Source organism: Oncorhynchus nerka, linkage group LG13, assembly GCF_034236695.1.
Source record: "Oncorhynchus nerka isolate Pitt River linkage group LG13, Oner_Uvic_2.0, whole genome shotgun sequence".
Taxonomy (NCBI): domain Eukaryota; kingdom Metazoa; phylum Chordata; class Actinopteri; order Salmoniformes; family Salmonidae; genus Oncorhynchus; species Oncorhynchus nerka.
The window spans coordinates 1398977-1471065 of NC_088408.1; the positions used below are offsets into that span (position 1 = coordinate 1398977).

Here is a 72089-nt window from a genome sequence, read left to right on the forward strand (position 1 = left end):
AAAACTTACTACCCTCTCTCCTACTGTCCCATTGATGTGGATAGGGGGGTGCTCCCTCTTTTGTTTCCTGAAGTCCACAATCATCTCCTTTGTTTTGTTGACGTTGAGTGTGAGGTTATTTTCCTGACACCACACTCCAAGGGCCCTCATCTCCTCCCTATAGGCCGTCTCGTTGTTGTTTGTAATCAAGCCTACCACTGTAGTGCCGTCTGCAAACTTGATGATTGAGTTAGAGGTGTGCATGGCCACGCAGTGGGTGAACAAGGAGTACAGGAGAGGGCTCAGAACGCACCCTTGTGGAGCCCCAGTGTTAAGGATCAGCGGGGTGGATATGTTGTTACCTACCCTCACCACCTGGGGGTGGCCCGTCAGGAAGTCCAGTACCCAGTTGCACAGGGCGGGGTCGAGACCCAGGGTCTCGAGCTTGATGACGAGTTTGATGACGGGTACTATGGTGTTAAATGCTGAGCTGTAGTCGATGAACAGCATTCTTACATCGGTATTCCTCTTGTCCAGATGGGATAGGGCAGTGTGATTGCGATTGCGTCGTCTGTGGACGTATTGGGGTGGTAAGCAAATTGGAGTGAGTCTAAGGTGTCAGGTAGGGTAGAGGTGATATGGTCCTTGACTAGTCTCTCAAAGCACTTCATGATGACGGAAGTGAGTGCTACGGGGCGGTAGTCGTTTAGCTCAGTTACCTTAGCTTTCTTGGGAACAGGAACAATGGTGGCCCTCTTGAAGCATGTGGGAACAGCAGACTGAGATTGAATTGAATATGTCCGTGAACATACCAGCCAGCTGGTCTGCGCATGCTCTGAGGACGCGGCTGGGGATGCCGTCTGGTCCTGCAGCCTTGCGAGGGTGAACACGTTTAAATGTTTTACTCACGTCGGCTGCAGTGAAGGAGAGTCCGCATGTTTTGTTAGCGGGCCGTGTCAGTGGCACTGTATTGTCCTCAAAGCGAGCAAAGAAGTTGTTTAGTCTGTCTGGGAGCAAGACATCCTGGTCCGTGACAGGGCTGGTTTTCTTTTTGTAATCCGTGATTGACTGTAGACCCTGCAACATACCTCTTGTTTATGAGCCGTTGAATTGCGACTCTACTTTGTCTCTATACTGACGCTTAGCTTGTTTGATTGCCTTGCGGAGGGAATAGCTACACTGTTTGTAATCGGTCATGTTTCCGGTCACCTTGCCCTGGTTTAAAGCAGTGGTTCTCGCTTTCAGTTTCGCACGAATAGTCCCATCAATCCACGTTCCTCTCAAGTTCTTGTCTCTTTCCAGAACAGCTACTTTGTCCTTGAACCTCAGGAACTTGACCACTATTGGCCTGGTCCTGTCACCTGGGCCGGGGATGGGTTTTCCAATCCTGTGGGCGCGCTCCACCTCAATCTTCCTGTGGTCCATCTTTATTTGCTTGAGATCATTTCCCTCAATTTGTCCTCAGAATCCATCTAGGACTCATGTGGAGATTTTGCAATTCCATCCACAACCATGTTGTTCTGTCTTGATTGTCCCTCAACACTTTTTTTTCTTCTCTGTCATTATTGCGTAATGACGCGTGGCTCTTGCTGCAGGACGATGCTGACCAGAGGGATGACCCTGAGGACGAGGAGCGGGCCGGTCTGGGTGGTGAAGGTAAAATCACAGATGATGTTGATATCCAGAATATCCTCCATTGGAACCCAACACCACTCCTCTGGGCCATACCCCTCCCAGTCCACCAGGTACTGGAGCCGACTCCCACAACAACGGGAGTCCAGTAGGGATCTGACAGCATAGGCCGGACTCCCCTCGATGTCCTATTGGGGTGGAGGGGTGTCGTGGGGGACAGCATCAGCTAGGGTACCAGGAACCACTGGCCTGAGAAGGGAGACATGAAAAGAAGATGAAATATGGTAGTCACTGGGAAGATGTAACCTACACGTCAACTCGGTGATCCTACCGAGAACCTTGAACAGTTTCTAGCATGGCAGGTGGAGTGGGAGGTTCCTGGTAAAAAGCCAGATGCGATCCCATGGGTGGAACACAGGGGTCGCACTGCGGTGGCGGTCTGCCGGCTCCTTTTGACGGTGGACGGTGCGCTGGAGACTGACGTGAGCTCGACACTTCTTCGGCGCACCGGGGTCCATGAGGCCAGGGCCGGCTGAAAACCCAGAACACACTGGAAGGGGGTCAGCCCAGTGGAGGAGTGACGTAACAAGTTCTGGGTGTACTCTGCCCATGGAAGGAATTGAGCCCACTCTCCCTGCCGGTCCTGACAGTGACTCCTCAGGAACCTCCCCAGCTCCTGGTTCATCCTCTCCACCTGCCCGTTGGACTGAGGCTGGTACCCGAAAGTGAGGCTGACCGTGACCCTGAGCTTCTCCATAAATATTCTCCATACTCGTGATGTGAATTGGGGGCCACAGTCGGAGACGATGTCCTCTGGAAGGCCATAATGCCGGATGACCAACTGGAATAGTGTCTCAACTAAAGTAAAAATATGTTTGATGTCTTCTGTAATGATGCCGAATGATAATTATTTTCCTGACACTGGTCATAGACCCATACAAGATTACTTTGAATATAGCCAAAGAGAGCGTGATAAGATCATTGTATCGGAGTCCCTTTTCGACATGCCGGGAGGTAATTCTGACCTCTCGAAAGAACTGTTACTTTTATCTAAGCGCCAGATGAGAACGCATCTACATATAGTCACTCTTAGTGATTATGTGCGTCAAGGCATTATTCCACGGGGCCTCAGGTGGCAAAAAGAACCATCATTGGGACAGTGCACAGATGATTTCTGGGAGCGCTGGTGTGCCATCCTGAACAAATGCTCTACTGATTTAATGACATTAATTGTTGACCAGTTGAAAAAGGATTTATTGAAATGGATAACACGATTAAAGACAAACGCACAGCTCTACAAACAGCTGTTAATGATGATGGCATATTCAATGAACTGATGAAAACTAACCAAGCGCTCCAGGACAAGTTGCCTATAGAAATATAGGAACTTAAAATCAAGAAATTCAACCAAGACAAAAAAGACAAGGCCGAGGACAAAGTCTACTTCTGGAGGAACCCTGACAAAAGAGGTCCTGCTCCTCCTCTCCATGACAGACGCAGGAGGGATGGAACTTACTTCTGACCAACGCTCTATACAACCAGCGCCTCATCCGCTTCCAGTGGCAGTTTTCGAGATGCTGCACGCGACGGGGTAAGAAGAAACGACTACCAGAGGCAGAGGAGCCCGTTCACACGGTCCCAGAACCCACGGGACTGAGTGTTTTTAATTTATCAAGCATGATAGAGCCCTGCCCATGTCTCCTTGCTTTGTAAAGGACACCAGCAGTCTGGTCTCAGAACAGCTCCCCTCCTTTGTAAAGGACACCAGCAGTATGGTCTCAGAACAGCTCCCCTCCTAAAGGACACCAGCAGTATGGTCTCAGAACAGCTCCCCTCCTAAAGGACACCAGCAGTATGGTCTCAGAACAGCTCCCCTCCTAAAGGACACCAGCAGTATGGTCTCAGAACAGCTCCCCTCCTAAAGGACACCAGCAGTATGGTCTCAGAACAGCTCCCCTCCTTTGTAAAGGACACCAGCAGTATGATCTCAGGACAGCTCCCCTCCTAAAGGACACCAGCAGTATGGTCTCAGAACAGCTCCCCTCCTAAAGGACACCAGCAGTATGGTCTCAGAACAGCTCCCCTCCTAAAGGACACCAGCAGTATGGTCTCAGAACAGCTCCCTCCTAAAGGACACCAGCAGTATGGTCTCAGAACAGCTCCCTCCTAAAGGACACCAGCAGTATGGTCTCAGAACAGCTCCCCTCCTTTGTAAAGGACACCAGCAGTATGATCTCAGGACAGCTCCCCTCCTAAAGGACACCAGCAGTATGGTCTCAGAACAGCTCCCCTCCTAAAGGACACCAGCAGTATGGTCTCAGAACAGCTCCCCTCCTAAAGGACACCAGCAGTATGGTCTCAGAACAGCTCCCCTCCTAAAGGACACCAGCAGTATGGTCTCTATTATTGAATCTCTTGATACTTTGTTAGCTACGTTTGATGTTGAGTCGTTATACACTAATATTCCACACGAGGGCGGTATTGAAGCTATGGAACATTTTCTTCTGCAACGTGACCCTAATGAACTACCTTCCAGTGCTGCATTATAACATTGGCTGAAATGGTACTCACACACAACTACTTCATGTTTCTACATGATTTCTTTATTCAGACTAAAGGGACTGCTATGGGATCCCCCATGGCTCCTAACTATGGTAATGTGTATGTGGGTTACATGGAGAAACAGTCTATTTTCAATCCTCTCAAAGGTGTTTTCTTGCCTAACATCATTATTTGGAAACGCTATATTGATGATATTTTTGTTCTATGGAGGGGTGATGCAAAACAGCTCCAGGCGTTCCATGCTTTTCTCAACTCCTGTTCTGAGCATCTGAGATTTACTCTGCAATCTGATACACGTCTAATCAGTTTTCTTAATCTCCTGATCTTGTGTGAAGATAATGTTCTATACACTGATCTTTACAGGAAGCCTACTGATCGTAACAGTTTGTTGAAGGCTGATAGTTGTCACCCGCTTCCCTTGAAAAACAGTTTGCCCTACAGCCAATTCTGTCGAATCAAAAGAATATGGAAAAAACAATCAGATTTCGACAGCAATATGGCTGAGACTCAATGAAAATTCAAGGAGAGGGGCTACAAGAATGGTCAGATTAATACTGCCATTTAGAAAATTCAAAACCAAATGAGACATGACCTTTTTCAAGGTCAGTCTCGCAAAAATTATCATTCTTGCGTTCTAACTGCCCGCTATTCAAAGTGCTCTGAACAAATTAAGAGAATCTTTCACAAGCATTGGCACATTCTAAGATCTGATGATAGTATCGTAATGTGTTTTCGGACCTTCCCTTGGTCGTTTTCTCACGGGGCAGAAACCTCAGAGATCAACTGGTAAACTCTGATTTTCCACCCCAAGATATTCCTGAACAACATCTATTTGCGCCCCTACTGGATGGAAATTACAAGTGTAATGGCTGTGCTCAATGCAATGGCACTTATAAATGTAGATCCTTCAAACACCCACAAACAGGGAAACAAATCCCAATCAAAGGTGTTTCCACGTGCTCCACTAAGGCAGTTATTTATCTTATAACGTGTCCTTGTGGTAAACTTTGACTTGATTTGAATGACGTGGGTAAAACAAAGTGCGAATGAAAAGTACGTATCTCGGAGGATTGTAGCACCATTAGGTGCAAAAACTGGACTTACCCAGTTGAGGCTTTTTGGAAGAAAACCACTCCATTTCGTCTCTGCGTTATATTGGCATCGAACATGTCACCCTCTGTAGGAGACGGGGTGACCTCGAGAATTTATTGTTAAAACGAGAGGGTGCCTGGATCTTTAATTTAAAGACCCTTGCTCCCTTCAGTCTTAACATAGACTTTGACCTGAGGCCATTCTTGTGATTGTTGTGTTTTTGCTATTGTAAATGTTTGTGGGCTTATGGAGCCAAATTGTATACGCTATCCATTTATGTATTTTGCATGCTATTTTAATATGAGAATTAACCAATGATATCAGGCCACACCCGGCCATGATTACAGACACCTGTGTGTGTCTTTTGACACTATATAAATGGGTCACCCTGCAGTGTTTGTCATTACACCGTGCAGAAGACAGCTTGTCTGTTGAAACGTTGGACATAAATATTTTGAGCTCCTAGAGTGTGCTGCTCTCCTTTATTTTTTAAGTGTTCCACTCCGCTAGCCAGCACCTCTCCTAAACAGGTGTTCCACTCCGCCAGCCAGCACCTCTCCTAAATAGGTGTTCCATTCCGCTAGCCAGCACCTCGCCTAAATAGGTGTTCCATTCCGCTAGCCAGCACCTCGCCTAAACAGGTGTTCCACTCCGCCAGCCAGCACCTCTCCTAAATAGGTGTTCCATTCCGTCAGCCAGCACCTCTCCTAAATGGGTGTTCCATTCCGCCAGCCAGCACCTCGCCTAAATAGGTGTTCCATTCCGCTAGCCAGCACCTCTCCTAAATAAGTGTTCCATTCCGCTAGCCAGCACCTCTCCTAAATAGGTGTTCCACTCCGCCAGCCAGCACCTCTCCTAAATAGGTGTTCCATTCCCCTAGCCAGCACCTCTCCTAAATAGGTGTTCCACTCCGCCAGCCAGCACCTCTCCTAAATAGGTGTTCCATTCCGCTAGCCAGCACCTCTCCTAAATAGGTGTTCCATTCCGCTAGCCAGCACCTCTCCTAAATAGGTGTTCCACTCCGCCAGCCAGCACCTCTCCTAAATAGGTGTTCCATTCCGCTAGCCAGCACCTCTCCTAAACAGGTGTTCCACTCCGCCAGCCAGCACCTCTCCTAAATAGGTGTTCCATTCCGCTAGCCAGCACCTCTCCTAAATAGGTGTTCCATTCCGCTAGCCAGCACCTCTCCTAAACAGGTGTTCCATTCCGCCAGCCAGCACCTCTCCTAAATAGGTGTTCCACTCCGCTAGCCAGCACCTCTCCTAAACAGGTGTTCCATTCCGCCAGCCAGCACCTCTCCTAAACAGGTGTTCCATTCCGCTAGCCAGCACCTCTCCTAAACAGGTGTTCCATTCCGCTAGATGATGTCTTCTGTGCCCATATGAATAACCCCTATGATGTAACTGCAACGATAAGATAGATGTTCTTCTTCTCTGTTTTGGTTTTACTATTTCACTGCCATACTGTGTTTAACTGTGTTCCATCCTATCCAGCCATCTTGTCTCAAGAGAACCACAATGGAAATAAGTCCCAGACTTTGTTGTGTGTTATCCTCCATGATTTCATTCATCTGCATGTATGGCTTTTTCAAGTTGTATGTGTGCTTTTTTTTTTTAAATGGTCAAATTAATAAACTAAACTAAATCAACAACCTGGAGAGCAGTAGGGAGACCAGAAAGAGGGATTAAACGACATGGTGGTGAAACCATTCAGAGGAGGGGAGATCAGTAACAAAGTCAATGGATAGATAAGACCAGGGACACTGAGGCACAGGAAGGGGAGGATAGATGAAACCAGGGACACTGAGGCACAGGAAGGGGAGGATAGATAAGACCAGGGACACTGAGGCACGGGAAGGGGAGGATAGATGAAACCAGGGACACTGAGGCACAGGAAGGGGAGGATAGATAAGACCAGGGACACTGAGGCACAGGAAGGGGAGGATAGATAAGACCAGGGACACTGAGGCACGGGAAGGGGAGGATAGATAAGACCAGGGACACTGAGGCACAGGAAGGGGAGGATAGATAAGACCAGGGACACTGAGGCACAGGAAGGGGAGGATAGATAAGACCAGGGACACTGAGGCACAGGAAGGGGAGGATAGATGAAACCAGGGACACTGAGGCACAGGAAGGGGAGGATAGATGAGACCAGGGACACTGAGGCACAGGAAGGGGAGGATAGATAAGACCAGGGACACTGAGGCACAGGAAGGGGAGGATAGATAAGACCAGGGACACTGAGGCACAGGAAGGGGAGGATAGATAAGACCAGGGACACTGAGGCACAGGAAGGGGAGGATAGATAAGACCAGGGACGCTGAGGCACAGGAAGGGGAGGATAGATAAGACCAGGGACACTGAGGCACGGGAAGGGGAGGATAGATAAGACCAGGGACGCTGAGGCACGGGAAGGGGAGGATAGATAAGACCAGGGACACTGAGGCACAGGAAGGGGAGGATAGATAAGACCAGGGACGCTGAGGCACAGGAAGGGGAGGATAGATAAGACCAGGGACACTGAGGCACGGGAAGGGGAGGATAGATAAGACCAGGGACACTGAGGCACGGGAAGGGGAGGATAGATGAAACCAGGGACGCTGAGGCACAGGAAGGGGAGGATAGATAAGACCAGGGACACTGAGGCACAGGAAGGGGAGGATAGATAAGACCAGGGACACTGAGGCTTGGGAAGGGGAGGATAGATGAAACCAGGGACACTGAGGCACAGGAAGGGGAGGATAGATGAGACCAGGGACGCTGAGGCACAGGAAGGGGAGGATAGATGAAACCAGGGACACTGAGGCACAGGAAGGGGAGGATAGATAAGACCAGGGACGCTGAGGCATGGGAAGGGGAGGTTAGATAAGACCAGGGACACTGAGGCACAGGAAGGGGAAGGAGTTTCCCTGCTTGAGAATTGGTTTGGGCACATACGGAACAGGAGTTGACGTAGCAAGTGACATCCTGTGTCAGGGTGGGCCACCAGTACTTCTCAGAGATGGATTGGGTAGTGACATCCTGTGCCAGGGTGGGCCACCAGTACTTCTAGAGATGGATTGGGTAGTGACATCCTGTGCCTAGGTGGGCCACCAGTATTTCTCAGAGATGGATTGGGTAGTGACATCCTGTGCCTAGGTGGGCCACCAGTATTTCTCAGAGATGGATTGGGTAGTGCGAGAAATACCTGATGTCCAGCGATGAGAGCTGTGTGCCCAGGTCAGTAGCTGGTCCCTTATCCCTGCAGGAACGTAGATACGCTCGGGAGGACATTTAGTGGGTGTGGGCTCCCTCTCCAGAGTCTGGCGATTGTCCACATCTACGTCCCACAGGGGCACACTACACAGCTGTGGAGTGGATGACTGTAGACCTACACAGCCGTGGAGTGGATGACTGTAGACCTACACAGCTGTGGTGTGGATGACTGTAGACCTACACAGCTGTGGAGTGGATGACTGTAGACCTACACAGCTGTGGAGTGGATGACTGTAGACCTACACAGCCGTGGAGTGGAGGACTGTAGACCTACAGACCTACACAGCTGTGGTGTGGATGACTGTAGACCTACACAGCCGTGGAGTGGAGGACTGTAGACCTACACAGCTGTGGAGTGGATGACTGTAGACCTACACAGCTGTGGAGTGGATGACTGTAGACCTACACAGCTGTGGAGTGGATGACTGTAGACCTACACAGCTGTGGAGTGGAGGACTGTAGACCTACACAGCTGTGGTGTGGATGACTGTAGACCTACACAGCTGTGGAGTGGATGACTGTAGACCTACACAGCTGTGGAGTGGATGACTGTAGACCTACACAGCTGTGGAGTGGATGACTGTAGACCTACACAGCTGTGGAGTGGATGACTGTAGACCTACACAGCCGTGGTGTGGATGACTGTAGACCTACACAGCTGTGGAGTGGATGACTGTAGACCTACACAGCTGTGGAGTGGATGACTGTAGACCTACACAGCTGTGGAGTGGATGACTGTAGACCTACATAGCTGTGGAGTGGATGACTGTAGACCTACACAGCCGTGGTGTGGATGACTGTAGACCTACACAGCTGTGGAGTGGATGACTGTAGACCTACACAGCTGTGGAGTGGATGACTGTAGACCTACACAGCTGTGGAGTGGAGGACTGTAGACCTACACAGCTGTGGAGTGGAGGACTGTAGACCTACACAGCTGTGGAGTGGATGACTGTAGACCTACACAGCTGTGGAGTGGATGACTGTAGACCTACACAGCTGTGGAGTGGAGGACTGTAGACCTACACAGCTGTGGAGTGGATGACTGTAGACCTACACAGCTGTGGAGTGGATGACTGTAGACCTACACAGCCGTGGTGTGGAGGACTGTAGACCTACACAGCTGTGGAGTGGAGGACTGTAGACCTACACAGCTGTGGTGTGGATGACTGTAGACCTACACAGCTGTGGTGTGGTGTGGAGGACTGTAGACCTACACAGCTGTGGAGTGGATGACTGTAGACCTACACAGCTGTGGTGTGGATGACTGTAGACCTACACAGCTGTGGAGTGGATGACTGTAGACCTACACAGCTGTGGAGTGGATGACTGTAGACCTACACAGCTGTGGAGTGGAGGACTGTAGACCTACACAGCTGTGGAGTGGAGGACTGTAGACCTACACAGCTGTGGAGTGGAGGACTGTAGACCTACACAGCTGTGGAGTGGAGGACTGTAGACCTACACAGCTGTGGCGTGGATGACTGTAGACCTACACAGCTGTGGAGTGGATGACTGTAGACCTACACAGCTGTGGAGTGAATGACTTTTCTATCAAACCCACATCCAAACCAATTTCAGGCTGTATAGGCTGAAGGATGTAAGCCTAAAGGATTATATGTCAAACAAACTATATCAGGCTATTATAATGGGTTAGACCTGAGTTATAGACATTGTCTACCAAAATATGTCTAACACACAGCACTCGCTTACTATTTAGCATCCTGAAATCACCACATAAAAATCCTCTAATCTCAAAGATGTGGTCAACAGAAACAAAACAAACAGATCCATGAAAACCTCCAAATATTCTCCATCCCATTACAGTGTTGTCATAGCAGCAACACTAACCTACACATCACAATGTTTGGAAATGACACGGGGATGCAGATGGGAGACTTCCCTAGTCTACTCACATTTGATTTTGAATTTAGCCTAAATCAATGTATAGAAAAAAAAAAACAGTTAAATAGTCTATTGAAATGTTGCTCAGTAAAATAATAGACATACAGAATATTAGGTTACAGAGAAAAGTGAACTATTTGCTGCTCTCAGTCCGGCACGTGATGATCGTCACATAAAAATCCTCCTACTCAAATATTTGGTCAACAGAAATAAGGAAAACTAACTATAGGGCCAGGGTTGTGGAAATAGTAAAGCTGTAGACCACAAATAAACTATTTTAGATACAACTGAAAATGCACTTTAAAGTTCACTGACAGGCAAGTAAACCTTTTTGTTATGTTCTGTTAATTACTGATGTCCCCTTTAAGGATGGAGCACCCTTGGTCATGCGCAGTGTTGTTCTATGTTATTCTGGTACTAACTCGTTTGAGTAAATGTGAAGCTCCAGTTCAATTGTTCAATTGCTTGTATTCAGAGTCTTTCTTATTACATAAGTAAGTACTAAGTGTTAAGACACTACACTTTTCATTCCAAGATGGCGAAGCAGTCAGACATCCTTGTCTCTGTCTTGTTGTGTCCCATGTATATATCTTTTTAGATATTTTTCTTCGCATTCTTTTTAATATTTTTCCTAAACCTCAACTTCAAAATACTCTCCTGGAACCCGCCTCACCCAATGTGATGTGAATCTGTTTGTTTTCTTCCTAAAGTATTTCTATTTACCTCCGAACTGGAATGCCTCAACTGAAGCTAGTCAGCTAACCAGCTACCAGCTATCAGTCAGCTAACCTTTAGCTCGGAAAGCTCTCGCCAGTTCGTACAACGCGTTTCAAACCAGAGCAATTTTTATCTCCATATCCCCGGATTCCTACTGCAAAACTCTGAACCTTTTCATCTGGATCATCACAGCTAGCTAACCGCAACCCAGGTTGACCACTCCTGGCTAACATTTCCATCCCGGTGCAAGCACCAACTAGCCTGGGGCTGGCCCATGCTAGATCCATCTCCCGGCTAGGGCTCCTGGACTACTGCTGAAGTCCACTCCTCGGCTACAATATCCGGACCCCTTCTACTGCCTGTATGGGGCACGGAACCCCGCCGATCCTTCACGACTTAAGGCCCATTCTGCTTACCGCGGCCTGCTAGCTATCTATAGCATATTGGACTGTTAGCTGATCCACCGGCCAGTTTCTTGGACCACTATACCCATTTTGCCAATTGGACTTGGACTCCTCTGCTACTTGGAACCCTACTTATTCCATGACTGGTCTATCAACGTCACCGCACGAGGAGGCAAAAACAGACTTACCCCCATCGCGACGTCCCCCAAAGGCTAACTTGCAAGCCCCGGTCTACTAACTACTAGTTTGCTAGCCCCGGCCTGCTAACTGACTGAATCGCCGACTGATCACTTGGCTATGCATGCCTCTCCCTAATATTAATATGCCTCTTCCATTACTGTTCTGGTTAGTGATTGTCTTATTTCACTGTAGAGCCTCTAGCCCTGCTCAATATGCCTTAACCAACCATGTTGTACCACCTCCCACATATGCGATGACATCACCTGGTTTAAACGTCTCTAGAGACTATATCTCTCTCATCATTACTCAATTACTAGGTTTACCTCCAATGTACTCTCTTCCTACCTTAGCTTTGTCTGTACATTATGCCTTGAATCTATGCTATTGTGCCCAGAAACCTGCTCCTTTTACTCTCTGTTCCAAACGTGCTAGACGGCCAGTTCGTATAGCATTTAGCCGTACCCTTATCCTACTTCTCCTCTGCTCCTCTGGTGATGTAGAGGTTAATCCAGGACCTGCAGTGGTCAGCTCCACTCCTACTCCCCAGGTGCTCTCATTTGTTGACTTCTGTAACCGTTGTCATGGAAATTTCCTCTATTTACCAAATCATGAACGCAAACCACACACAAGTCAGAGTTTTTTTAATCAAAGTCCATCTTTAATTATATGAGCTCCATCACAACCCTGTGACTCTCAGATCAATTCAGTGTCTATCAATGAATTCTCTGAGAGTCCCTCACACATTGCAGCTGAGATCCTTTAATAGCAAAAGACACACATAGCCCGACAGCATAGGCATAATTTATCGTTCAGCTTTGCTCTCTTCTCAAACTCAGAACCATAAACAAATCCTCCATATCAACAGGCATATATCAAATCCATCCTATCTTGACAAGATCACAGAGACACACTGACTGGCACACAGACATTGTGGAGCCAAGAGATACACGCTTGACCTCTCCCCTCTCTCCGGCCCAAGCAACTTAGTCTTGACATAGAACAGATAACTGCAACCCCGTCACAGTATTATACAAAAACAACATTCTGATGAGAAGTAACTTACAAACATATGATGAATATAAAACATCTTACCTATGTTACCAACTAATTCTGATTATTCCCCAACACCGTAAAAGCCTTGGTTTCATGCATGTTAACATTAGAAGCCTACTCCCTAAGTTTGTTTTACTCACTGCTTTAGCACATTCTGCCAACCCGGATGTCTTAGCCGTATCTGAATCCTGGCTTAGGAAAACCACCAAAAACCCAGAAATTTCCAACCCTAACTATAACATTTTCCACCAAGATAGAACTGCTAAAGGGGGCGGTGTTGCAATCTACTGCAGAGATAGTCTGCAGAGTTCTGTCATGCTATCCAGGTCTGTGCCCCAAAAGTTCAAGATTCTACTTTTAAAAATCCACCTTTCCAGAAACAAGTCTCTCACCGTTGCAGCTTGCTATAGACCACCCTCTGAACCCATATGTGAATTGATTTCCCCCCCATCTATCTTCTGAGCTCGTGCTGCTAGTTGATCTAAACTGGGACATGCTTAACACCCCGGCCATCCTACAATCTAAGCTTGATGCCCTCAATCTCACACAAATTATCAATGAACCGACCAGGTACAACCCAAAATCCGTAAACATTGGCACCCTCATAGATGTCATCCTAACTAACTCGCCCTCCAAATACACCTCTGCTGTTTTCAACCAGGATCTCAGCGATCACTGCCTCATTGCCTGCATCCGTAATGGGTCTGCGGTCAAACGACCACCCCTCATCACTGTCAAACGCTCCCTAAAACACTTCTGAGAACAGGCCTTTCTAATTGACCTGGCCGGGGTATCCTGGAATGACATTGACCTCATCCTGTCCGTAGAGGATGCCTGGTTATTCTTTAAAAGTGCCTTCTTCACCATCTTAAATAAGCATGCTCCATTAAAAAAAATGTAGAACTAGGAATAGATATAGCCCTTGATTCACTCCAGACCTGTCTGCCCTTGACCAGCACAAAAACATCCTGTGGCGTTCTGCATTAGCAACGAATAGACCCCGTGATATGCACATTTTTAGGGAAGTTAGGAACCAATATACACAGGCAGTTAGGAAAGCTAAGGCTAGCTTTTTCAAACAGAAATGTGCATCCTGTAGTACAAACTCAAAAAAGTTCTGGGACACTGTAAAGTCCATGGAGAATAAGAGCACCTCCTCCCAGCTGCCCACTGCACTGAGGCTAGGAAACACTGTCACTACCAATAAATCCACAATAATTGAGAATTTCAACAAGCATTTTTCTACGGCTGGCCATGCTTTCCACCTGGCTACCCCTGCCCCGGTCAACAGCCCTGCGCTCCCCACAGCAACTCGCCCAAACCTCCCCCACTTCTCCTTCACCCAAATCCAGATAGCTGATGTTCTGAAAAAGCTGCAAAATCTGAACCCCTACAGATCAGCAGGTCTAGACAATCTGTACCCTCTCTTTCTAGAATTATCTGCCGAAATTATTGCAACCCCTATTACTAGCCTGTTCAACCTCTCTTTCGTATCGTCTGAGATTCCCATAGATTGGAAAGCTGCTGGGGTCATCCCCCTCTTCAAAGGGGGAGACACTCTAGACCCAAACTACTACAGACCTATATCTATTCTACACTGCCTTTCTAAGGTCTTTGAAAGCCAAGTTAACAAACAGATTACCGACCATTTCGAATCTCACCGTACCTTCTCCACTCTGCAATCTGGTTTCCAAGCTGGTCATAGGTGCACCTCAGCCACGCTCAAGGTCCTAAACGATATCATAACCGCCATCGATAAGAGACATTACTGTGCAGCCGTATTCATCGACCTGGCCAAGGCTTTCGACTCTGTCAATCAAAACATTCTTATTGGCAGACTCAACAGCCTTTGTTTCTCAAATGACTGCCTCGCTTGGTTCACCAACTACTTCTCTGATAGAGTTCAGTATGTCAAATCGGAGGGCCTGTTGTCCGGACCTCTGGAAGTCTCTATGGGGGTGACACAGGGTTCAATTCTTGGGTCGACTCTCTTCTCTGAATACATCAATGATGTCGCTGTTGCTGCTGGTGATTCTCTGATCCACGTCTACGCAGACAACACCATTCTGTATACATCTGGCCCTTCGTTGTACACTGTGTTAACTAACCTCCAGATGAGCTTCAATGCCATACAACTCTCCTTCCGTGGCCTCCAACTGCTCTTAAATACAAGTAAAACTAAATGCATGCTCTTCAACTGATCGCTGCCCGCACCTGTCCGCCCGTCTAGCATCACTACTCTGGCCATTTATGACTTAGAATATGTGGACAACTACAAATACCTTGTATGTTTGTTTATTCCATGTGTAACTCTGTATTGTTGTTAGACTGTAAACTCTCCTTCCAGACTCACATTCAACATCTCCAATCCAAATTTAAATCTAGAATCGGCTTCCTATTTCGCAACAAAGCATCCTTCACTCATGCTGCCAAACATACCCTCGTAAAACTGACCATCCTACCGATCCTTGACTTCGGTGATGTCATTTACAAAATAGCAGTCTGTCACAGTGCCATCTGTTTTGTCTCCAAAGCCCCATATACTACCCACCACTGCGTCCTGTATGATCTCGTTGGCTGGCCGTCGCTTCATACTCGTCACCAAACCCATTGGCTCCAGGTCATCTACAAGTCTCTGCTAGGTAAAGCCTTGCCTTATCTCAGCTCACTGGTCACCATATCTGCATCCACCCGTAGCACGCGCTCCAGCAGGTATATTTCATTGGTCACCCCCAAAGCCAATTCTTCCTTTGGTCCGCCTCCTTCCAGTTCTCTGCTGCCAATGACTGGAACGAACTGCAAAAAATCTCTGAAGCTGGAGACTCATTTCTCCCTCACTAGCTTTAAGCACCAGCTGTCAGTGCAGCTCACAGATCACTGCACATAGCTCATCTGTAAATAGCCCATCCAATCTTCCTCATCCCCATACTGTATTTATTTATTTATCTTGCTCCTTTGCACCCCAGTATCTCAACTTGCACATTAATCTTCTGCACACCTACCATTCCAGTGTTTAATTGCTATATTGTACTTCTCCACCATGGCCTATTTATTGTCTCTTATCCTACCTAATTTGCACATGCTGTATATAGATTTTTCTACTGTATTATTGATTGTATGTTTGTTTATTCCATGTGTAACTGTGTTGTTGTTTGTGTCAAACTGCTTTGCTTTATCTTGGCCAGGTTGCAGTTATAAATGAGAACTTGTTCTCAACTAGCCTACCTGGTTAAATGTGCTGCACAGCAATAAAGCTGCATTTTTAATCCTTTGGATCCATTCGGGTAGGATATAGACCCGACCCAATTTTGGATCTGATTCTCTCTCCAATCTGACATGTTTTGGGTTGGATCTCGTCCACCTCGTATCCGTATCGGATATTGATCAAAATAAAAGAAAACTGGACCCTGTCGGGATCAGGTAGGAATTTCAAAGACAGAGCTTCTACCATCTGAATGTAGTCAACTGGGTGGGACTTCCAACTTCCTGTTGACCCTGTTGGAGTCATGTCCAACCCAGACATCAGGAGGGATCAGCCAATTGTGACTACTTCAAAATGGAGACTGCCTCACTGGCACTGCCCGTCACAGATACAACGATGATTCCTCTATATGTCTCTATGGATGGGAGACAAGTTCAGGACATATTGTTGTGGGATGTCCTGTTTTTACTGTGAGTGTTTGTGTGTGTTTGTACTTGGCTGAATGGCCACAGAGCATACCCTGCATGCCAGTGTAACAGATGTATATGTACTCTCCATGCGTTGTGTTTTCTCTAAATAAATCACATCAGCCAGTGGTCCCAGTTGAGCATTTATTTCTGTAGTTAAATGGGAAACAGCACGTTAGTTGTGCAGGGCTTAACGGTATTGATGGCTGTCGATGGCAAAATCCCTTGCATCACATTTTCATACTGGGCGAACAACATACAAAAATATAACATGTGTAAATACCTGTTAAATAGGAAACAGCACGTTAGTTGTTCAGGGCTTAACGGTATCGATGGCTGTCGATGGCATTAATCTGTAGCATGAAGACAACTGTGTTAGCAGTGGGCTTATGTGACCATTACATCGGTGTATGCTAGCTAACACACTTATTTACAGTAATCATATGCCAAAGCACCTCCCAGAAAGCCCCTCAATCCCTAACAGGTACCATATACCCACACATGTATAAATCAGTAACGTACAGCAAATGTATACACATTGTAAAATAGAAAACAGTATTCAGAACGTGACCTACCCCTTGCATCACATTTTCATACTGGGAAGACCTGATGTTTGTGATCTCCCCCTATCTGCAAGCGGGGCCAATCACAACACACCTTATTGTCATCAGAGTTGAACTAACCAATAAGAATGCTTGAACATTAAATACACATTTCTTTAGAGGCAAGTGGAAACATAACCAACCCTGTTACACCAGGAGGAGTGTAAGAGTGTGTCAGAGCAAGACTGACAGACATGTTTCTCTCTCTGATTAGTGACTGATTGATTAATTGACCAAATTATTGATTGATTGCTCAATGAACAGTCTTGTACACACATGGTTGGTCAGTGAATAACTGACGTTAATCCTATACTTCCTGTTGTCAGACTGTTGAGTTGTGCATGTTTGGACAAACCCAGAAAGACACTTCTGTTTTTTTTAACAGGACACCCCATAAAAGATGGAAATGAAAAATATCCCTGTTATGTTTGATGTGTTATTATTGGTCTGAATAATAAAAGGCTGTGCCCTGTGGAAAGTACTGAAACTGTACTATGGTAGCAGAATTTAGAGTTACGGAAAATGACTGTGCCATTTGCAGGATAATTTATAACATCACTCAGCTTGACTAGCAGATGGGATGTCAAACCTCTGGCTCAACCTCAATGTCTGGCCAGCCACCAAACAGCCAACACACCCTGCCCAGAGAGGAAGAGGCAAAGCGAGAGGTTTCACTCTGGCCAGAATCGGTCTAAAATAAGTCCAAGGTGTTTCTATTGGCTTATTTTGGACCTAAACTTGTCGCATGCCTACCCGCCATTGGACAACAACTCCCATTGTTAGGATGGAGACATTGGCATCTCGTCATTACATACAGATATCTGCCACGGCCAGCCAAGACGAAAATCCGCGGCCATTTTGGATCAAACAGTTACGTTCCACCAGTCAAATGAACTGAGCCTGAGTCTGGAAAAGGTCCGGAATGGCCATACAAAAACATTTGACGTCCCTACATGTCAACCACCCCTTGACAGTTGACAATCTGACCAATCGGGTTCAGCTGTATATTTGACAAGCAGTTCCCAGAGCCAATCGCCGAGAGTAATTTTTTGACAATAGTGTCAGAGAGTAGGCGTGTATGTAAACTAGGGTGTCGCCGAGCTGGCTGTATTCGAAGGCGACAGTCTATTCGGCTAATCATTTGACAAAACAAATAATGTGATAAGATCGGTAATTTGACCTCCAAAAATTTATAATTCTTCTTGATCGAGAGTCCCAAAATGTTTGGAATAACGGGGTATGCCGATCAGTTTAATGAGCTCGGTGGTAGTTTGAAGAAAGAGTAAGTCGGGGAGCCATTTTGTCTCGGCAGGGTGAGAGAAAGAAAAGGGGAATCACACGGGAGAATATATTTTTTTATTCACATGCTGTAAGAGAAACGGTTCTGTTTTTGGAAATAACATTAGTTACACATCGGATACGGTTGCGACACTCTACCCTCTGCGATATTTAGTTAACTATCAAACTAACTTGGACATCAACAATATCATAATCACACGCTGATATTCCACCCCTCTGCTCGTAACTCGCGCTGGCTCTCTAGACCTGCGGGAGATAGTTTCTCGTCTGTCCGGTGAACACATCTGGTTTCTCGATGGCGAAGAAGACCTACGACCTGCTCTTCAAGCTCCTGCTGATCGGGGACTCGGGCGTGGGGAAGACCTGCGTGCTGTTCCGCTTCTCAGACGACGCCTTCAACACCACCTTCATCTCCACCATAGGTGAGGTACCGGGACCGGGGGGGTGTCGACCCTCCCGGGGCCACAGCTGTTAACTAAACTTTGAGTGTATTAAATGGTTAGTTCAACGTTATAATGACACAATGCCAGTCAAGTTAGCCCGTTTGTTTCAGGTGCATTATCCCTGAATTAAAGTCAGTTATTGCTAAAGTTTCACTTAAGCCATTTGTGTGCTACATACTTGGTCTAGCCATGCTAACGACTGCCAACTAACTAGTCTAGATTTAAAGACATTTAGCTGCCTTTTGACTATTGTAAACCTCCTTGTTTTTCATACCATGTAGCTAAACTGGTGTAACTATGTATCTAGAAATGCCGGCATCATGGTTGGCACTAATTACCACAGCCACAAAGTCAAATGTCGTAAAAAATCATGCAAACATCATTTATTTTTGGAATTAATTTAAGGTTGGGGTTCGGCATAATGTTAACCGTGTGGTTTAGCTTATGGTTAGGTTTAAAATCAGATTTTAAGAGGAGAAATTGCAGAGATGGGCAGGGTTTAGCCGAGGGGATTCGATTAATCTGGCCTGTGCTCCCGGGTAGACGTGTTTTTGCAGCGGGTGAACGTTTTGGCGGTTGCCAACCGGACAGTGAGCCAGGTGCCCGTTAGAAGCCCACAACAATATCAGCTCAAAACAAAGCTGATGTAATTAAGCGCGTGGAGTAATGAGTAGGATTCTGTGTTTTCGCATGCAAAAGTGACTGCCTTCCCAATGAAAACTAGTTAAACATATACACTATAAAAGTATGTGGACACCCCTGTTGCTGATGGGTGTATAAAATTGAGTACGCAGGCATGCAATCTCCATGGAAAACGGCAGTAGAATGGCAGGTACTGAGAAGCTCAGTGACTTTCAGTGTGGAACGGTCGTTAAGACACTAACAGCTTACAGACGGTAGGCAATTAAGGTCACAGTTACGAAAACGTAGGACACTGAAGAGGCCTTTCTACTGACTCTGAAAAACACAAAAAAGAAAGATGCCCAGGGTCCCTGCTCCTCTGCGTGAACGTGCCTTATGCATGCTGCAAGGAGGCATGAGGACTACAGATGTGGCCTGGGCAATAAATTGCAATGTCTGTACTGTGAGACGCCTAAGACAGCGCTACAGGGAGACAGGACGGACAGCTGATCTTCCTCGCAGTGGCAGACCATGTGAAACAACACCTGCACAGGATCGGTACATCTGAACATCACACCAGTGGGACAGGTACAGGATGGCAACAACAACTGCCCGAGTTACACCAGGAACACACAATCCCTCCAACAGTGCTCAGACTGTCCTCAATAGGCTGAGAGAGGATGGATTGAGGGCTTGTAGGCCTGTTGTAAAGGCAGGTCCTCACCAGACATCACCGGCAACAACATTGCCTATGGGCACAAACCCACCGTCGCTGGACCAGACAAGACTGGCAAAAAGTGCTCTTCACTGACGAGTCGCAGTTTTGTCTCACTAGGGGTGATGGTCGGATTCAAATCAGATTTTATTTTATTGGTCACATACACATGGTTAGCAGATGTTAATACGAGTGTAGCGAAATGCTTGTGCTTCTAGTTCCGACAATGCAGTAATAACCAACGAGTAATCTAACAATTTCACAACAACTACCTTACACACACAAGTGTAAAGGAATGAATAGGAATATGTACATATATAGATGAGCGATGGCCGAGCGGCATAGGCAAGATGCAGTAGATGGTATCGAGTACAGTATATACATATGAGATGAGTAATGTAGGGTATGTAAACAGGATGCAGTAGATGGTATAGAGTACAGTATATACATATGAGATGAGTAATGTAGGGTATGTAAACAGGATGCAGTAGATGGTACAGAGTACAGTATATACATATGAGATGAGTAATGTAGGGTATGTAAACATTATGTAAAGTGGCATTATTTAATAGTGATACATTTATTACATCCAATTTATTATTATTATTATTAAAGTGGGGTTGAGTCGGTATGTTGGCAGCAGCCTTCTTCCCAACGCTGTCTGTGTGGGTGGACCAATTCAGTTTGTCCATGATGTGTACGCCGTGGAACTTTCCACCTTCTCCACTACTGTCCAGTTGATGTGGGTAGGGGGTGCTCCCTCTGATGTTTCCTGAAGTCCATGGTTGTGGTTGAACAGGGAGTACAGGAGAGGGCTGAGATCCGCACCTTTGTGAGGCCCCATTGTTGAGGATCGGCGGGGTGGAAATATTGTTACCTACCCTCACCACCTGGGGGCGGCCCGTCAAAGTCCAGTACCCAGTTGCACAGGGCGGGGTCGAGACCCAGGGTCTTGAGCTTAATGACGAGTTTGGAGGGTACTATTGTGCTAAATGCTGAGCTGTAGTCGATGAACAGCATTCTCACATAGGTATTCCTCTTGTCCAGATGGGTTAGGGCAGTGTTATTGCGATTGTGTCATCTGTGGACCTGTTGGGACGGTAAGCACATTGGAGTGAGTCTAGGGTGTCAGGTAGGGTGGAGGTGATATGGTCCTTGACTAGTCTCTCAAAGAACTTCATGATGAGGGAAGTGAGTGCTACGGGGCGGTAGTCATTTAGCTCAGTTACCTTAGCTTTCTTGGGAACAGGAACAATGGTGGCCCTCTTGAGGCATGTGGGGACAGCAGACTGGGATAAGGATTGATTGAATATGTCATTAAACACACCAATCTGCGAATGCTCTGAGGACACGGCTAGGGATGCCGTCTTGGACGGTAGTTTTGCGAGCGTTAACACATTCAAATGTTTTACTCATGTTTGCTGCGGTGAAGGAGAGTCCGCAGGTTTTGGTAGCGGGCTGTGTCAGGGGCACTATACTGTCCTCAAAGCGAGCAAAGAAGTTGTTTAGTTTGTCTGGGAGCAAGACATCCTGGTCCGCTGCGGGGCTGGTTTTCTTTTTGTAGTCCGTGATTGACTGTAGACCCTGCCACATACATCTTGTGTCTGAGCCGTTGAATTGCGACTCTACTTTGTCTCTATACTGACGCTTAGCTTGTTTGATTGCCTTGTGGAGGGAATAGCTACGCTGTTTGTATTTGGTCATGTTTCCGGTCGCCTTGCCCTGGTTAAAAGCAGTGGTTCACGCTTTCAGTTTTGCGCAAATGCTGCTGTCAATTCACGGTTTCTGGTTGGAGAAGATTTTATTTGTCTCCATGAGTACAACATCACCGATGCACTTGCTAATTAACTCGCTCACCATATCAGCGTATTCATGAATATTGTTGTCTGATGCTATCTGGAACACATCCCAGTCCACGTGATGGAAGCAATCGAAGTGTGGAATGAGATTGGTCGGACCAGCGTTGAACAGACCTGAGCACGGGCGTTTCCTGTTTAAGTTTCTGTCTATAGGCTGGGAGCAACAAAATGGAGTCGGTGTCAGATTTGCCAAAAGGAGGATGAGGGAGGGCTTTGTATTGTAATCATAAGGCATATAGCCCTGCCCTTCTTACCAGAGAGATGTTTGTTTCTGTCTGTGCGATGCGTGAAGAAACCAGGTGGCCGTACCGACTCTGCGTGTCTCGAGTGTTTATCATCTCAACGCTGTGCGTTACAGGGAAGACATCCTCCTCCCTCATGTGGTACACTTCCTGCAGGCTCATCCTGACATGACCCTCCAGCATGACAACGCTGTGCGTTACAGGGAAGACATCCTCCTCCCTCATGTGGTACCCTTCCTGCAGGCTCATCCTGACATGACCCTCCAGCATGACAACGCTGTGCGTTACAGGGAAGACATCCTCCTCCCTCATGTGGTACCCTTCCTGCAGGCTCATCCTGACATGACCCTCCAGCATGACAACGCTGTGCGTTACAGGAAGACATCCTCCTCCCTCATGTGGTACCCTTCCTGCAGGCTCATCCTGACATGACCCTCCAGCATGACAACGCTGTGCGTTACAGGGAAGACATCCTCCTCCCTCATGTGGTACCCTTCCTGCAGGCTCATCCTGACATGACCCTCCAGCATGACAATGCCACCACACACAGAACGAGCAGTATGGCTGATTTCCTTGCAAGACCGGGATGTCAGTGTTCTGCCATTGCCAGTGAGGAGCCCGGATCGTTTGGGACCTGTTGGACCCCCCCACAGAAATGTCTGGGAAACTTGCAGGTGCCTTGGTGGAAGAGTGAGAGTCAAGTGTCTACACTGATATTTTCAACCTCTCCCTGACCGAGTCTGTAATGCCTACATGTTTCAAGCAGACCACCGTAGTCCCTGTGCCCAAGAATGTGAAGGTAACCTGCCTAAATGACTACATCAACACCATCATCCCGGAAACCTTTATACCCAATCCGCCCCAACAGGTCCGTGATTTATACCACATTTATTCACATCAGAATATGTTTTACTTGCAGGCTGCAATGTTTTTATTTATTTGTTTTATGTAGGCTGTTTTTTACAGAGTTGGCGATATAAGTTTTATATTTGTTTAAATTCTCATTTATAATATTAACCACATAACATTCGAAGATGTTATTATAAATGAAACTGTTCTAATGAAAACATGCCCTAACTGGCAGAACAGTAGAAATGGTAAATTGGCGCTCGGCTGAAACAGTTTGCTGTCCTCTGGTTGTACCGTATTACTGACACCTTCAGGAGTGGTCGGGTCTGTAGCAGGTCTCTTTGAGTCATTTGTGTCTGAATGATTTTGTCTGACGGTGTGCTTAAAGCATCTGACAATCTCTATAGTTGATTTGAATTCAAAACACATAAGTGTATATATGAAAAATACACTTAAACATTTTGCGTTTGCTCAAAAGACTTGGGTTGGACAGCCCTACTGTTGACATTCCTGCTTTTTAAAGGATGCATATATTAATTATTATTATATTAAATACTAAAATTGATACAGTTTTTCACATGATGTACAAAACTGAAAGTAAAAAGAAACCAAAATGAAACTTCTGAAGGGGAAGCATAGAAAAATGGCACATAGAATGGATAATGCTTATCAGACTGGTTTGCGGTGAGTGACAGATCTATTATTTACTGTAACAGACCTTTTAAAGGGGCTCTGCTCTATATTAATGTGTGTTTCTTTGTTTCTGTGTGTTTTCCAGGAATAGACTTCAAGATCAAAACTGTTGAACTCCAAGGAAAGAAGATAAAACTACAGATATGGTGAGTGGAGGAGGTGTAACGGTGACGCATCGGAGCGGTGAACGCCATCACCACCTGCTACACTGAGTGCATAAACTACAGATATGGTGAGTGGAGAAGGTGTAACGGTGTTGCATCGGAGCGGTGAACGCCATCACCACCTGCTACACTGAGTGCATAAACTACAGATATGGTGAGTGGAGGAGGTGTAACGCCATCACCACCTGACTGAGTGCATAAATCGGAGCGGTGAACGCCATCACCACCTGCTACACTGAGTGCATAAACTACAGATATGGTGAGTGGAGGAGGTGTAACGGTGACGCATCGGAGCGGTGAACGCCATCACCACCTGCTACACTGAGTGCATAAACTACAGATATGGTGAGTGGAGGAGGTGTAACGGTGAAGCATCGGAGCGGTGAACGCCATCACCACCTGCTACACTGAGTGCATAAACTACAGATATGGTGAGTGGAGGAGGTGTAACGGTGAAGCATCGGAGCGGTGAACGCCATCACCACCTGCTACACTGAGTGCATAAACTACAGATATGGTGAGTGGAGGAGGTGTAACGGTGACGCATCGGAGCGGTGAACGCCATCACCACCTGCTACACTGAGTGCATAAACTACAGATATGGTGAGTGGAGGAGGTGTAACGGTGACGCATCGGAGCGGTGAACGCCATCACCACCTGCTACACTGAGTGCATAAACTACAGATATGGTGAGTGGAGGAGGTGTAACGGTGACGCATCGGAGCGGTGAACGCCATCACCACCTGCTACACTGAGTGCATAAAACATTAGGAACACCTGCTCTTTCCATGACAGACTGACCAGGTGAATCCAGGTGAAAGCTATGATCCCTTATTGACGTCACTTGTTAAATCCACTTCAATCGGTGTAGATGAAGGGGAGGAGACAGGTTAAAGAAGGATTTTAAACCTTGAGACATGGATTGTGTCTGTGTGTCATTCAGAGGGTGAATGGGCAAGACAAGATTTAGGTGCCTTTGAATGGGGTATGGTAGTAGGTACCAGGCGCACCGGTTTGTGTCGAGAGCTGCAACGCTGCTGGGTTTTCCGTGCTCAAGAATGGTCCACCACCCAAAGGACATCCAACCAACTTGACACAACTGTGGGAAGCAATGGAGTCAACATGGGCCAGCATCTCTGTGGAACGCTTTCAACACCTTGTTGAGCCCTGATGAATTGAGGTTGTTCTGGGGGCAATTTTTTTTTAATGAAATAATACATTTACGTAAGTATTCAGACCTTTTACTCAGTACTTTAACCTCTAGCGTCGAGCTAGAGTGGTGATCCTAACTGACCTAAGACAGGGAATTTCTACTAGGATTAAATGTCAGGAATTGTGAAAAACGGAGTTTAATTGTATTTGGCTAAGGTGTATGTAAACTTCTGACTTCAACTGTATATAATGTGTTTAACAGGGACACTGCTGGTCAGGAGAGGGGAGGGACACTGCTGGTCAGAGAGTTTATAGGTTTATATATCATGTGTCAGGAGAGGTTTATAACATGTGGAGGGACACTGCTGGTCAGGAGAGGTTTATATATCATGTGTTTAATCAGGGAGGGACACTGCTGGTCAGGAGAGGTTTATATATCATGTGTAACAGGGACACTGCTGGGAGGGACACTGAGGTTTATATGGTCAGGAGAGGTTTATAACAGGGACATGGTCATATATCATTGTGTTTATCCAGGGACACTGCTGGTCAGGAGAGGTTTTATATCATGTGTCTAACAGGGACAGGGACACTGCTGGTCAGGAGAGGTTTATATATCATGTGTTTAACAGGGACACTGCTGGTCAGGAGAGGTTTATATATCATGTGTCTAACAGGGACACTGCTGGTCAGGAGAGGTTTATATATCATGTGTTTAACAGGGACACTGCTGGTCAGGAGAGGTTTATATATCATTGTGTCTAACAGGGACACTGCTGGTCAGGAGAGGTTTATATATAATGTGTCTAACAGGGACACTGCTGGTCAGGAGAGGTTTATATATCATGTGTCTAACAGGGACACTGCTGGTCAGGAGAGGTTTATATATCATGTGTTTAACAGGGACACTGCTGGTCAGGAGAGGTTTATATATCATGTGTTTAACAGGGAGGGACACTGCTGGTCAGGAGAGGTTTATATATCATGTGTCTAACAGGGACACTGCTGGTCAGGAGAGGTTTATATATCATGTGTCTAACAGGGACACTGCTGGTCAGGAGAGGTTTATATATCATGTGTCTAACAGGGACACTGCTGGTCAGGAGAGGTTTATATATCATGTGTTTAACAGGGACACTGCTGGTCAGGAGAGGTTTATATATCATGTGTCTAACAGGGAGGGACACTGCTGGTCAGGAGAGGTTTATATATCATGTGTTTATCAGGGACACTGCTGGTCAGGAGAGGTTTATATATCATGTGTTTAACAGGGACACTGCTGGTCAGGAGAGGTTTATATATCATGTGTTTAACAGGGACACTGCTGGTCAGGAGAGGTTTATATATCATGTGTCAGGGAGGGAACTGCTGGTCAGGAGAGGTTTATATATCATTGTGGGAGGGACACTGCTGGTCAGGAGAGGTTTATATATCATGTGTCTAACAGGGAGGGACACTGCTGGTCAGGAGAGGTTTATATATCATGTGTTTAAGGGAGGGACAGGGACACTGCTGGTTTATATATCATGTGTTTAACAGGGAGGGACACTGCTGGTCAGGAGAGGTTTATATATCATGTGTCTAACAGGGAGGGACACTGCTGGTCAGGAGAGGTTTATATATCATGTGTTTAACAGGGACACTGCTGGTCAGGAGAGGTTTATATATCATGTGTTTAACAGGGAGGGACACTGCTGGTCAGGAGAGGTTTATATATCATGTGTCTAACAGGGAGGGACACTGCTGGTCAGGAGAGGTTTATATATCATAACAGGGAGGGACACTGCTGGTCAGGAGAGGTTTATATATCATCAGGGACACTGCTGGTCAGGAGAGGTTTATATATCATGGTATCATGTGTTTAACAGGGGACACTGCTGGTCAGGAGAGGTTTATATATCATGTGTTTAACAGGGACACTGCTGGTCAGGAGAGGTTTATATATCATGTGTTTAACAGGGACACTGCTGGTCAGAGGGTTTATATATCTGTTTGGTCAGAGAGGTTTATATATCATGTGTCTAACAGGGACACTGCTGGTCAGGAGAGGTTTATATATCATTGTGTTTAACAGGGAGGGACACTGCTGGTCAGGAGAGGTTTATATATCATTGTGTTTAACAGGGACAGGGACACTGCTGGTGGTCAGAGAGGTTTATATATCATGTGTCTAACAGGGACACTGCTGGTCAGGAGAGGTTTATATATCATTGTGTCTAACAGGGACACTGCTGGTCAGGAGAGGTTTATATCATAGGGACATGTGTCTAACAGGGACACTGCTGGTCAGGAGAGGTTTATATATCATGTGTCTAACAGGGACACTGCTGGTCAGGAGAGGTTTATATATCATTGTTAACAGGGTTTGGTCAGGAGAGGGACACTTTGGTTTCTGGGAGAGGTTTATATATCATTGTGTCTAACAGGGAGGGACACTGCTGGTCAGGAGAGGTTTATATATCATGTGTCTAACAGGGACACTGCTGGTCAGGAGAGGTTTATATATCATGTGTCTAACAGGGACACTGCTGGTCAGGAGAGGTTTATATATCATTGTGTTTAACAGGGACACTGCTGGTCAGGAGAGGTTTATATATCATGTGTCTAACAGGGACACTGCTGGTCAGGAGAGGTTTATATATCATGTGTTTAACAGGGACACTTCTGGTCAGGAGAGGTTTATATATCATTGTGTCTAACAGGGAGGGACACTGCTGGTCAGGAGAGGTTTATATATCATGTGTTTAACAGGGAGGGACACTGCTGGTCAGGAGAGGTTTATATATCATTGTGTTTAACAGGGAGGGACACTGCTGGTCAGGAGAGGTTTATATATCATGTGTCTAACAGGGACACTGCTGGTCAGGAGAGGTTTATATATCATGTGTCTAACAGGGACACTGCTGGTCAGGAGAGGTTTATATATCATGTGTCTAACAGGGACACTGCTGGTCAGGAGAGGTTTATATATCATGTGTCTAACAGGGAGGGACACTGCTGGTCAGGAGAGGTTTATATATCATGTGTCTAACAGGGAGGGACACTGCTGGTCAGGAGAGGTTTATATATTATGTGTTTAACAGGGAGGGACACTGCTGGTCAGGAGAGGTTTATATATCATTGTGTTTAACAGGGACACTGCTGGTCAGGAGAGGTTTATATATCATGTGTTTAACAGGGACACTGCTGGTCAGGAGAGGTTTATATATCATGTGTCTAACAGGGACACTGCTGGTCAGGAGAGGTTTATATATCATTGTGTTTAACAGGGACACTGCTGGTCAGGAGAGGTTTATATATCATTGTGTTTAACAGGGACACTGCTGGTCAGGAGAGGTTCCACACCATCACCACGTCCTACTACCGAGGCGCCATGGGCATCATGCTGGTCTATGACATCACCAACGCCAAGAGCTTCGAGAACATCAGCAAGTGGCTCCGCAACATCGACGAGGTACACACACGGACATTATACACACGCACACTTTCCCACACACATATAGATAGAGATACAGTTAAGAATGTGAAATGTCAGAATAATAGAAGAGAGAATTATTTATTTCAGCTTGTATTTCTTTCATCACATTCCCAGTGGGTCAGAAGTTTACATACACTCAATTAGTATTTGGTAGCATTGCCTTTTAAATGGTTTAACTTGGGTCAAATGTTTCGGGTTGCCTTCCACAAGCTTCCCACAATAAGTTAGGTGAATTTTGGCCCATTCCTCCTGACAGAGCTGGTGTAACTGAGTCAGGTTTGTAGGCCTCCTTGTTTGCACACACTTTTTCAGTTCTGCCCACAAATGTTCTATAGCATTGAGGTCAGGGCTTTGTGATGGCCACTTCAATACCTTGACTTTGTTGTCCTTATGCCATTTTTCCACAACTTTGGAAGTATGCTTGGGGTCATGGTCCATTTGGAAGACCCATTTGGAAGACCCATTTGTGACCAAGATTGAACTTTCTGACTGTCTTTTTACTGTTGTTTTATTTCTTTACCTACCTATTGTTCACCTAACACCTTTTTTGTACTATTAATTAGAGCCTGTATATAAGCATTTCACTGTAAGGTCTACCTACACCTGTTATATTCAGCATTTCACTGTGAGGTCTACCTACACCTGTTATATTCAGCATTTCACTGTGAGGTCTACCTACACCTGTTATATTCAGCATTTCACTGTAAGGTCTACCTACACCTGTTATATTCGGTGCACATGACAAATAAACTTTCATTTGATGTCTTGAGTTGTTGCTTCAATATATCCACATAATTATCCTGCTCATGATGCCACCTATTTTGTGAAGTGCACCAGTCCCTCCTGCAGCAAAGCACCCCCACAACACGATGCTGCCACCCCCATGCTTCATGGTTGGGATGGTGTTCTTCGGCTTGCAAGCCTCCCCCTTTTTCCTCCAAACATAACGATGGTCATTATGGCCAAACAGTTATATTTTTGTTTCATCAGACCAGAGGACATTTCTACAAAAAGTACAATATTTGTCCCATGTGCAGTTGCAAACCGTAGTCTGGCTTTTTCATGGCGCATTTGGATCAGTGGTTTCTTCCTTGCTGAGCGCCTTTCAGGTTATGTCGATACAGGACTTGTTTTACTGTGGATATAGATACTTTTGTACCTGTTTCCTCCAGCATCTTCACAAGGTCCTTTGCTGTTGTTCTGGGATTGATTTGCACTTTTCACAACAAAGTACGTTCATCTCTAGGAGACAACGCGTCTCCTTCCTGAGCGGTATGACGCCTGCGTGGTCCCATGGTGTTTATACTTGCATACTATTGTTTGTACAGATGAACGTGGTACCTTCAGGTGTTGGAAATTGCTCCCAAGGATAAACCAGACTTGTGGAGGTCTACAATTATTTTTCTGGTTGATTTTCTTTTGATTTTCCCATGATCTCAAACAAAGAGGCACTGAGTTTGAAGGTAGGTCTTGAAATACATCCACAGGTACACCTCCAATCGACTCAAATGATGTAAATTATCAGAAGCTTCTAAAGCCAAGACATCATTTTCTGGAATTGTCCAAGCTGTTTAAAGGCACAGTCAACTTAGTGTATGTAAACTTCTGACCCACTGGAATTGTGATACAGTGAAATAATCTGTCTGTAAACAATTATTGTAAAAATGACTTGTGTCATGCACTAAGTAGATGTCCTAACCGAGTAGTTGTCCTAAGGCATTTGTGGAGTGTTTGAAAAACAAGATTTAGTTACTCCAACCTAAGTGTATGTAAACTTCTGACTTAAAGTGTGTGTGTGTGTGTGTGTGTGTACAAAATATAAAACATCAGCAGTTTCCAGCTACAATAGTAATTTACAACATTAACAATGTCTACACTGTTTCTGATCAATTTGATGTTATTTTAATGGAAGAAAAAAAAAGTGCTTTTCTTTCAATAACAAGGACATTTCTAAGTGATTCCAAACTGTTGAATGGTAGTGTGTACACTAATATATATCTCTCTCTTTATATATATGTCATCTCTATCTATAATCTCTATCTATCTCACACACACACGTTATATAGTTGTGGAGAGAGCATCTTGCTAAAGCGTTCACTGCCTCATTCAGAGGGCCAGATGGGGTTAGTCTGTACTGTGATGGGGTTAGTCTGTACTGTGATGGGGTTAGTCTGTACTGTGATGGGGTTAGTCTGTACTGTGATGGGGTTAGTCTGTACTGTGATGGGGTTAGTCTGTACTGTGATGGGGTTAGTCTGTACTGTGATGGGGTTAGTCTGTACTGTGATGGGGTTAGTCTGTACTGTGATGGGGTTAGTCTGTACTGTGATGGGGTTCGTCTACTATGATGGAGTTAGTCTGTACTGTGATGGAGTTAGTCTGTACTGTGATGGGGTTAGTCTGTACTGTGATGGGGTTAGTCTGTACTGTGATGGGGTTAGTCTGTACTGTGATGGGGTTAGTCTGTACTGTGATGGGGTTAGTCTGTACTGTGATGGGGTTAGTCTGTACTGTGATGGGGTTAGTCTGTACTGTGATGGGTTAGTCTGTACTGTGATGGGGTTAGTCTGTACTATGATGGGGTTAGTTAGTACAGACTAACCCCATCATCGTACAGACTAACTAACCCCAACACACAGTGCAGACTGTTGGGGTTAGTTAGTCTGTACGATTATGCGCCAAGGTCAGTCTGTACGACGATGCGTCGGGGTGTTGTGTGATGTGTTGGGGTTCGAGTTAGTCTGTAATATGATGTGTTTCAGCATGCCAACGAGGACGTGGAGAGAATGCTGCTAGGCAACAAGTGTGACATGGAGGACAAGAGGGTGGTACCAAAAGCCAAGGGAGAGCAGGTGAGACACACTATCATTTCAATGGGCTCCATGTTGTATTAACACTAGACTTTCAGCCTGTCAGAACGTTGCCAGGCGTCGCCTTTAGCATCAATGTCAACCTGCAATGTGCAGCAAACGTTGATATATAGATATGATAAATGGTGCAGTAACTATTATCTAGGATTCATTGCTTGAAGAAATATTTGTGGAAATATATATATTTAAACAAAATAACAACAATAGTTATTTGTTTAGATAATCAATTATATGTTTTGTATAATTCTATCAATCAAATGTATTTATAAAGCCCTTCTTATATCTGCTGATATCTCAAGGTGCTGTACAGAAACCCAGTCTAAAACCCCATACAGCAAGCAATGCAGGTGTAGAAGCACAGTGGCTAGGAAAAACTCCCTAGAAAGGACAGAACCTAGGAAAAAACCTAGAGAGGAACCAGGCTATGTGGGGTGGCCAGTCCTCTTCTGGCTCTTCTGGCTGTGCCGGGTGGAGATTATAACAGAACATGGCCAAGATGTTCAAATGTTCATAGATGACCAGCAGGGTCAGATAATAATAACTACAGTGGTTGTAGAGGGTGCAACAGGTCAGCACCTCAGGAGTAAATGTCAGTTGGCTTTTCATAGCCGATCATTCAGAGTATCTCTAGCGCTCCTGCTGTCTCTAGAGAGTTGAAAACAGCAGGTCTGCGACAGGTAGCACGTCCGGTGAACAGGTCAGGGATCCATAGCCACAGGCAGAACAGTTTAAACTGGAGCAGCAGCACGGCCAGGTGGACTGGGGACAGCAAGGAGTCATCATGCCAGGTAGTCCTGAGGCATGGTCCTAGAGCTCAGGTCGTCCGAGAGAGAGAAAGAGAAAAAGAGAGAATTAGAGAGAGCGGTCTTAAATTCACACAGGACACCGGATAGGACAGAAATACTCCAGATATAACAAACTGACCCTAGCCCCCCGACACAAACTATTGTAGCATAAATACTGGAGGCTGAGACAGGAGGGGTCAGGAAACACTGTGGCCCCGTCTGACGATACCGCCAGACAGGGCCAAACAGTCAGGATATAACCCCACCCACTTTGCCAAAACACAGCCCCCCACACCACTAGAGGGATATCTTCAACCACCAACTAACTATCCTGAGACGAGGCCGAGTATAGGCCACAAAGATCTCCGCCACAAACCCGAGGGGAGGGGGGTGGGCAACCCAGACAGGAAGACCACGTCAGTGACTCAACCCACTCAAGTGATGCACCCCTTCTAGGGACAGCTTGGAAGAGTGCCAGTGACTCAGCCCCTGTAATAGCGAATCCCAGTGGAGAGGGGGAACCGGCCAGGCAGAGACAGCAAGGGAGGTTCGTCGCTCCAGTGCCTTTCCGTTTACCTTCACACTTCTGGGCCAGACTACACTCAATCATAGGACCTACTGAAAAGATGAGTCTTAAATAAAGACTTAAAGGTTGAGGCCGAGTCTCACTCACTAATATGTTTTGGTTCTAGTCAGGATTCTAGCAGACGTATTTAGCACTAACTGAAGTTTATTTAGTGCTTTATCCGGGTATCCGGAAAGTAGAGCATTGCAGTAGTCTAACCTAGTAGTGACAAAAGTATGGATACATTTTTCGGCATCATTTTTGGACAAAGTTTCTGATTTTTGCAATGTTACGTAGATGGAAAAAAGCTGTCCTTGAAACAGTCTTGATATGTTCGTCAAAAGAGAAATCCGGGTCCGGAGTAACGCCGAGGTCCTTCACAGTTTTATTTGGGACGACTGTACAACCATTAAGATTGATTGTCAGATTCAACAGAAGATCTCTTTGTTTCTTGGGACCTAGAACAAGCATCTCTGTTTTGTTCAAGTTTAAAAGTAGAACATTTGCTGCTCTCCACTTCCTTATATCTGAAACACAGGCTTCCAGGGAGGGCAATTTTGGGGCTTCACCATGTTTCATCTAAATGTACAGCTGTGTGTCGTCCGCATAGCAGTGAAAGTTAACATTATGTTTCCGAATGACATCACCAAGAGGTAAAATATATAGTGAAAACAATAGTGGTCCTAATACGGAACCTTGAGGAACACTTGTCAGAGGACAAACTGATATTTTTCTGACAGATAAGATCTACACCAGACCAGAACTTGTCTGTGTAGACCAATTTGGGTTCCCAATCTCTCCAAAAGAATGTGGTGATCGATGAAATCGAAAGCAGCACGAAGGTCTAGGAGCACGAGGACAGATGTAGAGCCTCGGTCTGATGTCATTAAAAGGTAATTTACCACCTTCACAAGTGCAGTCTCAGCGCTATGATGTGGTCATAAACCAGACTGAAGCATTTCGTATACATTGTTTGTCTTCAGGAAGGCAGTGAGTTGCTGCGGAACAGCTTTTTCAAAAAAATTGAGAGGAATGGAAGATTCGATATAGGCCGACTCTTTGGGTTGTCAGAGAATTTATAGCACAGCTTTTGATGCTCCTTGGTTGGGGTCTGAGCAGATTATTTGTTGCGATTGCAAATGTGATAAAATGGTGGTCCGATAGTCCAGGATTATGAGGAAAAACATTAAGATCCACAACATTTATTCCATGGGACAGAACTAGGTCCAGAGTATGACTGTGACAGTGAGTAGGTTCGGAGACATGTTGGACAAAACCCACTGAGTCGATGATGGCTCCGAAAGCCTTTTGGAGTGGGTCTGTGGACTTTTCCATGTGAATATTAAAGTCACCAGAAATAGGAATATTATCTGCCATGACTACAAGATACGATAGGAATTCAGGGAACTACTTTCGTTTGAAAAACATTATAATATAACCGTCCAGGTTGGTGAAATGTTTTGCTGAATTCCATTGCATGAACTGTAAAGAATGAATTGCATAAAGAAATAGCATATTTTACGTTTATTATGTTAAAAAAAAGCTTATATATATGTTATTATGTTACAAATGTTTGCTTAGTAGCCAAAGCACTGTCGCTGCGGGTAATGTGCCGAATGCTATTCTAGGAAAAAGTGACATTTGGAAATAGAGCTGCACCTATTGAATTCTAGGAAAAAGGTGACATTTGGAAATAGAGCTGCACCTATTGAATTCTAGGGAAAAGTGACATTTGGAAATAGAGCTGCACCTATTGAATTCTAGGAAAAAGTGACATTTGGAAATAGAGCTGCACCTATTGAATTCTAGGAAAAAGTGACATTTGGAAATAGAGCTGCACCTATTGAATTCTAGGAAAAAGGTGACATTTGGAAATAGAGCTGCACCTATTGAATTCTAGGGAAAAGTGACATTTGGAAATAGAGCTGCACCTATTGAATTCTGAGTTATTTGACAGAGGTACGTGTTTTAAAAAAGACTCTTTCAGATTATAGAAATCACAATGTTTTATCTGCAATGTGACTTTGAAGGAGGATTTGATACTGTGTTGCTCCTTTCTCTGCATCTGTCTATTATACGATGCATCCATCTCTTCATCTACAATTTGACAACTGATAATATTGTCACTCATCAGATTATTGTCCATTTTTAATCTTGTCATAAGGTTCTTTTTATGTGTGATTGTTTTCGGTGTAGTTTTGATTGGCCGACTGGCATCGTTTCAACTTGGATAAAGGATATGTTTAGCATTATTCTAAAGGCCTTCTGCAACAAGTAGCCTGTTTTTATTTCCTACAAATTAGATTAGTAGAGGAATTACAGTAAACCAAGCAGCAAAGAAACGGCTTCTTTTTACAAAGTAAAACGTAACAGATAATGTCATCACTCTGCAAGGCGAGCTGTCAAAACGTAACAGATAATGTCATCATTCTGCAAGGCGAGCTGTCAAAACGTAACAGATAATGTCAAAACGTAACAGATAATGTCATCACTCTGCAAGGCGAGCTGTCAAAACGTAACAGATAATGTCATCACTCTGCAAGGCGAGCTGTCAAAACGTAACAGATAATGTCATCACTCTGCAAGGCGAGCTGTCAAAACGTAACAGATAATGTCATCATTCTGCAAGGCGAGCTGTCAAAACGTAACAGATAATGTCATCACTCTGCAAGGCGAGCTGTCAAACCTCATTACACTATTGTTGTTCTAAATTAAATCAACCTTATCATTCAGTTAGGCCTAATTTTAAATTAGATTGTGAAGCAAACTTGCACAATTATCGCCCATTCCGTCCATTTGTCATTCATTCAGTGGGCATCGTTTTCTTCGCTGGATAGTCAAGGACATGTTTTATTCTATTTTCCTGAAGGTCCACTGCAACACGTAGCATGTCTTTCCCTTACAGTACATTTGTTATAGTAAATAATCAGTCATGTCCTCCTCCTTCTCCTCCTTCTTTCACTCTCTCTCAGATTGCCAGAGAACATGGTATTAGATTTTTTGAGACGAGTGCCAAGGCCAACATCAGCATCGAGAAGGCTTTCCTCACGCTAGCAGAAGACATCCTCAGAAAGGTTGGTGGTGTTAGTATCTGTAGCATGTGTGTATGGACACTACCAGTCAAAAGTCTGGACACACTGACTCATTCCAGGGTTTTTCTTTATTTTACTTTTTTCTACATTGTAGAATAATAGTGAAGACATCAAAACTATGATATAACACACATGGAATTATGTAGGAACCAAAAAAGTATTAAACAAATAAATATATTTGAGATTCTTCAAAGTAGCCACCCTTTGCCTTGATGACAGCTTGGCACTCTTGGCATTCTCTCAACCAGCTTCAGGAGGTAGTCACCTGGAATAGGTGCACCTTGTTAAAAGTTAATTTGTGGATTTGCAGTCCAAATAAATGCTTCACAGAGTTCAAGTTCAAGGAGACTGCATGAATCAGGCCTTCATGGTCGAATTGCTGCAAAGACACCACGACTAAAGGACACCAATAAGAAGAAGAGACTTGCTTGGGCCAAGAAACCCGAGCAATGGACATTAGACCAGTGGAAGTCTGTCCTTTGGTCTGATGAGTCCAAATGTGCTTCCAATCGACGTGTTTGTGAGACGTCGAGTAGGTGAACGGATGATAGGTGAACGGATGATAGGTGAACGGATGATAGGTGAACGGATGATGGGTGAACGGATGGGTGAACGGATGATGGGTGAACGGATGATGGGTGAACGGATGATGGGTGAACGGATGATGGGTGAACGGATGATGGGTGAACGGATGATGGGTGAGCGGATGATGGGTGAACGGATGATGGGTGAGCGGATGATGGGTGAACGGATGATGGGTGAACAGATGATGGGTGAACAGATGATAGGTGAGACGTCGAGTAGGTGAACGGATGATGGGTGAACGGATGATGGGTGAGCGGATGATGGGTGAACGGATGATGGGTGAACGGATGATCTCCACATGTGTGGTTCCCACCTTGAAGCACTGAGGAGGTGGTGCTTTGCTGTTGTCGTGATTTATTTAAGAGGGAAGGCACACTTAACCAGCATGGCTACCACAGCATTCTACAGCGAAGCGCTAAACCATCTGGTTTGGCCTTAGTTCCACTATTATTTGTTTTTCAACAGGACAATGACCCAACCAACACACCTCCAGGTTGTGTAAGGGCTATTTTACTAAGAAGGAGAGTGATGGAGTGCTGCATCAGATGACCTGTCCTCCACAATCACCCAACATCCACTCAATTTGGATGGTTTGGGATGAGTTGGAACAAGCGAACAAGTGCTCAGCATATGTGGGAACTCCTTCAAGACTGTTGGAAAAGCATTCCTCATGAAGTTGGTTGAGAGAATTCAAGAGTTTGCAAAGCTGTCAAGGTAACGGGTGGCTACTTTGAAGAATCTCAAATATATTTTGATTTGTTTAACACTTGTTTTGGTTACTACATGATTCCATATGTGTTGTTTCATAGTTTTGATGTCTTCACTATTATTCTACAATGTAGAAAATAGTCCAAATGAATCAGTATGTCCAAACCTTTGACTGGCACTGTAAATGTGATGATGGTGGTGTAAGCAATGTTTGTATGTATAATGTGGGTGTAACGTGGGTGTGTGTTGCAGACGCCCGTCAAAGAGCCCAACAGTGAAAACGTGGACATCAGCGGTGGGAGTGGAGTCACAGGATGGAAGAGCAAGTGCTGCAGTTAGAACAGCCCTCTGTCCCTCCCTCACACACACTGACATGCACACTCTTTATCTCTAGTAGCTAACTCTCTAACACTCATCCCCTCAATCTTTTGTCATCAATTCTGTGTCATCAAATCAACTCCCCTGTCCTCTCTCTCTCTCTCTTCTCCCCTGTCCCCTCTCTCTCTCTTCTCCCCTGTCCTCTCTCTCTCTCTCTCCTCCCCTGTCCTCTCTCTCTCTCTTCTCCCCTGTCCTCTCTCTCTCTCTCTCTCTCTCTCTCTTCTCCCCTGTCCCCCTCTCTCTCTCTCTCTCTCTCTCTCTCTCTCTCTCTTCTCCCCTGTCCCCTCTCTCTCTCTCTCTCTCTCTCTCTCTCTCTCTCTCTTCTCCCCTGTCCTCTCTCTCTCTCTCTCTTCTCCCCTGTCCCCTCTCTCTCTCTCTCTCTCTCTCTCTCTCTCTTCTCCTCTCTCTCTCTCTCTCTCTCTCTCTCTTCTCCCCTGTCCCCTCTCTCTCTCTCTTTCTTCTCCCCTGTCCCCCTCTCTCTCTCTCTCTCTCTTCTCCCCTGTCCCCTCTCTCTCTCTCTCTCTCTCTTCTCCCCTGTCCCTCTCTCTCTCTCTCTCTCTCTTCTCCCCTGTCCCCTCTCTCTCTCTCTCTCTCTCTTCTCCCCTGTCCCCTCTCTCTCTCTCTCTCTCTCTCCCTGTCCCCCCCTCTCTCTCTCTCTTCTCCCCTGTCCCCTCTCTCTCTCTCTCTCTCTCTCCTCCCCTGTCCCCTCTCTCTCTCTCTCTCTTCTCCCCTGTCCCCTGTCCTCTCTCTCTCTCTCTCTCTCTCTCTCTCTCTCTCTCTCTCTCTCTTCTCCCCTGTCCCCTCTCTCTTCTCCCCTGCCCCCTCTCTCTTCCCTGTCCCCCTCTCTCTCTCTCTCTCTCTTCTCCCCTGTCCCTCTCTCTCTCTCTCTCTCTTCTCCCCTGTCCTCTCTCTCTCTCTCTCTTCTCCCCTGTCCTCTCTCTCTCTCTCTTCTCCCCTGTCCCCTCTCTCTCTCTCTTCTCCCCTGTCCCCTCTCTCTCTCTCTTCTCCCCTGTCCCCTCTCTCTCTCTCCTCCCCTGTCCCCTCTCTCTCTCCTCCCCTGTCCCCTCTCTCTCTCTCCTCCCCTGTCCCCTCTCTCTCTCTCCTCCCTGTCCCCTCTCTCTCTTTCTCCCCTGTCCCCTCTCTCTCTTTCTCCCCTGTCCCCTCTCTCTCTTTCTCCCCTGTCCCCTCTCTCTCTTTCTCCCCTGTCCCCTCTCTCTCTTTCTCCCCTGTCCCCTCTCTCTCTTTCTCCCCTGTCCCCTCTCTCTCTCTTTCTTTCCCCTGTCCCCCCTCTCTCTCTCTCTCTCTTTCTCCCCTGTCCCCTCTCTCTCTCTTTCTCCCCTGTCCCCTCTCTCTCTCTCTCTTTCTCCCCTGTCCCCTCTCTCTCTCTCTTTCTCCCCTGTCCCCTCTCTCTCTCTCTCTTTCTCCCCTGTCCCCCTCTCTCTCTCTCTCTTTCTCCCCTGTCCCTCTCTCTCTCTCTTTCTCCCCTGTCCCCTCTCTCTCTCTTTCTCCCCTGTCCCCCCTCTCTCTCTCTTTCTCCCCTGTCCCCCCCCTCTCTCTCTATCTTCTTAGCTTTCTAAAGATCAGTTTGTTTCTGATAAAAAGATAAATCATGTTTCCTGTTTATTTGCAAAATGAGAGTGAAAGTCAGTAAACTTTTTAATCTTTCCTTTGGCTGAGGCCTCCTGGTCCCCTCACCATTGGTCAAAGGAAAAAACAAATAAGAAAAAAAATGTAGGATTAACATTTTGTACACTAGTGGGTTATATTGTCAAGGTGCCGTATTTTGACATTTTGACATTTGTAAACAAGTAACGGAGATGGGGTTTATTTAGTCTTGTGCCTTATATGGAAGACGGGTGGAACCTCACCCACCCAATTAAATTAAAAGTTTGGTATTCTGGCTCCTCCCACGACGGAGCTAAGCAGAAAGGTTTGAATTTCCCCACCAACCAGATCTTGTTAGGATGTCTGCTTAACGATGGGGGTTTGTTTGGGTTTGGGAGCATTTGTGATGCCATGTTTCTGTACCGTTGAAACTTTCACTCTGTTTTCATTTAGCAGACGCTCTTATCCAGAGTGACTTATAGGAGCAATTAGGGTTAAGTGCCTTGCTCAATGGCACATTGACAGATTTTTCACCTAGTCAGCTCTGGGATTTGAACCAGCGACCGTTCGGTTACTGGCCCAACACTGTTAACCGCTAGGCTACCTGCCGCCCCTGTATGTAAGAGAACGTTCTCAAGGAAATTCAAACAGTTTTGCAGCTCCATTAAAAATAAGCTTGTTTAAGTCATATCCCCGGTGTCTTCTGTTCTTTACCATGCTCCTTAGTGTGTGTGGTAGCAGAGGGAGCCCTTTACCATGCTCCTTAGTGTGTGTGGTAGCAGAGGGAGCCCTTTACCATGCTCCTTAGTGTGTGTGGTAGCAGAGGGAGCCCTTTACCATGCTCCTTAGTGTGTGTGGTAGCAGAGGGAGCCCTTTACCATGCTCCTTAGTGTGTGTGGTAGCAGAGGGAGCCCTTTACCATGCTCCTTAGTGTGTGTGGTAGCAGAGGGAGCCCTTTACCATGCTCCTTAGTGTGTGTGGTAGCAGAGGGAGCCCTTTACCATGCTCCTTAGTGTGTGTGGTAGCAGAGGGAGCCCTTTACCATGCTTCTTAGTGTGTGTGGTAGCAGAGGGAGCCCTTTACCATGCTCCTTAGTGTGTGTGGTAGCAGAGGGAGCCCTTTACCATGCTCCTTAGTGTGTGTGGTAGCAGAGGGAGCCCTTTACCATGCTCCTTAGTGTGTGTGGTAGCAGAGGGAGCCCTTTACCATGCTTCTTAGTGTGTGTGGTAGCAGAGGGAGCCCTTTACCATGCTCCTTAGTGTGTGGTAGCAGAGGGAGCCCTTTACCATGCTCCTTAGTGTGTGGCCAGCATAGGGAGCCCTTTACCATGCTCCTTAGTGTGTGGTAGCAGAGGGAGCCCTTTACCATGCTCCTTAGTGTGTGTGGTAGCAGAGGGAGCCCTTTACCATGCTCCTTAGTGTGTGTGGTAGCAGAGGGAGCCCTTTACCATGCTCCTTAGTGTGTGTGGTAGCAGAGGGAGCCCTTTACCATGCTCCTTAGTGTGTGTGGTTGCAGAGGGAGCCCTTTACCATGCTCCTTAGTGTGTGTGGTAGCAGAGGGAGCCGTTGATGTATATAGTTCATATAAGGAAATCAGTCAATAGAAATCAATTCATTAGAATAATTACTGGACAGGGGTGCAGCCATAGACCCACTCAATCAGAATGAGGTTTTCCCCACAATGGCTTTAACAGACAAATCCTGGGATTTTGAATTTCAGCTCATGGGACCAACACTTTGCATGTGGCCTTGATATTTTTGTTCAGTATCCATGTTGTCATTTTTCTCCTCCCTGCAACCTAATGACTGTTCATACCAAGCCATCACCTTGTCTTGAGACAAAAATGAAGATGTCTTGGAAATTCTGTTTTCAGAGTGTCTTTTGTTTTCATGTTTTATTCATTAGTCATACTAATCATTGACTAGAATTCGTGCACAGCCATAGCACAAAGTACTGCACACACATCAAAGTCAACAAGATTTATTGACCAACATAACTTGTGGTAAAGGCAGTAGAGCACTCCAGCACTCCAAACCACCGTCTTCATCTCTTTTGAGGCAGTCAGAGACGGTCATCTCTTGTTGGGATCTCCGAGCTGTTCCACTTTCTGCTGGATAATAAAATGTCACTATCATATATATACAGCAATAACATATATCATATATATACAGTAATAACATATATCATATATATACAGCAATAACATGTATCATATATACAGCAATAACATATATACAGCAATAACATATATCATATATATACAGCAATAACATATATATACAGCAATAACATATATCATATATACAGTAATAACATATATCATATATATACAGTAATAACATATATCATATATACAGTAATAACATATATCATATATATACAGCAATGACATATATACAGCAATAACATATATCATATATATACAGCAATAACATATATACAGTAATAACATATATACAGCAATAACATATATACAGTAATAACATATATATATATACAGCAATAACATATATACAGCAATAACATATATACAGCAATAACATATATCATATATATACAGCAATAACATATATCATATATACAGCAATAACATATATCATATATACAGTAATAACATATATCATATATATACAGTAATAACATATATCATATATACAGTAATAACATATATACAGCAATAACATATATCATATATATACAGCAATAACATATATCATATATACAGCAATAACATATATCATATATATACAGCAATAACATATATATATATACAGTAATAACATATCATATATACAGTAATAACACATATCATATATACAGTAATAACATATATCATATATACAGTAATAACATATATACAGCAATAACATATATCATATATATACAGCAATAACATATATCATATATACAGCAATAACATATATCATATATATACAGCAATAACATATATATATATACAGTAATAACATATCATATATACAGTAATAACACATATCATATATACAGCAATAACATATATACAGTAATAACATATATATATATACAGTAATAACATATCATATATACAGTAATAACATATATCATATATACAGCAATAACATATATCATATATATACAGCAATAACATATATCATATATATACAGCAATAACATATATCATATATATACAGCAATAACATATATCATATATATACAGCAATAACATATATCATATATACAGCAATAACATATATCATATATACAGTAATAACATATATCATATATATACAGCAATAACATATATCATATATACAGTAATAACATATATCATATATACAGTAATAACATATATCATATATATACAGCAATAACATATATCATATATACAGCAATAACATATATCATATATACAGCAATAACATATATCATATATACAGCAATAACATATATCATATATACAGCAATAACATATATCATATATACAGCAATAACATATATCATATATACAGTAATAACATATATCATATATATACAGCAATAACATATATCATATATATACAGCAATAACATATATCATATATACAGTAATAACATATATCATATATACAGTAATAACATATATCATATATATACAGCAATAACATATAACATATATACAGCAATAACATATATCATATATACAGTAATAACATATATACAGCAATAACATATATCATATATACAGTAATAACATATATCATATATATACAGCAATAACATATATCATATATATACAGCAATAACATATATCATATATACAGTAATAACATATATCATATATACAGTAATAACATATATCATATATACAGTAATAACATATATCATATATATACAGCAATAACATATATCATATATACAGCAATAACATATATACAGCAATAACATATATCATATATACAGTAATAACATATATATATATACAGTAATAACATATATCATATATACAGTAATAACATATATCATATATACAGTAATAACATATATCATATATATACAGCAATAACATATATCATATATACAGCAATAACATATATACAGCAATAACATATATCATATATACAGTAATAACATATATATATATACAGTAATAACATATCATATATACAGCAATAACATATATCATATATACAGTAATAACATATATATATATACAGTAATAACATATCATATATACAGCAATAAATAACATATATACAGCAATAACATATATCATATATATACAGTAATAACATATATATATATACAGTAATAACATATCATATATACAGTAATAACATATATCATATATATACAGCAATAACATATATCATATATATACAGCAATAACATATATCATATATACAGTAATAACATATATACAGCAATAACATATATCATATATACAGTAATAACATGTATCATATATACAGCAATAACATATATCATATATACAGCAATAACATATATCATATATATACAGCAATAACATATATCATATATACAGTAATAACATATATCATATATACAGTAATAACATATATCATATATATACAGCAATAACATATATCATATATACAGCAATAACATATATCATATATACAGTAATAACATGTATCATATATACAGCAATAACATATATCATATATACAGCAATAACATATATCATATATATACAGCAATAACATATATCATATATACAGCAATAACATATATACAGCAATAACATATATCATATATACAGCAATAACATATATCATATATATACAGTAATAACATATATACAGCAATAACATATATCATATATACAGCAATAACATATATCATATATACAGCAATAACATATATCATATATACAGCAATAACATATATCATATATACAGCAATAACATATATCATATATATACAGCAATAACATATATGTCATATATACAGTAATAACATATATCATATATACAGCAATAACATATATCATATATACAGCAATAACATATATACAGCAATAACATATATCATATATACAGTAATAACATATATCATATATACAGCAATAACATATATCATATATACAGTAATAACATATATACAGCAATAACATATATCATATATACAGTAATAACATGTATCATATATACAGCAATAACATATATCATATATACAGCAATAACATATATCATATATATACAGCAATAACATATATCATATATACAGCAATAACATATATACAGCAATAACATATATCATATATACAGCAATAACATATATCATATATATACAGCAATAACATATATCATATATACAGTAATAACATATATCATATATATACAGTAATAACATATATACAGCAATAACATATATCATATATATACAGTAATAACATATATCATATATATACAGCAATAACATATATCATATATATACAGCAATAACATATATCATATATACAGCAATAACATATATCATATATATACAGTAATAACATATATCATATATACAGCAATAACATATATCATATATATACAGTAATAACATATATACAGCAATAACATATATCATATATACAGTAATAACATATATCATATATATACAGCAATAACATATATCATATATACAGTAATAACATATATCATATATACAGCAATAACATATATCATATATACAGCAATAACATATATACAGCAATAACATATATCATATATATACAGCAATAACATATATCATATATACAGTAATAACATATATCATATATACAGCAATAACATATATCATATATATACAGCAATAACATATATCATATATACAGTAATAACATATATCATATATACAGCAATAACATATATCATATATACAGCAATAACATATATCATATATATACAGCAATAACATATATCATATATACAGTAATAACATATATCATATATACAGCAATAACATATATCATATATACAGCAATAACATATATCATATATACAGCAATAACATATATCATATATACAGCAATAACATATATCATATATATACAGTAATAACATATATACAGCAATAACATATATCATATATACAGCAATAACATATATCATATATACAGCAATAACATATATCATATATATACAGCAATAACATATATCATATATACAGTAATAACATATATCATATATACAGCAATAACATATATCATATATATACAGCAATAACATATATCATATATATACAGCAATAACATATATCATATATACAGCAATAACATATATCATATATATACAGCAATAACATATATCATATATATACAGCAATAACATATATCATATATACAGCAATAACATATATCATATATATACAGCAATAACATATATCATATATACAGCAATAACATATATCATATATATACAGCAATAACATATATCATATATATACAGCAATAACATATATACAGTAATAACATATATCATATATATACAGCAATAACATATCATATATACAGCAATAACATATATACAGTAATAACATATATCATATATATACAGCAATAACATATATCATATATATACAGCAATAACATATATCATATATATACAGCAATAACATATATCATATATACAGCAATAACATATATACAGCAATAACATATATACAGCAATAACATATATCATATATACAGCAATAACATATATCATATATACAGCAATAACATATATACAGCAATAACATATATACAGTAATAACATATATCATATATATACAGCAATAACATATATCATATATATACAGCAATAACATATATCATATATATACAGCAATAACATATATCATATATACAGCAATAACATATATACAGCAATAACATATATACAGCAATAACATATATCATATATACAGCAATAACATATATCATATATATACAGCAATAACATATATCATATATACAGCAATAACATATATCATATATACAGCAATAACATATATCATATATATACAGCAATAACATATATCATATATATACAGTAATAACATATATACAGCAATAACATATATACAGCAATAACATATATCATATATACAGCAATAACATATATCATATATACAGTAATAACATATATCATATATACAGCAATAACATATATCATATATATACAGCAATAACATATATCATATATATACAGTAATAACATATATACAGCAATAACATATATACAGCAATAACATATATCATATATACAGCAATAACATATATACAGCAATAACATATCATATATACAGCAATAACATATATCATATATATACAGCAATAACATATATCATATATATACAGCAATAACATATATCATATATACAGCAATAACATATATACAGCAATAACATATATACAGCAATAACATATATCATATATATACAGCAATAACATATATCATATATATACAGCAATAACATATATACAGTAATAACATATATCATATATATACAGCAATAACATATATCATATATATACAGCAATAACATATATCATATATATACAGCAATAACATATATACAGTAATAACATATATCATATATATACAGCAATAACATATATACAGTAATAACATATATCATATATACAGTAATAACATATATCATATATATACAGCAATAACATATATCATATATATACAGCAATAACATATATACAGCAATAACATGTATCATATATATACAGCAATAACATATATACAGTAATAACATATATACAGTAATAACATATATACAGCAATAACATGTATCATATATATACAGCAATAACATATATCATATATATACAGCAATAACATATATCATATATATACAGCAATAACATATATACAGCAATAACATGTATCATATATATACAGCAATAACATATATCATATATATACAGCAATAACATATATACAGCAATAACATATATACAGCAATAACATATATCATATATATACAGCAATAACATATATACAGCAATAACATATATACAGCAATAACATATATCATATATATACAGCAATAACATATATACAGCAATAACATGTATCATATATATACAGCAATAACATATATACAGCAATAACATATATCATATATATACAGCAATAACATATATCATATATACAGCAATAACATATATACAGCAATAACATATATCATATATACAGCAATAACATGTATCATATATACAGCAATAACATATATACAGTAATAACATATATCATATATACAGCAATAACATGTATCATATATACAGCAATAACATATATACAGCAATAACATATATCATATATACAGCAATAACATATATACAGCAATAACATATATCATATATACAGCAATAACATATATCATATATATACAGCAATAACATATATCATATATATACAGCAATATCATATATACAGCAATAACATATATCATATATATACAGCAATAACATATATCATATATATACAGCAATAACATATATACAGCAATAACATGTATCATATATATACAGCAATAACATATATCATATATATACAGCAATAACATATATCATATATACAGCAATATCATATATACAGTAATAACATATATACAGCAATAACATGTATCATATATATACAGCAATAACATATATCATATATACAGCAATAACATATATACAGCAATAACATGTATCATATATATACAGCAATAACATATATCATATATACAGCAATATCATATATACAGTAATAACATATATACAGCAATAACATGTATCATATATATACAGCAATAACATATATACAGCAATAACATATATCATATATACAGCAATAACATATATCATATATATACAGCAATAACATGTATCATATATACAGCAATAACATATATACAGCAATAACATATATCATATATACAGCAATATCATATATACAGTAATAACATATATACAGCAATAACATGTATCATATATATACAGCAATAACATATATACAGCAATAACATATATCATATATACAGCAATAACATATATCATATATATACAGCAATAACATATATCATATATACAGCAATAACATATATACAGCAATAACATATATCATATATACAGCAATAACATATATCATATATATACAGCAATAACATATATACAGTAATAACATATATACAGCAATAACATATATACAGTAATAACATATATACAGCAATAACATATATACAGCAATAACATATATATATATATACAGCAATAACATATATCATATATATACAGCAATAACATATATCATATATATACAGCAATAACATATATCATATATATACAGCAATAACATATATCATATATATACAGCAATAACATATATCATATATATACAGCAATAACATATATACAGCAATAACATATATACAGCAATAACATATATCATATATATACAGCAATAACATATATCATATATATACAGCAATAACATATATCATATATATACAGCAATAACATATATCATATATATACAGCAATAACATATATCATATATATATACAGCAATAACATATATCATATATATACAGCAATAACATGTATCATATATACAGCAATAACATATATCATATATATACAGCAATAACATGTATCATATATATACAGCAATAACATATATCATATATATACAGCAATAACATATATCATATATATACAGCAATAACATATATACAGCAATAACATGTATCATATATATACAGCAATAACATATATCATATATATACAGCAATAACATGTATCATATATACAGCAATAACATATATCATATATATACAGCAATAACATGTATCATATATATACAGCAATAACATATATCATATATATATACAGCAATAACATATATCATATATATACAGCAATAACATGTATCATATATACAGCAATAACATATATCATATATATACAGCAATAACATGTATCATATATATACAGCAATAACATATATCATATATATACAGCAATAACATATATCATATATATACAGCAATAACATATATACAGCAATAACATGTATCATATATATACAGCAATAACATATATCATATATACAGTAATAACATATATCATATATATACAGTAATAACATATATACAGCAATAACATATATACAGTAATAACATATATCATATATATACAGCAATAACATATATCATATATATACAGCAATAACATATATCATATATATACAGCAATAACATATATCATATATACAGCAATAACATATATCATATATATACAGCAATAACATATATCATATATATACAGCAATAACATATATCATATATATACAGTAATAACATATATCATATATATACAGCAATAACATATATCATATATATACAGCAATAACATATATCATATATATACAGCAATAACATATATCATATATATACAGCATATACACATATATCATATATATACAGCAATAACATATATCATATATATACAGCAATAACATATATCATATATATACAGCAATAACATATATCATATATATACAGCAATAACATATATCATATATATACAGCAATAACATATATCATATATATACAGCAATAACATATATCATATATATACAGCAATAACATATATCATATATATACAGTAATAACATATATCATATATACAGCAATAACATATATACAGCAATAACATATATCATATATATACAGCAATAACATATATCATATATATACAGCAATAACATATATCATATATACAGCAATAACATATATCATATATATACAGCAATAACATATATCATATATATACAGCAATAACATATATCATATATACAGCAATAACATATATCATATATACAGCAATAACATATATACAGCAATAACATATATCATATATATACAGCAATAACATATATCATATATATACAGCAATAACATATATCATATATATACAGCAATAACATATATCATATATATACAGCAATAACATATATCATATATATACAGCAATAACATATATCATATATATATACAGCAATAACATATATCATATATATACAGCAATAACATATATCATATATATACAGCAATAACATATATACAGCAATAACATATATACAGCAATAACATATATCATATATATACAGCAATAACATATATACAGCAATAACATATATCATATATATACAGCAATAACATATATACAGCAATAACATATATCATATATATACAGCAATAACATATATCATATATATACAGCAATAACATATATCATATATATACAGCAATAACATATATCATATATATACAGCAATAACATATATCATATATATACAGCAATAACATATATCATATATATACAGCAATAACATATATCATATATATACAGCAATAACATATATCATATATATATACAGCAATAACATATATCATATATATACAGCAATAACATATATCATATATATACAGCAATAACATATATACAGCAATAACATATATACAGCAATAACATATATCATATATATACAGCAATAACATATATACAGCAATAACATATATACAGCAATAACATATATCATATATACAGTAATAACATATATCATATATATACAGCAATAACATATATCATATATATACAGCAATAACATATATACAGCAATAACATATATACAGCAATAACATATATACAGCAATAACATATATCATATATATACAGCAATAACATATATCATATATATACAGCAATAACATATATCATATATATACAGCAATAACATATATCATATATATACAGCAATAACATATATCATATATATACAGCAATAACATATATCATATATACAGCAATAACATATATACAGCAATAACATATATACAGCAATAACATATATACAGCAATAACATATATCATATATATACAGCAATAACATATATACAGCAATAACATATATCATATATATACAGCAATAACATATATACAGCAATAACATATATCATATATACAGCAATAACATATATCATATATATACAGCAATAACATATATCATATATATACAGCAATAACATATATCATATATATACAGCAATAACATATATCATATATATACAGCAATAACATATATACAGCAATAACATATATCATATATACAGCAATAACATATATCATATATATACAGCAATAACATATATCATATATACAGCAATAACATATATACAGCAATAACATATATACAGCAATAACATATATACAGCAATAACATATATCATATATATACAGCAATAACATATATCATATATATACAGCAATAACATATATACAGCAATAACATATATCATATATACAGCAATAACATATATACAGCAATAACATATATCATATATATACAGCAATAACATATATCATATATATACAGCAATAACATATATCATATATACAGCAATAACATATATCATATATATACAGCAATAACATATATACAGCAATAACATATATCATATATATACAGCAATAACATATATCATATATACAGCAATAACATATATCATATATACAGCAATAACATATATACAGCAATAACATATATCATATATACAGCAATAACATATATACAGCAATAACATATATCATATATATACAGCAATAACATATATCATATATATACAGCAATAACATATATCATATATATACAGCAATAACATATATCATATATACAGCAATAACATATATCATATATATACAGCAATAACATATATCATATATACAGTAATAACATATATCATATATACAGCAATAACATATATACAGCAATAACATATATCATATATACAGCAATAACATATATATACAGCAATAACATATATACAGCAATAACATATATCATATATATACAGCAATAACATATATCATATATATACAGCAATAACATATATCATATATACAGCAATAACATATATCATATATATACAGCAATAACATATATCATATATATACAGCAATAACATATATCATATATACAGCAATAACATATATCATATATATACAGCAATAACATATATCATATATACAGTAATAACATATATCATATATATACAGCAATAACATATATACAGCAATAACATATATCATATATATACAGCAATAACATATATCATATATATACAGTAATAACATATATCATATATATACAGTAATAACATATATACAGCAATAACATATATCATATATATACAGCAATAACACATATCATATATACAGCAATAACATATATATATATACAGCAATAACATATATCATATATATACAGCAATAACATATATCATATATATACAGCAATAACATATATCATATATACAGCAATAACACATATCATATATACAGCAATAACATATATATATATACAGCAATAACATATATCATATATATAGTAATAACATATATCATATATATACAGTAATAACATATATCATATATACAGCAATATCATATATACAGCAATAACATATATCATATATATACAGCAATAACATATATCATATATATATAGTAATAACATATATCATATATATACAGCAATAACATATATCATATATATACAGCAATAACATATATCATATATATAGTAATAACATATATCATATATATACAGTAATAACATATATCATATATACAGCAATATCATATATACAGCAATAACATATATACAGCAATAACATATATCATATATATACAGTAATAACATATATCATATATATACAGTAATAACATATATCATATATACAGTAATAACATATATCATATATATACAGTAATAACATATATCATATATATACAGCAATAACATATATACAGCAATAACATATATCATATATATACAGCAATAACATATATCATATATATACAGCAATAACATATATCATATATATACAGTAATAACATATATCATATATATACAGCAATAACATATATCATATATACAGTAATAACATATATCATATATACAGCAATAACATATATACAGCAATAACATATATCATATATATACAGCAATAACATATATCATATATATACAGCAATAACATATATCATATATACAGTAATAACATATATCATATATACAGTAATAACATATATCATATATATACAGCAATAACATATATCATATATATACAGCAATAACATATATCATATATACAGCAATAACATATATCATATATACACAGCAATAACATATATCATATATATACAGCAATAACACATATCATATATATACAGCAATAACATATATCATATATACAGCAATAACATATATACAGCAATAACATATATCATATATATACAGCAATAACATATATCATATATACAGTAATAACATATATCATATATATACAGCAATAACATATATCATATATATACAGCAATAACATATATCATATATACAGCAATAACATATATCATATATATACAGCAATAACATATATCATATATATACAGCAATAACATATATCATATATACAGTAATAACATATATCATATATACAGTAATAACATATATCATATATATACAGCAATAACATATATCATATATACAGCAATAACATATATCATATATACAGCAATAACATATATCATATATATACAGCAATAACATATATCATATATATACAGCAATAACATATATCATATATACAGCAATAACATATATCATATATATACAGCAATAACATATATCATATATATACAGCAATAACATATATCATATATACAGCAATAACATATATACAGTAATAACATATATCATATATATACAGCAATAACATATATCATATATACAGCAATAACATATATCATATATACAGCAATAACATATATCATATATATACAGCAATAACATATATCATATATATACAGCAATAACATATATCATATATATATACAGCAATAACATATATCATATATACAGCAATAACATATATACAGTAATAACATATATACAGCAATAACATATATCATATATATACAGCAATAACATATATCATATATATACAGCAATAACATATATCATATATACAGCAATAACATATATCATATATACAGTAATAACATATATCATATATATACAGCAATAACATATATCATATATATATACAGCAATAACATATATACAGCAATAACATATATACAGCAATAACATATATACAGCAATAACATATATCATATATATACAGCAATAACATATATCATATATATACAGCAATAACATATATACAGCAATAACATATATCATATATACAGTAATAACATATATCATATATACAGCAATAACATATATCATATATATACAGCAATAACATATATCATATATACAGCAATAACATATATACAGCAATAACATATATACAGCAATAACATATATCATATATACAGTAATAACATATATCATATATACAGCAATAACATATATCATATATATACAGCAATAACATATATCATATATACAGCAATAACATATATCATATATATACAGCAATAACATATATACAGCAATAACATATATCATATATACAGCAATAACATATATCATATATACAGCAATAACATATATCATATATACAGCAATAACATATATCATATATATACAGCAATAACATATATCATATATACAGCAATAACATATATACAGCAATAACATATATCATATATACAGCAATAACATATATCATATATACAGCAATAACATATATCATATATACAGCAATAACATATATCATATATATACAGCAATAACATATATCATATATACAGCAATAACATATATACAGTAATAACATATATCATATATATACAGCAATAACATATATCATATATATACAGCAATAACATATATCATATATATACAGCAATAACATATATCATATATACAGTAATAACATATATCATATATACAGCAATAACATATATCATATATATACAGCAATAACATATATACAGCAATAACATATATACAGCAATAACATATATCATATATACAGTAATAACATATATCATATATACAGTAATAACATATAACATATATACAGCAATAACATATATCATATATACAGCAATAACATATATCATATATACAGTAATAACATATAACATATATACAGCAATAACATATATCATATATACAGTAATAACATATAACATATATACAGTAATAACATATATCATATATACAGCAATAACATATATCATATATACAGTAATAACATATAACATATATACAGCAATAACATATATCATATATATACAGCAATAACATATATACAGCAATAACATATATCATATATATACAGCAATAACATATATCATATATATACAGTAATAACATATATCATATATATACAGCAATAACATATATCATATATATACAGTAATAACATATATCATATATATACAGCAATAACATATATCATATATACAGTAATAACATATATCATATATACAGTAATAACATATATCATATATATACAGCAATAACATATATACAGCAATAACATATATCATATATATACAGCAATAACATATATCATATATACAGTAATAACATATATCATATATATACAGCAATAACATATATCATATATATACAGCAATAACATATATCATATATATACAGCAATAACATATATCATATATATACAGTAATAACATATATCATATATATACAGCAATAACATATATCATATATATACAGCAATAACATATATCATATATACAGCAATAACATATATACAGCAATAACATATATCATATATACAGTAATAACATATATCATATATACAGTAATAACATATATCATATATACAGTAATAACATATATACAGCAATAACATATATCATATATATACAGCAATAACATATATACAGTAATAACATATATCATATATATACAGTAATAACATATATCATATATATACAGTAATAACATATATCATATATATACAGCAATAACATATATCATATATATACAGCAATAACATATATCATATATATACAGTAATAACATATATCATATATATACAGCAATAACATATATACAGTAATAACATATATCATATATATACAGCAATAACATATATACAGTAATAACATATATCATATATATACAGCAATAACATATATCATATATATACAGCAATAACATATATCATATATATACAGCAATAACATATATCATATATACAGTAATAACATATATCATATATACAGTAATAACATATATCATATATACAGTAATAACATATATCATATATATATACAGCAATAACATATATCATATATACAGTAATAACATATATCATATATACAGCAATAACATATATCATATATACAGTAATAACATATATCATATATATATACAGCAATAACATATATACAGCAATAACATATATCATATATACAGCAATAACATATATCATATATACAGTAATAACATATATCATATATACAGTAATAACATATATCATATATACAGTAATAACATATATCATATATATACAGCAATAACATATATACAGTAATAACATATATCATATATACAGCAATAACATATATCATATATATACAGCAATAACATATATACAGCAATAACATATATCATATATACAGTAATAACATATATCATATATACAGTAATAACATATATCATATATATACAGCAATAACATATATCATATATATACAGCAATAACATATATACAGCAATAACATATATCATATATACAGCAATAACATATATCATATATACAGTAATAACATATATCATATATACAGTAATAACATATATCATATATACAGCAATAACATATATCATATATACAGTAATAACATATATCATATATACAGCAATAACATATATCATATATACAGTAATAACATATATCATATATACAGTAATAACATATATCATATATATACAGCAATATCATATATACAGCAATAACATATATCATATATACAGTAATAACATATATCATATATACAGTAATAACATATATCATATATACAGTAATAACATATATCATATATATACAGCAATAACATATCATATATACTAAGAATTTGTTCTTAACTGACTTGCCTGGTAAAATAAGGGTTACATTTTTAAAAGAAACACACCTTGCCATTTTCATGTCCTTTAATTCTGAATAGCCCAGATGAAGTAGATATCCCAACCGCCCATGAGGGCTTACTGTTTGGCACCAGATAGGACCCAGCTTTATTCTATGTTGAAGTAGATATCTCAACCGCCCATGAGGGCTTACTGTTTGGCACCAGATAGGACCCAGCTTTATTCTATGTTGAGTCTGAAAATACAATGAATCAGTCTGTTCTCATGGGAAGAAAGGAACTTGGCAGGTGTTATGTTCTTTTTAACAATGCCTTAAGTTACTTTGAGTTGCTAACATGTCTTCCATCCTCTTATCCTGACAAAAGGGAGCAATAGCACATGTAAAAACAAACAGCAGTCAATTTCCGTCATCAGACTACCATAAAGGCCTGATTGGTGGAGGGCTGTAGAGATGGCTGGGCTTCTGGAAGGTTCTCCCATCTCCACAGAGGAACTCTAGAGCACTGACAGAGTGACCGTCTGGTTCTTGGTCACCTCTCTGACCAAGGACCTTCTCCCCCGATTGCTCAGTTTGACTGGGCAGCCAGCTCTAGGAAGAGTCTTGGTGGTTCCAAACTTCTTCCATTTAATAATGATGGAGGCCACTGTGTTCTTGGGGACCTTCAATGCTGCAGAAATGTTTTGGTACCCTTCCCCAGATCTGTACCTCGCCCCAAAAATTCCTTCGACCTCAAGGCTTGGTTTTTGCTCTGACATGCCCTGTCAACTGTGGGACCTTATATAGACAGGTGAGTGCCTTTCCAAATCATGTCCAATCAATTGAATTTATCACAGTTGGACTCCAATCAAGTTGTAGAAACATCTCAAGGATGATCAATGGAAACAGGATGCACCTGAGCTCAATTTCAAGTCTCATAGTAAAGGGTCTGAATACTAAATAAGGTATTTCTGTTTTTATTTGTAATACATTTGCAAAAATGTAAACCTTTTTTCACTTTGTCATTATGCAGTATTGTGATGTCATTATGGGGTATTGTGATGTCATTATGGGGTATTGTGATGTCATTATGCGGTATTGTGATGTCATTATGGGGTATTGTGATGTCATTATGGGGTATTGTGATGTCATTATGGGGTATTGTGGTGTCATTATGGGGTATTGTGATGTCATTATGGGGTATTGTGATGTCATTATGGGGTATTGTGTGTAGATTGATGAGGGGAAAATAATATTGAATCCATTTTAGAATAAGGCTGTAACGTACCAAAATGTGGAACAAATCAAGGGGGGTCTGAATACTTTCTGAATGCACTACATAAAATGTCTCAAGACATGGCATTAGTGTCTTGACAGGCTGTCTCTGGAAATCTCTTCAAGATGTGTTTTGAGACATGTCTTGAATGTAAGTATGTCTCAAGACAAAGGCGATGGCTGGGTAATTTACTTTGTGATTGGCTGGAGTGAAAACAACATTACTTCTTTGTAGTGAAGTACAACTATGTAGAAACAGGTCTGCAGTATAACTCAAGAAACCAATTACCTATATAAACCCTGGGTTACTGTGTATTGGCCATTGAGAGGCTTTGATGCCACCGGTTGGACAGTCCTCCATGGGAATGAATGGAATTCTACCGTTTTTCAAACAAATGTTTCAAGGAGAAAATGACACGTATTTAACTATTCTTGTTGTAATAGGCACAGTACAATTACCAATCGTAAAAAATATACTTGAAGGAAAATGTCATTTTTGTTTAGCTCAAATACTGTATAATTTAAAAGTGTTCATTAAGTTATGTAATAGAAACCAAGATTGATATTTAGATTACATTAGAGTCATTCACCGCCGCACAGGTTTCAGCCCGCTTCCTCGCGAGGCAGTTGGTTTGAGCCTGTCAATTCTCCCGGCGGAGCTCATTCAGTAAACAACCGGCCTGGAGAATCCGCTGATGATTGGCTGTTCGAGGGGAGGGAGTGACGCTTAGAGAGAGATGGGAGGAGGAGTAGAGATGTCCGCAAGAAGAACAGGAACAGAGCTCGCTAGTTCCCCCGCCCACACCTTCCGTGCACTTTCTCTCAAATCAACTTTCTCTCGCTCTCCAAAAAAAATGGTGAGACTGAGCGAAGAGCTGCACCATCCCGGACCTCTCCCGGTGTGGGGTGTGATGACGTAGTGCCAGTATGAGATATGATGGAGAAGCTTTGGACCAGCCTGTCGGAGGTGTCTTGGAGCTCCGTGTCGGTTCCGTTAGATGCTGTGGTCAGTAAGGTCCGCTTGCCCTGTCTGGTCCGCCTGGCGCCTGGTAAGACCTTTGAGGACACACCTCACTGACTCCTCTATCCATCCTTCTCTTAGCCTACTACACCATCTTCTCTATCTTAACACAATATTCCTTTCTAAACACTAAACTGGCTCTATAACAGTATTATCCGCGTGGAGAATAATAATGATTGATTGAATTAGGAGAGTTTGGAACGGGAACTGGACACTAAAGAAGCAGCACTGGACACAAATAATTAATAAACGTGTAAACGTTTGGTCAGGTCTACTGGTATGTAGACTACTCGGTCTGTAATAAAGATGACTTGTTGCAGCAGCTTCAATCTAACCCCTCACGGTAGCAAGTCTGTTATTTAACAGTATGGCCAAACCACCACAAAGTGTCTGTTGTGTCGCTAAAGTCCTGCTCTGCTTTTCATATGTAAATTCTGTAATCTGCCGGTGAGTGTTCTGAATACTAACGAGCAGTGCAAGGAAACCGAACGCCAGGTTTGAGGCATTTTACACTGGACAAAAAGTGTGCCCCCACCCCCCCTATGACAACACCCCCCTAGGTTTACATTGATCTGACCACACCCCCCTAGGTTTACATTGATCTGACTACACCCCCCTAGGTTTACATTGATCTGACAACACCCCCCTAGGTTTACATTGATCTGACTACACCCCCCTAGGTTTACATTGATCTGACAACACCCCCCTAGGTTTACATATATACGACAACACCCCGTAGGTTTACATAGATCTGACAACACCCCCCTAGGTTTACATAGATCTGACGACACCCCCTAGGTACCATAGATCTGACAACACCCCCTTCGTTTACATAGATCTGACTACACCTCCCTAGATTTACATAGATCTGACTACATCTCCCTAGGGATACATAGATCTGACTACACCCCCTAGGTTTACATAGATCTGACGACACCCCCTAGGTACCATAGATCTGACAACACCCCCTTGGTTTACATAGATCTGACTACACCCCCTAGGTTTACATAGATCTGACTACACCCCCTAGGTTTACATAGATCTGACTACACCCCTAGGTTTACATAGACCTGACAACACCCCCTAGGTTTAAAGAGATCTGACTACACCCCTAGGTTTACATAGATCTGACAACACCCCCTAGGTTTACATTGATCTGACTACACCCCCTAGGTTTACATTGATCTGACAACACCCCCTAGGTGTACATATATATGACAACACCCCCTAGGTTTACATAGATCTGACAACACCCCCTAGGTTTACATAGAACTGACGACACCCCCTAGGTACCATAGATCTGACAACACCCCCTTCGTTTACATAGATCTGACTACACCTCCCTAGGTTTACATAGATCTGACTACATCTCCCTAGGGTTACATAGATCTGACTACACCCCCCTAGGTTTACATAGATCTGACGACACCCCCTAGGTACCATAGATCTGACAACACCCCCCTTGGTTTACATAGATCTGACTACACCTCCCTAGGGTTACATAGATCTGACTACACCTCCCTAGGGTTACATAGATCTGACAACACCCCCCTAGGTTTACATAGATCTGACTACACCCCCCTAGGTTTACATAGACCTCACTACACCCCCCTAGGTTTAAAGAGATCTGACTACACCCCCTAGGTTTACATAGATCTAACAAGACCCCCCTAGGTTTACATAGATCTGACTACACCCCCCTATGTTTACATAGATCTGACTACACCCCCTAGGTTTACATAGACCTGACAACACCCCTAGGTTTAAAGAGATCTGACTACACCCCTAGGTTTACATAGATCTGACAACACCCCTAGGTTTACATACCTCTGACTACACCCCCTAGGTTTACATAGATCTGACAACACCCCCTAGGTACCATAGATCTTACCACCCCTAACTTTACATAGATCTGACCACACCCCCTAGGTACCATAGATCTGACCACACCCCTAACTTTACATAGATCTGACCACACCCCCTAGGTACCATAGATCTGACCACACCCCCTAGGTACCATAGATCTGACAACACCCCTAGGTTTACATAGATCTGACAACACCCCACCTAGGTTTACATAGATCTGACAAGACCCCCTAGGTTTACATAGATCTGACTACACCCCCTAGGTACCATAGATCTGACAACACCCCCTTGGTTTACATAGATCTGACTACACCCCCTAGGTTTACATAGATCTGACTACACCCCCTAGGTTTACATAGATCTGACTACACCCCCTAGGTTTACATAGACCTGACAACACCCCCTAGGTTTAAAGAGATCTGACCACACCCCCTAGGTTTACATAGATCTGACAACACCCCCTAGGTTTACATTGATCTGACTACACCCCTAGGTTTACATTGATCTGACAACACCCCCTAGGTGTACATATATATGACAACACCCCCTAGGTTTACATAGATCTGACAACACCCCCTAGGTTTACATAGATCTGACGACACCCCCTAGGTACCATAGATCTGACAACACCCCCTAGGTTTACATTGATCTGACTACACCCCCTAGGTTTACATTGATCTGACAACACCCCCTAGGTGTACATATATATGACAACACCCCCTAGGTTTACATAGATCTGACAACACCCCCTAGGTTTACATAGATCTGACGACACCCCCTAGGTACCATAGATCTGAAAACACCCCCTTCGTTTACATAGATCTGACTACACCTCCCTAGGTTTACATAGATCTGACTACATCTCCCTAGGGTTACATAGATCTGACAACACCCCCCTAGGTTTACATAGATCTGACTACACCCCTAGGTTTACATAGACCTCACTACACCCCCTAGGTTTAAAGAGATCTGACTACACCCCCTAGGTTTACATAGATCTAACAAGACCCCCCTAGATTTACATAGATCTGACTACACCCCCCTAGGTTTACATAGATCTGACTACACCCCCTAGGTTTACATAGATCTGACTACACCCGCCTAGGTTTACATAGATCTGACAACACCCCCTAGGTTTACATAGACCTGACAACACCCCCTAGGTTTAAAGAGATCTGACTACACCCCTAGGTTTACATAGATCTGACAACACCCCCTAGGTTTACATACCTCTGACTACACCCCTAGGTTTACATAGATCTGACAACACCCCCTAGGTACCATAGATCTGACCACCCCCTAACTTTACATAGATCTGACCACACCCCCCTAGGTACCATAGATCTGACCACACCCCTAACTTTACATAGATCTGACCACACCCCCTAGGTACCATAGATCTGACAACACCCCTAGGTTTACATATATCTGACAACACCCCCTAGGTTTACATAGATCTGACAAGACCCCCCTAGGTTTACATAGATCTGACTACACCCCCTAGGTACCATAGATCTGATAACACCCCCCTAGGTTTACATAGATCTGACAACACCCCCTAGGTTTACATAGTTCTGACTACACCTCTCTAGGGTTACATAGATCTGACTACACCCCCTAGGTTTACATAGATCTGACAACACCCCCTAGGTTTACATAGCTCTGACTACACCCCCCTAGGTTTACATAGATCTGACTACACCCCCCCTAGGTTTACATAGATCTGACTACACCCCCTAGGTTTACATAAACCTGACAACACCCCCTAGGTTTAAAGAGATCTGACTACACCCCCTAGGTTTACATAGATCTGACAACACCCCCCTAGGTTTACATTGATCTGACTACACCCCCCTAGGTTTACATTGATCTGACAACACCCCCCTAGGTGTACATATATATGACAACACCCCTAGGTTTACATAGATCTGACAACACCCCCTAGGTTTACATAGATCTGACGACACCCCCTAGGTACCATGGATCTGACAACACCCCCTAGGTTTACATTGATCTGACTACACCCCCTAGGTTTACATTGATCTGACAACACCCCCCTAGGTGTACATATATATGACAACACCCCTAGGTTTACATAGATCTGACAACACCCCCTAGGTTTACATAGATCTGACGACACCCCTAGGTTTACATAGATCTGACTACACCCCCTAGGTACCATAGATCTGATAACACCCCCTAGGTTTACATAGATCTGACAACACCCCTAGGTTTACATAGTTCTGACTACACCTCTCTAGGGTTACATAGATCTGACTACACCCCTAGGTTTACATAGATCTGACAACACCCCTAGGTTTACATAGCTCTGACTACACCCCTAGGTTTACATAGATCTGACTACACCCCCTAGGTTTACATTGATCTGACAACACCTCCCTAGGTACAATATATCTGGCTACACCCCCTAGGTTTACATAGATCTGACAACACCCCCTAGGTACCATAGATCAGACTACACCCCCCTAGGTTTACATAGATCTGACTACACCCCCCTAGGTACCATAGATCCGACTACACCCCCTATGTTTACATAGATCTGACTACACCCCTATGTTTACATAGATCTGACAACACCCCCTAGGTACCATAGATCTGATAACACCCCCTAGGTTTAAAGAGTTCTGACTACACCCCTAGGTTTACATAGATCTGACAACACCCCCTAGGTACCATAGATCTGACCACGCCCCTAACTTTACATAGATCTGACCACACCCCCTAGGTACCATAGATCTGACCACACCCCTAGGCTCCATAGATCTGACAACACCCCCTAGGTTTACATAGATTTGACAGCACCCTCCTAGGTTTACATAGATGTGACAACACCCCCTAGGTTTACATATCTCTGACTACACCCCCTATGTTTACATAGATCTGACATCACCCCCTAGGTTTACATAGATCTGACAACACCCCCTAGGTACCATAGATCTGATAACACCCCCCTAGGTTTACATAGATCTGACAACACCCCCTAGGTTACATAGATCTGACTACACCCCCTACGTTTACATAGACCTGACTACACCCCCTAGGTACCATAGATCAGACTACACCCCTAGGTTTACATAGATCTGACTACACCCCCTAGGTACCATAGATCCGACTACACCCCCTATGTTTACATATATCTGACTACACCCCCTAGGTTTACATAGATCTGACCACACCCCCTAGGTTTACATAGATCTGACAACACCACCCTAGGTTTACTTAGATCTGACTACACCCCTATGTTTACATAGATCTGACTACACCCCTAGGTACCATAGATCTGACTACACCCCCTAGGTACCATAGATCTGATAACACCCCCTAGGTTTACATAGCTCTGACTACACCCCTAGGTTTACATAGATCTGACAACACCTCCCTAGGTTTACATAGATCTGACTACACCCCCTAGGTACCATAGATCTGATAACACCCCCTAGGTTTAAATAGCTCTGACTACACCCCCTAGGTTTACATAGATCTGACAACACCTCCCTAGGTACAATATATCTGGCTACACCCCCTAGGTTTACATAGATCTGACAACACCCCTAGGTACCATAGATCAGACTACACACCCCTAAGTTTACATAGATCTGACTACACCCCCCTAGGTACCATAGATCCGACTACACCCCCCTATGTTTACATAGATCTGACTACACCCCCCTAGGTTTACATAGATCTGACCACACCCCCTAGGTTTACATAGATCTGACAACACCACCCTAGGTTTACTTAGATCTGACTACACCCCCCTAGGTACCATAGATCTGATAACACCCCCCTAGGTTGACATAGAACTGACTACATCCCCCTAGGTTTACATTGCTCTGACTACACCCCCCTAGGTACCATAGATCTGACTACACCCCCTTGGTACTATAGATCTGACTACACCCCCCTAGGTTTACATAGATCTGACAACACCCCCCTAGGTTTACATAGATCTGACTACACCCCCCTATGTTTACATAGATCTGACAACACCCCCCTAGGTTTATATAGATCTGACAACACCCCCTAGGTTTACATAGATCTGACTACACCCCCTATGTTTATATAGATCTGACAACACCCCCTAGGTTTACATAGATCTGACAACACCCCCTAGGTTACATAGATCTGACCACACCCCCTAGGTCTAAAGAGTTCTGACTACACCCCCTACGTTTACATAGATCTGACTACACCCGCCTAGGTTTACATACATCTGACAACACCCCCTAGTTTTATATAGATCTGACCACACCCCTAGGTTTAAAGAGTTCTGACTACACCCCTAGGTTTACATAGATCTGACTACACCCCTAGGTTTACATAGATCTGACTACACCCGCCTAGGTTTACATAGATCTGACAACACCCCCTAGGTTTACATAGATCTGACTACACCCCTATGTTTACATAGATCTGACCACACCCCCTAGGTGTAAAGAGTTCTGACTACACCCCCTAGGTTTACATAGATCTGACTACACCCCCTAGGTTTACATAGATCTGACTACACCCGCCTAGGTTTACATAGATCTGACAACACCCCCTAGGTTTACATAGATCTGACAACACCCCCTAGGTTTACATAGATCTGACTACACCCCTATGTTTACATAGATCTGACAACACCCCCTAGGTTTACATAGATCTGACAACACCCCCCTAGGGTTACATAGATCTGACCACACCCCCCTAGGTCTAAAGAGTTCTGACTACACCCCCTACGTTTACATAGATCTGACTACACCCGCCTAGGTTTACATACATCTGACAACACCCCCCTAGTTTTATATAGATCTGACCACACCCCCCTAGGTTTAAAGAGTTCTGACTACACCCCTAGGTTTACATAGATCTGACTACACCCCTAGGTTTACATAGATCTGACTACACCCGCCTAGGTTTACATAGATCTGACAACACCCCCTAGGTTTACATAGATCTGACTACACCCCCTATGTTTACATAGATCTGACCACACCCCCTAGGTGTAAAGAGTTCTGACTACACCCCTAGGTTTACATAGATCTGACTACACCCCCTAGGTTTACATTGATCTGACTACACCCCCTAGGTTTACATTGATCTGACAACACCCCCTAGGTGTACATATATATGACAACACCCCTAGGTTTACATAGATCTGACAACACCCCTAGGTTTACATAGATCTGACGACACCCCCTAGGTACCATGGATCTGACAACACCCCTAGGTTTACATTGATCTGACTACACCCCCTAGGTTTACATTGATCTGACAACACCCCCTAGGTGTACATAGATATGACAACACCCCCTAGGTTTACATAGATCTGACAACACCCCCCTAGGTTTACATAGATCTGACGACACCCCCTAGGTTTACATAGATCTGACTACACCCCCCTAGGTACCATAGATCTGATAACACCCCCCTAGGTTTACATAGATCTGACAACACCCCCTAGGTTTACATAGTTCTGACTACACCTCTCTAGGGTTACATAGATCTGACTACACCCCCTAGGTTTACATAGATCTGACAACACCCCCTAGGTTTACATAGCTCTGACTACACCCCCCTAGGTTTACATAGATCTGACTACACCCCCCTAGGTTTACATAGATCTGACAACACCTCCCTAGGTACAATATATCTGGCTACACCCCCTAGGTTTACATAGATCTGACAACACCCCCCTAGGTACCATAGATCAGACTACACCCCCCTAGGTTTACATAGATCTGACTACACCCCCCTAGGTACCATAGATCCGACTACACCCCCCTATGTTTACATAGATCTGACTACACCCCCTATGTTTACATAGATCTGACAACACCCCCCTAGGTACCATAGATCTGATAACACCCCCTAGGTTTAAAGAGTTCTGACTACACCCCCTAGGTTTACATAGATCTGACAACACCCCCTAGGTACCATAGATCTGACCACGCCCCTAACTTTACATAGATCTGACCACACCCCTAGGTACCATAGATCTGACCACACCCCCCTAGGCTCCATAGATCTGACAACACCCCTAGGTTTACATAGATTTGACAGCACCCCTCCTAGGTTTACATAGATGTGACAACACCCCCTAGGTTTACATATCTCTGACTACACCCCCTATGTTTACATAGATCTGACATCACCCCCTAGGTTTACATAGATCTGACAACACCCCCCTAGGTACCATAGATCTGATAACACCCCCTAGGTTTACATAGATCTGACAACACCCCCTAGGTTACATAGATCTGACTACACCCCCTACGTTTACATAGACCTGACTACACCCCCTAGGTACCATAGATCAGACTACACCCCCTAGGTTTACATAGATCTGACTACACCCCCCTAGGTACCATAGATCCGACTACACCCCCTATGTTTACATATATCTGACTACACCCCCTAGGTTTACATAGATCTGACCACACCCCTAGGTTTACATAGATCTGACAACACCACCCTAGGTTTACTTAGATCTGACTACACCCCCTATGTTTACATAGATCTGACTACACCCCCTAGGTACCATAGATCTGACTACACCCCCTAGGTACCATAGATCTGATAACACCCCCCTAGGTTTACATAGCTCTGACTACACCCCCCTAGGTTTACATAGATCTGACAACACCTCCCTAGGTTTACATAGATCTGACTACACCCCCCTAGGTACCATAGATCTGATAACACCCCCCTAGGTTTAAATAGCTCTGACTACACCCCCCTAGGTTTACATAGATCTGACAACACCTCCCTAGGTACAATATATCTGGCTACACCCCCTAGGTTTACATAGATCTGACAACACCCCCCTAGGTACCATAGATCAGACTACACACCCCTAAGTTTACATAGATCTGACTACACCCCCCTAGGTACCATAGATCCGACTACACCCCCCTATGTTTACATAGATCTGACTACACCCCCTAGGTTTACATAGATCTGACCACACCCCTAGGTTTACATAGATCTGACAACACCACCCTAGGTTTACTTAGATCTGACTACACCCCCTAGGTACCATAGATCTGATAACACCCCCCTAGGTTGACATAGAACTGACTACATCCCCCTAGGTTTACATTGCTCTGACTACACCCCCTAGGTACCATAGATCTGACTACACCCCTTGGTACTATAGATCTGACTACACCCCCTAGGTTTACATAGATCTGACAACACCCCCTAGGTTTACATAGATCTGACTACACCCCCTATGTTTACATAGATCTGACAACACCCCCTAGGTTTATATAGATCTGACAACACCCCCTAGGTTTACATAGATCTGACTACACCCCCTATGTTTATATAGATCTGACAACACCCCCTAGGTTTACATAGATCTGACAACACCCCCTAGGGTTACATAGATCTGACCACACCCCCTAGGTCTAAAGAGTTCTGACTACACCCCCTACGTTTACATAGATCTGACTACACCCGCCTAGGTTTACATACATCTGACAACACCCCTAGTTTTATATAGATCTGACCACACCCCCTAGGTTTAAAGAGTTCTGACTACACCCCTAGGTTTACATAGATCTGACTACACCCCTAGGTTTACATAGATCTGACTACACCCGCCTAGGTTTACATAGATCTGACAACACCCCCTAGGTTTACATAGATCTGACTACACCCCCTATGTTTACATAGATCTGACCACACCCCCTAGGTGTAAAGAGTTCTGACTACACCCCCTAGGTTTACATAGATCTGACTACACCCCTAGGTTTACATAGATCTGACTACACCCGCCTAGGTTTACATAGATCTGACAACACCCCTAGGTTTACATAGATCTGACAACACCCCCTAGGTTTACATAGATCTGACTACACCCCTATGTTTACATAGATCTGACAACACCCCCTAGGTTTACATAGATCTGACAACACCCCTAGGTTACATAGATCTGACCACACCCCCCTAGGTCTAAAGAGTTCTGACTACACCCCCTACGTTTACATAGATCTGACTACACCCGCCTAGGTTTACATACATCTGACAACACCCCCTAGTTTTATATAGATCTGACCACACCCCCCTAGGTTTAAAGAGTTCTGACTACACCCCCTAGGTTTACATAGATCTGACTACACCCCCTAGGTTTACATAGATCTGACTACACCCGCCTAGGTTTACATAGATCTGACAACACCCCCTAGGTTTACATAGATCTGACTACACCCCCCTATGTTTACATAGATCTGACCACACCCCTAGGTGTAAAGAGTTCTGACTACACCCCTAGGTTTACATAGATCTGACTACACCCCCTAGGTTTACATAGATCTGACTACACCCGCCTAGGTTTACATAGATCTGACAACACCCCCCTAGGTTTACATAGATCTGACAACACCCCCCTAGGTTTACATAGATCTGACTACACCCCCTATGTTTACATAGATCTGACAACACCCCCCTAGGTTTACATAGATCTGACAACACCCCCCTAGGGTTACATAGATCTGACCACACCCCCCTAGGTTTAAAGAGTTCTGACTACACCCCCTAGGTTTACATAGATCTGACTACACCCCCTAGGTTTACATAGATCTGACTACACCCGCCTAGGTTTACATAGATCTGACAACACCCCCCTAGGTTTACATAGACCTGACAACACCCCCCTAGGTATAAAGAGATCTGACTACACCCCCTAGGTTTACATAGATCTGACAACACCCCCTAGGTTTACATAGACCTGACAACACCCCCTAGGTATAAAGAGATCTGACAACACCCCCTAGGTTTACATACCTCTGACTACACCCCCTAGGTACCATAGATCTGACAACACCCCCTAGGTTTACATAGATGTGACAGCACCCCCTTGGTACCATAGATCTGACTACACCCCCTTGGTACCATAGATCTGACCACACCCCTAGGTTTACATAGATCTGACAACACCCCCTAGGTACCATAGATCTGACCACACCCCCTAACTTTACATAGATCTGACCACACCCCCTAGGTACCATAGATCTGACCACACCCCCCTAGGCTCCATAGATCTGACCACACCCCCTAGGTACCATAGATCAGACTACACCCCCTAGGTTTACATAGATCTGACTACACCCCCTAGGTACCATAGATCCGACTACACCCCCTATGTTTACATAGATCTGACTACACCCCCTATGTTTACATAGATCTGACAACACCCCCTAGGTTTACATAGATCTGACAACACCCCCTAGGGTTACATAGATCTGACCACACCCCCCTAGGTTTAAAGAGTTCTGACTACACCCCCTAGGTTTACATAGATCTGACTACACCCCTAGGTTTACATAGATCTGACTACACCCGCCTAGGTTTACATAGATCTGACAACACCCCTAGGTTTACATAGACCTGACAACACCCCCTAGGGTTACATAGATCTGACCACACCCCCCTAGGTCTAAAGAGTTCTGACTACACCCCCTAGGTTTACATAGATCTGACTACACCCGCCTAGGTTTACATAGATCTGACAACACCCCCCTAGGTTTACATAGACCTGACAACACCCCCCTAGGTTTAAAGAGATCTGACTACACCCCCTAGGTTTACATAGATCTGACTACACCCCCCTATGTTTACATAGATCTGACAACACCCCCTATGTTTATATAGATCTGACAACACCCCCCTAGGTTTACATAGATCTGACTACACCTCCCTATGTTTACATAGATCTGACAACACCCCTCTAGGTTTACATAGATCTGACAACACCCCCCTAGGGTTACATAGATCTGACCACACCCCCCTAGGTTTAAAGAGTTCTGACTACACCCCCTAGGTTTACATAGATCTGACTACACCCCCTAGGTTTACATAGATCTGACTACACCCGCCTAGGTTTACATAGATCTGACAACACCCCCCTAGGTTTACATAGATCTGACTACACCCCCCTATGTTTACATAGATCTGACCACACCCCCCTAGGTTTAAAGAGTTCTGACTACACCCCTAGGTTTACATAGATCTGACTACACCCCTAGGTTTACATAGATCTGACTACACCCCCTAGGTTTACATAGATCTGACAACACCCCTAGGTTTACATAGATCTGACTACACCCCCTATGTTTACATAGATCTGACAACACCCCTAGGTTTACATAGATCTGACAACACCCCCTAGGTTTACATAGATCTGACTACACCCCCTATGTTTACATAGATCTGACAACACCCCCTAGGGTTACATAGATCTGACCACACCCCCTAGGTTTAATAGAGTTCTGACTACACCCCTAGGTTTACATAGATAGACTACACCCCTAGGTTTACATAGATCTGACTACACCCGCCTATGTTTACATAGATCTGACAACACCCCCTAGGTTTACATAGACCTGACAACACCCCCCTAGGTATAAAGAGATCTGACTACACCCCCTAGGTTTACATAGATCTGACAACACCCCCTAGGTTTACATACCTCTGACTACACCCCCCTAGGTACCATAGATCTGACAACACCCCCTAGGTTTACATAGATGTGACAGCACCCCCTTGGTACCATAGATCTGACTACACCCCCTTGGTACCATAGATCTGACCACACCCCCTAGGTTTACATAGATCTGACAACACCCCCTAGGGTTACATAGATCTGACTACACCCCCTACGTTTACATAGACCTGACTACACCCCCCTACGTTTAAAGAGATCT

The 72089-nt window shown here is 39.9% G+C and overlaps 2 protein-coding genes and 1 long non-coding RNA gene across 18 annotated transcripts in view; all 3 read left to right on the forward strand.

Annotated features, from left to right (window-relative positions):
- Nucleotides 1–18120: 18120 nt before the first annotated feature.
- rab10 (RAB10, member RAS oncogene family) lies at nt 18121–38385 on the forward strand. Its single transcript, XM_029654916.2, has 6 exons — nt 18121–18773; nt 23859–23919; nt 28405–28543; nt 31330–31419; nt 35760–35861; nt 37425–38385. The coding sequence occupies exons 1-6, from the start codon at nt 18647–18649 to the stop codon at nt 37509–37511; spliced, it is 606 nt and encodes a 201-aa protein (XP_029510776.1). The 5' UTR covers nt 18121–18646; the 3' UTR covers nt 37512–38385.
- LOC135574653 (uncharacterized) lies at nt 25680–28127 on the forward strand. 16 transcript variants are annotated; one of them, XR_010465494.1, is made up of 7 exons: nt 25680–26426; nt 26513–26561; nt 26654–26845; nt 27094–27138; nt 27243–27333; nt 27385–27429; nt 27541–28127. It is a non-coding gene; the product is annotated as an uncharacterized LOC135574653 (long non-coding RNA). The 16 variants fall into 16 exon arrangements; XR_010465506.1 differs by lacking the exon at nt 27385–27429 and having other exon boundaries at nt 27491–27865; nt 27916–28127; XR_010465509.1 differs by lacking the exon at nt 27385–27429 and having other exon boundaries at nt 27491–27721; nt 27817–28127.
- A 20988-nt stretch (nt 38386–59373) lies between the features above and the next one.
- The window catches only part of gareml (GRB2 associated, regulator of MAPK1-like), a 170502-nt gene continuing 157786 nt past the window's right edge, over nt 59374–72089 (forward strand). The window contains exon 1 of the mRNA XM_065026030.1: nt 59374–59539. Within this exon, the coding sequence (XP_064882102.1) occupies nt 59425–59539 (115 nt within the window). The 5' untranslated portion in view covers nt 59374–59424. The remainder of the gene's footprint in view (nt 59540–72089) is intronic.

Coding starts and splice junctions, on each gene's coding strand:
- rab10 (XM_029654916.2), top strand. CDS start 18,647: ATGGCGAAGAAGACCTACGACCTGCTCTTCAAGCTCCTGCTGATCGGG. Junction 18,774..23,858: donor CACCTTCATCTCCACCATAG/GTGAGGTACCGG, acceptor TGTGTTTTCCAG/GAATAGACTTCAAGATCAAA. Junction 31,420..35,759: donor CAAAAGCCAAGGGAGAGCAG/GTGAGACACACT, acceptor ACTCTCTCTCAG/ATTGCCAGAGAACATGGTAT.